Source organism: Chlorocebus sabaeus, chromosome 12 (genome assembly GCF_047675955.1).
Source record: "Chlorocebus sabaeus isolate Y175 chromosome 12, mChlSab1.0.hap1, whole genome shotgun sequence".
NCBI classification, from domain to species: Eukaryota; Metazoa; Chordata; class Mammalia; order Primates; family Cercopithecidae; genus Chlorocebus; species Chlorocebus sabaeus.
The window spans coordinates 10,152,665-10,220,491 of record NC_132915.1 but is presented as its reverse complement, the minus strand read 5'-3'; the positions used below and the strand labels follow the sequence as shown (position 1 = coordinate 10,220,491).

The 67,827-nt window shown below is 43.2% G+C and overlaps 2 protein-coding genes across 5 annotated transcripts; both read left to right on the top strand.

The window, feature by feature from the left end:
* The first annotated feature begins 6,495 nt into the window (after positions 1 to 6,495).
* Positions 6,496 to 12,163, top strand: CTSL (cathepsin L). Of its 4 annotated transcripts, none has more exons than XM_007969674.3 (9): positions 6,548 to 6,747; positions 7,798 to 7,896; positions 8,022 to 8,157; positions 8,462 to 8,584; positions 8,685 to 8,831; positions 9,016 to 9,240; positions 10,013 to 10,175; positions 10,839 to 10,956; positions 11,781 to 12,163. In XM_007969674.3, exons 3-9 carry the CDS (start codon positions 8,032 to 8,034, stop codon positions 11,878 to 11,880), a joined length of 1,002 nt encoding a protein of 333 aa, XP_007967865.1. In that variant the 5' UTR covers positions 6,548 to 6,747; positions 7,798 to 7,896; positions 8,022 to 8,031; the 3' UTR covers positions 11,881 to 12,163. The 4 variants fall into 4 exon arrangements, with proteins under 4 accessions (XP_007967864.1, XP_007967865.1, XP_072877556.1 ...); XM_073021455.1 differs by lacking the exon at positions 7,798 to 7,896 and adding an exon at positions 7,355 to 7,516 and having other exon boundaries at positions 6,551 to 6,747; XM_007969673.3 differs by lacking the exon at positions 7,798 to 7,896 and having other exon boundaries at positions 6,496 to 6,747.
* Positions 12,164 to 43,689: 31,526 nt separating this feature from the next.
* Positions 43,690 to 55,129, top strand: LOC103219701 (putative inactive cathepsin L-like protein CTSL3P). Its single transcript, XM_037998600.2, is given in 7 exon segments — positions 43,690 to 44,196; positions 44,198 to 44,234; positions 44,339 to 44,485; positions 44,693 to 44,886; positions 53,597 to 53,624; positions 53,626 to 53,691; positions 54,971 to 55,129. Coding segments are annotated over 7 exon segments (768 nt in total). The 5' UTR covers positions 43,690 to 44,059.
* The last annotated feature ends 12,698 nt before the right edge of the window (positions 55,130 to 67,827 follow it).

Genomic DNA, 67,827 nt, shown 5'->3' with positions numbered 1-67,827 from the left:
TTTAGCATGAACTGTTCCCTGTGGTCCTCCTGCAATTCTCCTAATGACTGCCCGCCCTCAGTACCAGGGTCCCATACACCCCTACAGCACTGCATTCCCATTTGTTGGAGTTCCACCTCCTGAGATCAAATCCTGGCTTCCTCACTGACTAGCCCTGTGCCCTTAGGCAAGCTCCATAACCTCTCTAACCTCAGTGTACTCATCTGTAAAATGGGGATGAGGGTTATCCTGATGATCAAATGCCATAATACATGACAAGGCGAATGCGGTGCTTGGCACGTAAGTGAGCAGTGTGTTCCCAGCTGACCACTGGTTTCACAAGGCCAACAAGGACAGTGGGATTTTGGGTAAGTCTTTGGGTATTTTTGCCTTGCTTATCTGTATTTTCTACGTTTTTCATAATGATTACTTGTTCTATTTGTTTTTCACCTAAAAAATTATTGAAAAATAACAGATGAAACTGCTGGAAGGACAAAGGCTAAGGTCCTCTGAAAATCCTTGAAAATAGCCACCAATAAGTTATTCATTGGAAATTTCAAAGGGAAATTTCCAAACCAAGCCACCTCAATGATAGGCTTAGTGCTCTAGGAACAAGGTGGAGGGGATACGGGCCATTATTGTTTATAAGCCAGAGAGCTGGTGGGTTACTTGCTCTATCTGGTAATTAAACATTCACATATTCTACATTTTTAAACAAATCAATGCCTTTTTCATCAAATTGTGAACAGGCCAGGACATAGAGACTGAAGCTTGAAGGCAAATGTTCGCTCCTGTCTGCTCCACATCTGTTTTTCCAGGACAACACAACAATGGTCCGTCCACTAAAAGTCAAGGAAGTCGTGACTTTTCTTGCTAGAAATCAAGAAAGTTGTTTCTTGATGTGCTTATTATGTTTCTGAGAATATGCACGAGAAGAAGGAGAAAAATACAAGCCTTCCAGATGGGCCACTGCCGATTAAGCTTGCATTTTAAGGAGAGATGATGCCCACCTTTAACCTCTTTCAAGGCATCACACATTTTGGGGCTCAACAACCAAGAAACAACAGAGGAGAAAGCAATGATGATGGAAGCTGTTTTGGCTGAGAAACCCCAGGGACCCAGGAGCTCCTTCACCCTACATCGAACCATGGAAAAGAGCTCGCCAGAGATAGGGCGTTGGCACAGCTCCAGGTCATGCTTAGGGTACCATATCCCTAACCCATCCCTCTTTGCTCTGTCCTAAGACTTCAGTTGACTGGCCTTCCCCAGGTCTTGAGGGCTTGTCACATTCTTCATTACTTTTCTGTGTTTTTTGACAATTCTATCTAAAATCTTCAGTAATGTGTGTTAAGGTATGGCTCCCATAAGAGTGTTTCAATGATTCAGGGGCACTCTAACCTTCCAAAACATTTGTAAGAAGAATAGTAGCTGTGTGCTTGGGACTGCTTTCTAAGCACTACCTAACCTATCTGCTTCAATCCTCTCAATACCCACATTTTTAATTCCCCTTTACAGGTGAAGAAGTGGAGGCTCCACACATTTAAGTGTCTTACCCAAAGTGACATGGTTGTCAAAAAACTGAACTACGATTTGAACCCCAAATTATTTAATTCCAAAATAAGTGGCCTTAATTACTCTTTACTTGTGTACTTGATTATTGTCTGTGTCTGCCTGTCAACCATCACGCTCACCACTCACCCAACAAGTACATCCTAAATAAGTATTTGCAGAATGAACGAACACTATCTTCCCTTGAGGCCCAGAGATTGGAGGCATCATGGTGGAACAGCAGCGGGTCAGTGCTTTATTTCACAGTTCACTGAAACATCAGGGCCAGTGGCCTTGTGACGCCTAAGGAGTCCAGACAACTTTGGAGTCCTTGGTACAAAAGGAATTCCTTGTTTACTTGCAGAAACACTTCATGTCGAGACTTTTGTAGTCTTCTTCCTTCCTTCTTTCCTTTTTTTTCTTTTACTGTTTCTCTTTCATTCTTTCCTTCCTTCCTTCTTTTCTTCTTTCCTTCTTTTCCCTCCTTTCTTCCTTCCTTCTTTTCCCTCCTTTCTTCCTTCCCGCCTGCCTGCAAGCTTGATCAATCAGCTTAAGTTGTTACAAAACTAGAAAACCTGAATTAAGTAGAAATCATGAATTGAACATGTTTCAGAGGGAAGGAACTAAATCTAGCCTCAAATGAGAAGCTTATTTCCCAAAATATCAAAGCCTTTAAAAATTATGACTAGCATTGTTTTTCTTTTTCTATCAGGACACTAAAATCAAATCTACAAGTGTCTGATTTTCATAGACTTCATAGACTTTGGGGCATGCCTCAACACCCAGCCTCATCCCTCCTCTTCTCCTCTTGGATTCAGTCCCTTCTCCTGAGTTGGGAGGTTGTCTGGACAGTGTCTTTGCTATCTGCGTTGCTCTTCTCCCCACCACCCGCGTGCATTTCCCCCATCCCTCAGTGCATTTCCCCCAGGATGCTCTGGCCACACTGACCAAGTGTCTCCATCTCTGCCCCTTCTTTTTCCCCTGAGTGCTATCCAGTGTTTTCTGGAACCTGTGAACTTCCTGTGAATGCTAAATACTAAGAGCTTCTCAAAATGAGACTCCATGTTCTAAACAGAACCTGCAATCAGGATTTCAGGGAAGGTCAGCTGCCTTCCACCCACACAAGCACTTTGCTGTGTAAGACATTGTCTATGGAACATCAGTGTCACTTGGGGCCTTGGAAAGACATTCAGGAAGGGAGTTACCGAGTCTAAATTTCTGGAGATGTGTTTAGTAGGGAAGAATTCACTATAATCCATGAATGATTGATTGATTTCTAGAAAGGCTTACAAATGTTTCTTTTTGACACTCAGGGCTGGACCTCTGAATCAGTGTGGAACATGAATGAGAGCCGTCAGGGGAGAAATGGAGGATGCTGATGAAGGCTGCAAGGCTTGCAGTCACCTGCATGTGCTTATCTAAGTGAAGAGAATGTAGGAGCAGCAGGACCTGGCCCATCACTACCCTATGTTTGTTACAGGAGATAGGACCGTCCTCCCACAGGTCAGAGCTATTGTTAATCAAGGTGACAGTGAAAGATACGTTCCCACTCCTGACTTCTTGCTGTAAATAAGTTTCCTGAGTGGTGTTGGTTTATTTTGAATTTGGGAGCCAGTTCAATCAAATGTTTCACTAGATTCAACTTTGATGAAAATACTAGCAAATCCCCCAACTAATGAGTCACTATAAGTAACTCACGGCACCTGTCCTGCTCCCCACATAAGGGAGTACTGGTCCTGAGGAAATGGGACCACATATATAGGGAACAAAAGTGATACAATGGGCCATGATGGTGTGATGAGTATCCCAGTGATTGCTTTGGGTAAATTTTGCTGGCCATATAGGTTTCAGTTCCTCTACATAGACAAGGAAATGCTCCTCATGACCGACAACAGCTCCTGCCCCAAGGCTGTCTAGTCATTAGAATGGTCTCTAGAAGACAATATCGTCAGTAATCACTGTTCGCAAGGAGCTTGCTTCTGTGGTACTGTGTCATCGCTAATAGTTTCTGTTAGAGCAACTGCATTGCAGGAGGCCTGATCCAGGGAAGGCAGAAGCCAAAGCCTGTGCTCCCAAGGTGATGAGAAATGAAGAAAAACACCAGCCCCTATGCAGGAGGGGAAATGGTTGGAAGGACCACCCGTGGCTAGAGACCCAGCACTTGGGTCATGACTCACCCTTGGTAGGTCAAATACAGACCCCACTTCTTCAGGCCTTGGCTGTGGATCACACCCTGGATTCTTCCCTTCCAGGTACAGCCCCGTTGCCATGATGCTCCTTGAGTCAATGAGCTCTTTGGTCTGCTCTTCTGCTCAAGCAAACAAAGGGTCTGGCTTCAGTTCTCAGAGGCTGACAAGTACCAAGGGGGCAGAATATGGGAGTATCCTGCAGGTGCTCCCAGCATCTTCCCTGGCTCAGGGGTTTTCTAGCTCTTGACTTCACACTCTTGAATGTTTGTTTTCCAATTCCTTCCTGAATAGCAGGGTGAACATGCCACCCCTTCTGGTGGTGAATGGGGTTCCTGAGAGCTGGGAGGTCACAGTCCAGACCCTGAGGCTCTTCACCAAACAAGTGCTGGAGGGCAAAGCCACTCACTCACAACTCGCTCTCCCTTTCTCTTTCAAATCTGGGGAAGGGGAGGCCATCTGAGCAGTTTCTCTCCCACTTCCCAGTAAGGAAATCACAAAGGACCAAGTGCGCTTCTACTGCGCCCAGCCAGGAGTGATGGCTTTAAAAGAAGAGGAAGAGAGACCCGAGCTAGGACACTCGACTCCCTCGCCCTATGGTGCCCTGTGCCACCTTGGGCCTCTGCAAACAATCCCCACAAGCAAGAAGGCCCTCACAAGATACACTCCCTGGACCTCCGACTTCCCAGCCTCTAAAACTGTAAGAAATAAATGATGTTTCTCATAAACTACACAGTTCCAGGTACTCTGTTACTAGCAACAGAAAAGAGACTAGGGCAGATATCACAGTTAGATTGTATTTTACTGAGAAGTAATGCATAAAAAAAGGAATAATTGGCCGGACGCGGTGGCTCATGCCTGTAATCCCAGCACTTTAGGAGGCCCAGGCGGGGGAATCATGAGGTCAAGAGTTTGAGACCAGTCTGGCCAAAATGGCGAAACCCCATCTCTACTAAATATACAAAAATTAGCCAGGCGTGGTGGCACACACCTGTAGTCCCAGTTACTCGGGAGGCTGAGGCAGAAGAATCACTTGAACCCAGGAGGCAGACGTTGCAGTGAACTGAGAAGGTGCCACTGCACTCCAGCCTGAGTGACAGACAGAGAAATAATCTCCAAACATAGTAAACAAATTCCTGCAGACAGGAAATATAATGGTGGATACCTGAGCTAGGAGAAGGGGAATGGGGAACTATTATTCAATGGATACAGTTTCAGTTGAGGAAGATAAACAAGCTCTGGGGATAAACAGTAGTAATGGTTACACAACGTGAATGTGCTCAATGCCTCTGAATCCAAATTGGTTAAAATGGTACTTGTTTTGTTAGGTATATTTTACCACTTAAAAAATTATCGGGCCGGCGCGGTGGCTCAAGCCTGTAATCCTAGGACTTTGGGAGACCGAGACGGGGGGATCACGAGGTCAGGAGATCGAGACCATCCTGGCTAACACGGTGAAACCCCGTCTCTACTACAAAATACAAAAAACTAGCCGGGCGAGGTGGTGGGCGCCTGGGAGGCTGAGGCAGGAGAATGGCGTGAACCTGGGAGGGGGGTTCGGAGGCGGAGCTTGCAGTGAGCTGAGATCCGGCCACTGCACTCCAGCCTGGGCGGCAAAGCGAGCCTCCGTCTCAAAAAAAAAAAAAAAAAAAAAAAAAAAATTATTGGTGATTGTGCTTCTAAAAGAGTTGTCAGTTTAATCTTCAGTAGAACTCAACTGACAGAAATACACAATGACTTCATTTTTAACAAAGTCAAAATATGCATACGAAAAGGTTATGGGGGGAAAGGCAGAGGTAATTATTTTTTCCCCGACAGGTATTTTCTACGACGAATATTTTTATGTAATAAAAAATAAAATGACAAAAGTTTAGAATGTTTGTGGGCTTTGTTCGTTAAATCCTTAATTATATAAATATATACATTAGATTAAGATACATATTTTTCCTCTATCTACAACATTTCTCCATTCTCTGTATCTTAAATCCTGACATTAAATGTCATTAAATTTCTTAAATCTCAAGAGAACGACTTGGTTACCAAGGAAGATATAATCCATAACCTAGAGAGGACGCGAATAAAAGCAGCTTCTAATGTTATCAACTGCTTTTCTCCTGTCAACCAAATGTTTCTGTAAATAACTCCTTTCTGTTGGTTTTGGGAAAGACGTGGGAGAAGGAAGAATCTCTGAATGGAGGAGTCTGGAAAGGATGCTTGACAAAACGCCCGCGCTCTCCGGAGACGCAGCCAGTCTTCTCCCTCCTAGGGTCTGGTCTTGACGATAGCATCTCGTGTTTTGGGGACGCCTTTCCCTACCAGATTCTTCTAAAGCCCAGCTGCACCCACCCTTAAGTTGGAGATAAGGCTTCTGCCCGCGGGCTCTGCGTTCTTCCACCCGGCCCCACCTTTGCTGTGGACTACACAGGAGCCACTGGACTAGAGTACACGGGCTCTCGGCTATGCAGACCAAAGACTCCAGGACTAAGGAAAAGCAAGGTTAGGCAGAAAGTCCATACTGGGCTTGCTGTAAACGTCTTTTCAGGAGCCACCTGCCCAGTGAAGTAAGTCGGGTACTTAGTTGATTCGAGAGCTCCAGGGAGACGCCCGACCCTACTCTGCGCGGCCCCGGGGTACCAGCTCCCCTTCCCCCAAGTCCACTGAGGCAGGCGCGCCCCGCTCTGGGACAGTCAGTAAACAAGCCACGAACCGCGCCAGGGGTCAGAGTACCCAGAGGCCCCGCCCAGCTGCCGGCGCAGCCAATCGTAGTGCAGCCAGGCGGTGGGGCGGTGCCCGCCGAGCCCAGACCCGAGGTTTTAGAGGCAGAGTCAGGCGAAGCTGGGCCAGAACCGCGACCTCCGCAACCACAAGAGCGGCATCCGTGGAGTGCGCCTGCGCAGCTACGACCGCAGCAGGAAAGCGCTGCCGGCCAGGCCCAGCTGTGGCCGGACAGGGACTGGGAGAGAGGACGCGGTCGAGGAGTTGTGCACCAGCCCTGGCAACGGGAGCGTCTGCCCTGAGCTCTGCTGGCCTTCAGGTGGGGAAGCGGGGGAGGGCAATTGAGGACCCCGCGGAAGCGCGGAGACCACGCAGGCGGGGTCCCTGGTTGAGCGGGCAGGCTAGCCTCCGAGCCGGGTGGACACAGGTACCGCAGCCAGGCCGCGCCGCGCCGCCTCGGGGCCTGGCCGGGTCAGACGGGGAAGCTCAGCCCCCGCACGCCAGAGAGCGGTACTCCTGCTGGCGTCACCGCAAACATCCTCTGACCGCCGCAGCCTGTGTGTGGCGCAGGCGTCACGTCCCCGGCCTTGCCACGCCTGGAGCCCTGGAAGCTGGCTGCGGGGCGCTGGCTTCCCGCGTGCGGCCATATGACCCCGTCCCTGATTTAGGGGAGCAATTTGGGGTGTCAGCAGCACAGGCCCAGGTGAGTGAAGGAGGGAGCAGTGTATGCTGTCCTTCCCAGTTTTTCCTGGGAAAGCATTTCAGAAGGGTTTTATTTAAGGAGAGGCTGGGGCAGGCACGCTGGCTCAGGCCTGTAATCCCAGCACTTTGGAAGGCTGAGGTGGGCGGATCACCTGAGGTCAGGAGTTCGAGACCACCCTGGCCAACATGGTGAAACCCCATCTCTACTAAAAATACAAAATTAGACGGGCGAGGTGGCACACGTCTGTCGTCCCAGCTAGTCAAGAGGCTGAGGAAGAATGGCTTGAACCCCGGAGGCGGAGGTTGCCGTGAGCTCAGATCGCACCGTTGCACTCCAGCCTGGGCGACAGAGCAAGACTCCATCTCAAAAAAACAAAAACGGAGAGGTTGGAAAACATATCTCAGCTTCAGCTGTTTGTTAGTCAAGAAGATATGTGAAGGCCTCCTAATTCTTGGGGATCTCTTTGTCACTACTTGGGAATCCCACCTTATCATTAGTGAGGTTTTGCCTGGGCACAAAACCTGGGTTTTTTGCCATTGGTACAAAACCTGGATCAACTGTTTCCTGGTTTCCTAGTTGTTGCCTTAAGCTTCTCACCCACAAAGTGCTTTCATACCTTTCTCATAACCTAAATTATCATGGCATAAACTGTTTAAACTCTTACAGCTCTGGACAGGCTGCTTTTCATTTTGGTGGGTCCATCCAGCACCTCCATGTGCCCTGTTTTTCTCCAGGCACATCCTTGGCCTCTTCCACAGTCCTTGGGTAAATACTTGGAAGAATAATTTAAATATTTTTATTCTACGATGGTGGCCCTAATTTTTCAGGGGGCAGTAAGATTGCTTTTTAGGATCAGTCTAATCAGATCCTCATTTCTTTTCCCTTCCTAGGTTTTGAAACATGAATCCTACATTCATCCTCGCTGCCCTTTGCCTGGGAATTGCCTCAGCTACTCTAACATTTAATCACAGTTTAGAGGCACAGTGGACCAAGTGGAAGGCGATGCACAACAGATTATATGGCATGGTTAGTGGTATCTGAAACTTCCCCAGAAAGAATAGTCCTGGCTATTGAGAAGTTTTAGACAGAGAGTAGCTTCTAGAGGCCAGCTTTCACCAATAGCCTAATATAATAACCTAATGGCACCGATTATGAGCACAGTATGGGCATTCATCCCTTTTCTGTCTCAATTTGGGGAACAGCATCCCCAGAGGTGTCAAGCCTTCCCTGGCCATGGTTTCTTTTCCGTCTCTGTCTGCAGAATCACTTGGTGAGCATGAGTTGGGTTTTAGGTAGAAATAAAGAGCATCAGTTACATGTTTGCCTCTAGAATGAAGAAGGATGGAGGAGAGCAGTGTGGGAGAAGAACATGAAGATGATTGAACTGCACAATCAGGAATACAGCCAAGGGAAACACAGCTTCACAATGGCCATGAACACCTTTGGAGACATGGTGAGTGTGCTGTGGACCGCCGAGCTCTGTGCTTCCTCCCCTCAGTTCTTTACTAAAGTAATCTCTTGCTTTTCAACATTTTATTTCCTTTTCCTTGAAGACCAGTGAAGAATTCAGGCAGGTGATGAATGGCTTTCAAAACCGTAAACCCAGGAAGGGGAAAGTGTTCCAGGAACCTCTGTTTTATGAGGCCCCCAGATCTGTGGATTGGAGAGAGAAAGGCTACGTGACTCCTGTGAAGAATCAGGTGAGACAGTGTCAGGGCCAGACCTCCCATCTTCCCAGGAAAGCCAAGAAGTGATTGACGTCTTTGTTTTGGTAGACTTTCAAGCGATGTGCGGTTCACTTTTTAACAGTATTCAGATGTGTGAGCTGTTGTCAAAGTCTTCCTATTTTTTTGTGAATGACAGCTTTTTGTATTCCCTCTTAAGGGTCAGTGTGGTTCTTGTTGGGCTTTTAGCGCTACTGGTGCTCTTGAAGGACAGATGTTCCGGAAAACTGGGAAGCTTGTCTCACTGAGTGAGCAGAATCTGGTAGACTGCTCTGGGCCTCAAGGCAATGAGGGCTGCAATGGTGGCCTGATGGATTATGCCTTCCAGTATGTTGCCGACAATGGAGGCCTGGACTCTGAGGAATCCTATCCATATGAGGCAACAGTAAGTGGAGCTCCTTGTCGCCATTCCAGCGCAGCTTTTGGGAGGTGGAACACTTTCAGAGATAACAGATACCTTTTTTGGAATTCATGTATTAGGGCTGGGTGGGGTGGCTCACGCCTGTAATCCCAGCACTTTAGGAGGCTGAGCCGGGTAGATGGCTTGAGCTCAGGAGTTTGAGACCAGCCTGGGCAACAAGGTAAAACCCTGACTCTACCAAAACTACAAAGAAAATTAGCTGGCTGTGGTGGTGTGCGTCTGTGGTCCCAGCTAGGCTGAGGTAGGACGATTGCTTGAGTGTAGGAGGTGGTTGTGCAAATGCACTCTCCAGTCTGAGTGACAGAGTGAGATCCTGTCTCCAAAAAAGAAAAAAGAAAAAAGTTCGCATATTAGATGGCAGAATCTATAGCTGCAAATTGTCAGTACTGTCATTGTAAATTATTAGCCTTTGCACAATCCTGTGATTAGATGGTTAACATATAGCTGTTCTTGCTTCTGTGTAACATGAAGAATATACAAGCCATTCTACATATACACATTTCTCTATTGTGAAAAATGTCTTATGGAAGTAAACCCAGGGGTCTCATTGAAGAGACCGGAGCCAATTTTCAGTTTCAAATTGACTAAGAGCATTTCACTTCCTGGGATGATTTACAACAGTGGTGACTTGGAAATCCTAAGCCGCACACTGCTGAGTGTTGTAGTTCTAACTCGTGTTCTCCAGGAGGAGGACAGCAGTCATCAAGTCTTTTTTTTTTCCCTTTACCTTTGAAAGGAAGAATCCTGTAAGTACAATCCCGAGTATTCTGTTGCTAATGACACCGGCTTTGTGGACATCCCTAAGCAGGAGAAGGCCCTGATGAAGGCAGTTGCAACTGTGGGGCCCATTTCTGTTGCTATTGATGCAGGTCATGAGTCCTTCATGTTCTATAAAGAAGGTAAGCATTTTTTTCTTTGTAGAAATTGATGCAGAAAAAGAGTATCATGACATACGAGAATGATAGACTCTGGTTTGTAAAGTTCAGTGTAGATATTTAGGTGCTTAGCATCATAGTTGTTTGTTCTGTACATGCAATATTTAGGCCTGATGTTTCCAGTTGACCTTATGTTGAGCATATCTCCATGAATATAAGTACTTCATAACTTTTTATAAATAGCTGTGTCATTTACTGTGTAGTTTAGTATACTTAAATATTCCGTAATTGTTGAATTTTTATAATTTTTCCGAAGATTTTTACTTCTGTTATTAAATCTGAAAAGAGCCTTTTGATTCAAGGATTTTGGTGTTCTGTGCTAGTTTTTTAGATTGACACCCTAGAGTAGAATTGCAAGCTTACAAAGAGTGGTCTTTTATTCCTCTAGGAGAGTTTTTTTTTTTTTTTAAATGAAGGGTTTATGCTGATTTCTATTTCTGCTAGTTGTAAATGAGAGCTTAAATCCCTAGCCTTGCTAACAATAGATCTTATTGTTGTTAAGTACTATCTGGAATGTGTGTCACTTCACTGAATTCAGAGATGCCTCATTCCCTGTGGGTGACGGGATGGGTTACTGTCGTGTGTCTTCTGGAACTCCTCACCCCCGCCTTCGTTTTGCTATCCCAGGCATTTATTTTGAGCCAGACTGTAGCAGTGAAGATATGGATCACGGTGTGCTGGTGGTTGGCTATGGATTTGAAAGCACAGAATCAGACAACAGTAAATATTGGCTGGTGAAGAACAGGTATAAATTGCCAGAAATAGTTATATTTGAAATTCAAAAGAGAATACTTATTTGCAAACAGCGTTTGGATACAGTTCCACATGCCCTTAGGCATACTTCTGAAATCCCCAGAAGTCTAAGTTGAACATGTAATATTAATGTTTGATTATAAAAGTAAGATACTGTCACAAACATCTTGGGAGTATTAATATAGTATTTGTTCCGTTGTATAAATGTGTGTCTAAATCTGAACATATTTAAAATTCTGAGGCATATCTGGCTGCAAAGACATCCTATTATTTTCCTGTCTCTGATCTGCAGTTCTGTGAAAGGTCACAGTTTTGAGGCTGGGATGGAACTTATGTCCAGGTTCAGACTCAAGAATTTTTTTTTTTTTTTTTTTTTGAGACGGAGTCTCGCTCTGTCCCCCAGGCTGGAGTGCAGTGGCCGGATCTCGACTCACTGCAAGCTCTGCCTCCCGGGTTCATGCCATTCTCCTGCCTCAGCCTCCCTAGTCGCTGGGGCTATAGGCGCCACCACCTCACCCGGCTAGTTTTTTGTATTTTTTAGTAGAGACAGGGTTTCACTGTGTTAGCCAGGATAGTCTCGATCTCCTGACCCAGTGATCCACCCGTCTCGGCCTTCCAGAGCGCTGGGATTACAGGCTTGAGCCACCATGCCCGGCCCAGACTCAAGAATTTTTAAGGATAAACAGGAACATTGCCTCTCCTGATTCTTTCTGTTAAGTCTGTGGCCTGTGGCACAGTGTTTAAGGTGGGTGTTCCTGTTAGCAACCCTTTGGGCTTTATTCTTTCTCTGAAATGGAAAACCTGCTCTTTTTTCAGCTGGGGTGAAGAATGGGGCATGGGTGGCTACATAAAGATGGCCAAGGACCGGAGAAACCATTGTGGAATTGCCTCCGCAGCCAGCTACCCCACCGTGTGAGCTGGTGGACAGTGGTGAGGAAGGACTTGACTGGGGATGGCGCATGCATGGGAGGAATTCATCTTCAGTCTGCCAGCCCCTGCTGTGTCGGATACACACTCGAATCATTGAAGATCCCAGTGTGATTTGAATTCTGTGATATTTTCACACTGGTAATTGTTACCTCTATTTTAATTACTGCTATAAATAGGTTTATATTATTGATTCACTTACTGACTTTGCATTTTTGTTTTTAAAAGGATGTATAAATTTTTACCTGTTTAAATAAAATTTTAATTTCAAATGTAGTGGTGGGGCTTCTTTCTATTTTTAATGCACTGAATTTTTGTGTAATAAAGAACATAATTGGGCTCTAAGCCGTACCTGCTGTGCCAGTGGCTCCCTACGAGGAAGAGTGGGTGGCCTTCTGGGTCGTCTACTTACAAACGTGCAGATCTCATGTCAGCTGCCCAGTGGCTGTGTCTGACCCAATCCTTGATTGCAGCAAAACTTGAAAATGATCTATGAGGACAAAGGAAAATTGTTTGAATAAAGAAAAAAATTCACTTTTTAGGAAAGTGAACATACATATAAATAATTTTAATACTAGAAAAGGACCTTAGTGATCGTGTTTATTTCACCCAAGGTGGTTGCATCTCAGTCAAGTTACAGGGCAAAGGTCTTAGCCTGTTTCTGGAGCATCTTCCCCCACTGCTGGTGAAGGCCCTGTGGACACTTTGCAGTCGAGGTGAGTTAGGAACTAGTGCATTGGCAAGGCTGTTTGGTTTTGGGTCCTCAAGGGATGAGGAATAAACTTCAGGGTTTGAGGCTGGGGTTCGGAAATGGTGCTCTGGCCTCAGAAAGTAAAAGACAGGTGAGAGGCTAGAAAGGATCATCTGTTGCCCCATTTAGAGTAACCTACCTGAAAATACCTGATCTACTTTTTTTTTTTTAAACAGAAAAACTTTCCACATTGTACTAGCTAAACAGCCCATACTTGCATCACCTGTGTGTTTTCAGAAGTCTCTTGTTCCAACGGAAGGAAATATAAAGAACAAATGAGAATGTCTAATGAATAGACTCCATATCACAGAGGAAGGTAACCAGGTGCACAATGGAGTCTCAGCTCACAAAGCCTCTGGAAGGCTCTGTCCAAGTCCATCTCGATTGGACCACATGCCATGCTGGACTCCCATGTGCCCTTCCCGAGTAGTTGCTAAAATTTCAAACTTTTTCACCTGAAATGACAAATGTGGCATCTGTGAAATTCTTTGGGTATTGTAATAAAAGTCACCAGGCATAGCAAGAAGATTTGGGGAGGTTCCCAGGCTAAATCCCTCGTGCAGGTTGGGGCTTATATTTGATACAACTAGAATTTATATACAATACCCACTGCATGCTGGTCATCACCACCGTGGAAGAGACAGACCCTGACCTCAAGGAGCTGAACTGTTAGGGAGAGTGAGGTGATAAGGGAGGGCTTCCAAAAAGAAGGTAAAGCAGATGGCTAGAGCAGCTAGTCAATAAGGAAAGATGAAGAGGTGAGCATCTTAGCAGAGACTAGCACATCAGCAACCCTGAGAAAAGACCCTGTAGTTAACAGACCCAGTAAAAGTCACTGGGTCCAGGTGCTGGGAGATGAAGCTGGTCAAGAGGTAGATTTTCAGGTAAAGGAGCCACTGGAAATGCAGTGAACAGACTGTTTTGGTTTTTTGTTACTATAAAACAGTGGCAGGAGAATAGCTTGAACTCGGGAGGTGGAGGTTGCAGTGAGCCGAGACAGTGCCACTGCATTCCAGCCTGGGCAACAAGAGTGAAACTCCATCTCAAAAAAAAAAAAAAAAGAAAATATAAAAAGAACTCTCAAAATTCAGCCATAAGAAGAACAACCCAATTACATAATAGACAATTGACTTAAACAGACACTTTACCAAATCTATGGGTGGCATAGATTTGCATACTCCATGTCATATTTCATCATGGAGATGCCAATGAAAACAATGAGATACCACTACACACATACCATGATGGCCAAAATCCAAAACACCAACAACCCCAAATATTGGTGAGGATATGGAGGAAAGAAAGTCTCATTTATCACTGGTGGGAATGCAAAATGGTACAATCTTTTTGGAAGACAGTTTGGCAGTTTTTAAAAACATAAATCTTAACATACTCTTACCACACAATCCAGCAATGCCACTCATTAGTATTTACCCAGATGAATTGAAAACTGTGTCCACACAAAAACCTGTATCATGGTGAGTGGTGAGAATTTACCAAGGCAATTGTAGGTAAAGAAAGGCAGATTTATTAAAGAAAGTAGGAAAATACGTTGCAAGGACGCAACAGGCAGGTCAGCAAGAGAGGAGCTGACTGCCAGGAGAAAAAAGCTTACTGCAGATTTTACGGAATGGTGTTTGTGCTGGGTGCTGAAGTGGGCTTTGTGCAGTACTGATAATGCCAAAATTGCAGTGAACTCATTTGCATTTTTCTATCAGCCAAGGGTCTGGTGATAGCTGGGTGCAGGAAGATTGTAAGTTATTTGTGCAGGAAAACTGTGTGTCTTGGACCATGAAGAAAGGCAAACTCATTGCTTATCTGCTTTCTTTTTTTGCTTTCCCTCCATCCTGCCAGTCTGACTACCCCTCCCCAATTAGGACTCCACAATCTGCACACTAACATTTATAACAGCTGTATTCATAATTGCCCAAACTTGGAAGTAATCAAGAAGTCCTTCAGTAGGTGAATGGATAAATAAATGTAGTAAAGCTAGCCAATGAAATATTATTCAGCACTAAAAAGAAATGAGTTCTCAAGTCATGAAAAGATATGAAGGGAACTTAAATGTGTATTACTAATGAAAGAATCCAGGCTACATACTGTATTCCAACTATATATCTTTCTGGAAAAGGCAAAACTATGGAAACAGCGAAATCATCAGTCGTTGCGAGAGATTAGGAAGTAGGAAGGGGTGAATAGGGAGCACACAGGATTTTCAGGTCAGTGAAACTATTCTGTGTGATACTATACTGGTGAATACGTGTCCTCGTACATTTGTTAAAACCCATAGAACGCACACCACCAAGAGTGAATCCTAGTGTTTATTATGAACTTTGGATGATAATAGTAAGTCACTGTAGGTTCTTGGACTGTAGGAAATGGACTACTCTGGTGCATATGTTGATGGTAGGGGAGGGGAGGCTGTAGGGGTTTGGAGAAGAGGCACATGGAACTTCCTGTTCTTTCCACCCAATTTTGATAAGAACCAAACTTAGCTGTTAAAAATTATGGTTATTAATTCTAAAAAGAAACAAAGAATATCTAATTTTTTACAAATTGTTCTAATTTCATAGAATTGTGCATTAAAAATACGAGATACTACAAAAAAGAAACTATAGCAGTGCTTTAGACAGGAAAGGGGCATGAGAGAACTTTCTGGAATAACAGTAATGTATATCTTGATAGGGATTTGGGTCATACTGGTATATGCAATTGTCAAAACTCAAAGAACATACACCTCAGATTTGTGCATTTCAATCAATGTAAATTGTACAGTAAAACTAGGATTTTAAAACAACTATTAAACCCTTGTTAATGATATGCATGCTAAAGTATTTAGGAGGAAGCACTACCTGCAAATTTCTTGAAAGCACATGAAAAATAACATGAACTAATGGACAGATAGAGGCAAAAATAGATATATAGATGTGAATTAAAACAAATATTAAAATGTTAATGACAAAATCTTAGAGATAAATATATGGTATTCACTGTAAAAATTCTTTCAACTTTGTTGTATGTTTGAAAATTTACATAATATAATGTTAGGGGAAAATTGCAGCGGAGATAATATTCTAAATAGCTAAAAAAAAATTTTTGACTTTCAGAAGACCAGACTCCTTGAGAGAGAGAAAATTATTTTTGTTTTGTTGTTCGTTTGCTTGTTTTTTAATTCTGGCAGTGGCAGAGGAACTCTGACTCCTGGGGTGCAGAAAAATTCTCCGTGGAAGCCCCGTGAAGGAGGTGGGGGACCGCCGCAAAGGCGAGGAAGAGGACGAGGATGAGGATGTCTAGGATAACTGGGATGATGGTGATGACAGGAAAAAGAAAAAAGAGGAAGCAGAAATAAACATTTTAGAAAAGAAAAAACTAGCAGAGAAGATAAAAGAGAAAGAACGGCAACAGAAGAAAGGGCAGGAGGAAAAGGGGTTAGAAGAACCTGAAGAACTCCAGGTGCTAACACCAGAGGAACAATTAGCAGATAAACTGCAGCTGGAGAAATCACAGGAATTAGCAAAGGCAACTTTTGGTGTTAAGACTACTGCATATGGAACAGATGCTATAAACCCATCTTCAAGGGATGACCTTACAGAGTTTGGAAAGTTAGTAAAAGGTAAAATTACACAAAATTACACAAAATAAAAAGTGACCATATTATGCCAAATTTTTAGTATCTCCAACTGAGATACTGATAACTTGAAAAAGGTTCCCGATACATTGTGCTTTGAAGTGAAAAACAGAAGCAAGCAAAGCCAAGCCAAAAAGAAGAACAAAGGTGTGGTTCCTGCAGGGAGATTAAAAGCCACCAGGATAAATGAACTGCTAGATTGTGGTGGTGATGATGCAGGGTACGCACAAGACTATGAAAATGTCATGTGACATTGCATCTTTTCCTGGTGTCGTCTTTATGTTGCCCACAACCCCTTCAACGCACAGCACAGCTTCCTTTCCTTTCCGTTCTGTCAAATGCTACAACGGAAGTGCAGTCTCTTTCGTCCTGGTTATTTCACCCCTTGACACTTAGGTGTTAACGTGCAAATGAGAGAGCTTGGGTCTTGTTGCCAAGGGGTTAAAATCAGGAACCTCAATTGCTACTAAATCATAGTCCAAAACAAACCTAATAATGTGGTCATTTTTGGTTTCAGATTTCGTAGCGGCAGTCACTAGAAAATTGGAAACAGAAGGCTGCAACATGACAAAATAAATTGTGTAGTACTTAACAGCACTATTCAGTGATAAGCCTTAACCACACCTCCTTGAACTACTTCCCAACTTGTCAAGAGAAGCCGCTTGCAGCAAGGGCCTGTGGCATGCACCTAGTATTAAAATTGCTTTGTCTTAAAATTGAATGTGAGGCTATTAAAAATACATTGTGAAGAAGACTGCTTATGCCAGAGTGAAGATACTGTGGCTGAAAAGCACTAGTTTGATTCAAATTAAATGACCAAAGCCTTCCAACTTTGAATCCGAAGAGGGTACGCCTCTCCATTAGAGCATCACATGTTGTGGATTCTCTTGAGTACAAAGACTGAAACCACCTTTGCAAAATTATGACTGAGACAGCGAAAGAGATCTAACTTAACTGACTCCATCTTGCTTCTAACCTCCAAGCTGTCCTTGTTCATTCGCGGGTGTAGGCCGAAGTAACTTTGGGAGAAACTTAGTTTATAGTTTAAAACAAAGACGATAACAGCCCTATCCCAAAGCAGACCTCCTCCTTGCCTGGGGACTACTGCCTTTGCAGGACTAACATTAGTCACAAGATTAGAAATTACCCTTTAGGAGTCATGCAGCCAGAGGCTACAAGATTCTGACCCTCCCTAACCTGTTCCTAAAATCAGTGCGTGACATATGTTGCAGGCCCTGCACTTAATGGATCAGTTGGCACCACCCAGATGGATAAACTGTCTCATATGACCTTGTGACTCTCACCCAGGAACTGACTCAGCACAAGAAGACAGCTTCCACTCCCTATGATTTCTTCTCTGACCAATCAGCAGTCCTGGCTCATTGGCCTCCCTGCACCCACCAAGTTGTGGTTAAAAACTATGCTCCCCTGTCAGGCGCTGTGGCTCACGCCTGTAATCCCAGCACTTTGGGAGGCCGAGGTGGGCGGATCACAAGGTCAGGAGATGGAGACCATCCCTGGCTAACATGGTGAAACCCGGTCTCTACTAAAACTACAGGGGAAAAAAAAAAAAAAAAAGCTAGGTGTGGGGGCGGGCACCTGTAGTCCCAGCTACTCGGGAGGCTGAGGCAGGAGAATGGCGTGAACCCGGAAGGCGGAGCTTGCAGTGAGCCGAGATCGTGCGGCTGCACTCCAGCCTGGGCGACAGAGCGAGACTCCTCTCAGGAAAAAAAAAAAAAAAAAAAAGGCTCCTCGAATGTAAGTGATAATACAGCTCTGGTCTCCCACACAGCTGGCTCTGTGTGATTTACTCTTTCTCGATTGCCGTTCCCCTGTCTTGAGAAATTGGCTCTGTCTAGGCAGTGGGCAAGGTGAACCCCTTGGGCGTATTTCTACTGATGAAGTGCTTCAACTGGGAACTGCAGGACTCTACCTGTTTTTGTTTGCCTGATTTAAGTGTCTGAGAAACAAATCTTAGTTCTCCTGGTCTGCAACAAAACAACTTTACCAGGGTTTTGGCATTTCCTTTCTTTTCCTTTATAAAATATACTCAGCAAACTGCACCAGTTAACTACAGTTTGATAAATTGTTAACAATTATGACATTTGCAATGTTTTATAAAGCAACCGTTTTAAATATATAAATAACAAAGAGCATTAAAGAAGTTTATTCTGTGAACAAAAGACAGCAGTTTCTGCCCCAGCCTGGAGAAGGGTCAGAACATGAGAAGGATTTGAAAGGAGAGCGAGAAGTCACACTTGGGTGTGAGTCCCTGAGCCACAGAGGTAGGGGAAGGGAGACAGGGGAAGTGTCAGGAATGTGTATTTTTGCATATAAGAGTCTATGGCTGTAAAACTGCTCATTATTATATGTTCATATAAACATACTACATGTTATTCTATATTAAGTTTATCCCAAATGTTTCTGACAACGTATTAGGTTGGTGCAAATGTAATTGCGATTTTTGTCGTTACTTTTAAATGGCACAACTGCAATTATGTTTGCACCAACCTAATACACATTAAAGACAATTTTCAAACTCATAGGTTCTAGAACCCTTGTGAGAACAGTTTCCCTAATATAACTGATAAAACTACTTATTAGATGGGAAAGCAGCGTTCTTTTTTTGTTTGTTTGTTTGTTTTTGAAACAGGATTTCTGGTTCTGTCACCCAGGCTGGAGTGCAGTAACGTGATCGTGACTCAATGCAACCTCCACTTCCCAGGATCCCAAAGTTCTAGGATTACAAGCATGAGCCACTGTGCCTGGCCACAGTGTTCTTGTGATCATTGGAATCTGTAGTGTAATCCCACCATAATAATTTGGTAATGGGAGTTTAAAGTCCCAGTTACACTTAGAAAAGAAAGTTTTAATAACAGGAATAAATTAAGGGGATATATTTTTCTGAAGTTTTGTTGAAATGTTTTGGAGAAAATCTTACAACATGAAGGCTAAAAAGATTACCTGAACACAAGAAGGCTAAGGCACAGTTAAGTAAATTAGCGTTCGTCACTGTCAATTTGCACTTGCTTTCTAGTGGCAAATAATTGGGGTGTGTCCTTGACTGGATCTCTCAATTATTTTTATCAGTCATTTGAATGAATATGGTGGTGATGCTGACAGGAAGCTTGAAGGTACTTTAAATGTTTTTTTACTTTGTAATTATTGTGGGTACATAATAGGTGTATATATTTATGGGCTATGTGAGATACTTTGATACAGGCACACGACATGTAATAATCACATCCGAGTAAATGGGGTATCCATCTCCTCAAGCATTTATCCTTTCGTTGTGTTACAAACAATCCAATTACACTCTTTTAGTTATTTTTACATGTACAGGTAAATTATTATTGACTACAGTTACCTTGTTGTGCTATCAAATACTAGGTTTGTTTCATTCTTTCTTTTTTTTGTACCCATTAACCATCCCCACTTCCCCCCACACCCCCACTGCCCTTCCCAGCCTCTGGTAACCATCCTTCTACCTCTATCTCCATGAGGTCAATTGTTTTAATGTTCAGCTCCACAAATAAGTGAGAACACGTGACGTTTGTACTTCTGTGCTTGACTTATTTCACTTGAAATAATGATCTCCAGTTCCATCCATGTTGTTGCCAATGACAGATATCATTCTTTTTTATGGCTGAAATAGTACTGCATTGTGTATATGTACCATTGTGTATATGCATATGTACATTTTCTTTATCCATTCATCTGTTGATGGACACTTAGGTTGCGCCCAAATCTTGGCTATCCTGCAACAAACGTGGGAGTGCAGCTATCTCTTTGATATGCTGATTTCCTTTCTTTTGGGTATATACCTAGCAATGGGATTACTGGATCGTATGGTAGCTTTATTTTTAGTTTTTTGAGGAATCTCCAAACTGTTCTCCACAGTGGTTATACTTATTTACATCCCCACCAACAGTGTACAGATGTTCCCTTTTCTCCACATCCTCTCCAGCATTTGTTTTTGCTTGTCTTTTGGATATAAGTCATTTTAACTGCGGTGAGATGATACCTCCTTGTAGTTTTGATTTGCATTTTTCTGATGATTAGTGATGTTCAGCACCTTTTTAGATGCCTGTTTGCCTTTTGTATGTCTTCTTCCTTTTTTTTTTTTTTTTTTTTTTTTCTGAGATGGAGTTTCATTCTGTTGCCAGTTGCCCAGGCTGGAGTGCAGTGAAGTGATCTCAGCTCACTGCCACCTCCACCTCCCGGCTTCAAGCAATTCTCCTGTCTTAGCCTCCCAGGTAGCTGGGATTACAGGTGTGTGCCACCACACCTGGCTAATTTTTGTATTTTTAGTAGAGATGAGATTTCACCATGTTGACCAGGCTAGTCTTGAACTCCTGGCCTCAAGTGATCTGCTCGCCTCGGCCTCCCAAAGTGCTGGGATTACGGGCATGAGCTACCACACCCAGCTTGCCATTTGTATGTCTTCTTTTGAGAAATGTCTATTCAAGATCTTTTGCCAATTTTTAAAATCGGATTATTATACTTTTTTCCTATAGAATTGTTGGAGCTCCTTATATATTCTGGTTATTAATCCCTTATCAGATGGGTAGTTTGCAAATGTTTTCTCCTATTCTATGGGTTGCCTCTTCACTTTATTGATTGTATTCTTTGCTATACAGAAACTTTTTAAGTTAATGTGATCCTATTTGTCTATTTTTGCTTCGGTTGCCTGTTCTTGTGGGGTACTACTCAAGAAATCTTTGTCCAGACCAATGTTCTGGTGAGTTTCCCCAGTGTTTTTGTGTAGTAGTCTCATAGTTTCAGGTTTCGAATTTTAGCCATTTTGATTTTATTTTTGTATATAGTGAGAGATAGGGGTCTAGTTTCAGTCTTCTGCATGGATATCCGGTTTTCCCAGCACCATTTATTAAAGAAACTGTCTTTTCCCCAGTGCTTGTTCTTGGCAACTTTGTAAAACATAAGTTTACTGTAGATGTGCTTGAGGGCACACACAAAAATCCATCCCACACCACTAAGCCACCCAAACAAAAAGACAAATAAAAACTATTTTCGTTAAGGAAACTTAGCTCTGGAACTAATTCCCTGGGCCCCTTGTTACCACCAGCCCCTCCTATAAGAAAATGATTGTCGAAGCTTCAGTGATGATTGAAGGGATGCTCTATAAGTCAAGTCTGTGGGTGAAAGAGACAGAAACCAATGTTGAAGCTGCTTATGCAAGAGGAGGACCTGGGTGACGCAGGCCTGGCTGGAGGCAGGGCTCACAGGTGGTCATCAGCACTCCGTCTCTTCCCACCTTCAGGACCTACTGTCCGCTGTTTTGCACACACTCCCAGCCAGGCTCACTTTTTATCCTCCTTGGAGGAAAGTGGGTTTCCCAGTTGTGTCTGGGCTGGTGCTGCTTGGCCCTGCCTGGGTCCTGTGCCGGCCTCAGGATGAGAGGGGTGGTCAACCCAGCTGCAGCACACGGCTTGCTCTGTGAAGAGCAATGCTCCACAGGAAACCAGGATGAGAAGGATGGTCAACCCAGCTGCAGCACACGGCTTGCTCTGTGAAGAGCAATGCTCCACAGGAAACCAGGATGGCTTCACCAGGGAGGCAGAACAACAGATGCCCTTGACAGAGGTCATGCACTATGGATACAAGAATCAATTTTAAACAGCAAGGTAGAAAGAAGAAGACTTCCAAACCCTAGAAAGTTTAAAACTAATAGAATACATTTTATTGTGTGTAAATGTAAAGCTTTATGTTGAGATTAAATATATATATGTGTGTGTCAAATTGTATCTAAAAATATGTGTAGCCAAAAAGTCAGAAAAAATAAAAATAGAAAAGTAACAAAAATAAAGCAAAAATACATGTAGCCATATGTGATGCAACTATGAGAAAAAAGTAGAAATGGTTTAGTAGTGGCCTTAAAAAAAAAAAAAAAAACCTTAGTTTTTGGTTGCTGGTCACTTTGAGATGGTTATCAGCATGATTTGGCCACTTAAAAAGTTTGTAATAATGACATTAAAAAGCAAGATAAAGGAGGAGATAGTGCTGTTAATGCCTCTTTCATGGGGACATGTCTGGAATATTGTGCTTGAGCCTAGGGGGCGAAGGATGACATTTTAAGAAGGACACTCGTGAGCATCCAGAGAAGAATCAGCATCCAGCTTGTGAAAACCACCGTGACACGGCGCCCCCATCCCCCTCGCCCCAGAGCATGCTACTTTAGTTTAAGGATTATGTTGAGTGTAAAGCAATAAAAGTCAATGGATAGAAGATTGTTTCTCTGCTCTCCCCTCGGATGCCTAAAACCTGGGCATAAATTTCCCCTCGTTAAGGTGGCATGGATTTCCCCCTCTCCTGTACCAGGATGAGGAGAGGGGACTCTTGTTACCAGGGACAGAGAACCAACACCAAGATGAGTCTGCATAAACAAGCCTCCCTAAATTAGCACGATAATCCATTAGTTTCCACACAGTTTTCCTAGTCACTTTTCCACAATTAATCATTCCTCAAAGCCCAAACCCTCTTTCCTTTGTTAAAATGGCACATAAGCCTCTGAGTTTAGCCGTTTCTTTGACTTTTCCTTCCTTTCTGTGAACTCCTGTGTATATAAAATATTAGTAAACTTTCTACTATTTTCTCCTGCTAATCAGTCTCTTGTGAGTCAAACTTGCAGAGCCTCCCAGTTGGTGAACCTAAGGGTGAAGAGAAAATGTGTTTCTTTCCTGGCACTACAAAAGGTGCACCTCTGTTGAAAGGAAGTACTTATCGCTACACAGCAGGAGGTACAATCCAGAAAGACGAAAGAAGTGTGCTGGATATTATAGAATATCACTGCTCTTCATAAGTGGATGATACCAATTTTCCAGTACTTCTAAAATTTTTTGATCTCAAACATACCTTAAATCCCTCTAAAACAAGAATAAAAAAAATTGAATACCTTGTTGAGAAACAGATGTTCCGAACTTTCTCATCCTGTAGAACTGAAACTATACCCATTAAACAACTCCCATTTTCCTCCCCACCCCAGTCCCCACTAACCACCACTCTACTTTCTATTTCTACGAACTTAGCTACCTTAGATAACTTGTTTAAGTAGATTCACATGACATTTTCCTTTTTGTGACCATGCTCTCACTCTTAAGACAATAGCCTTAGGGTTCATCCATGGAGTAGCAGAGGACATGATTTCCTTCCTTTCTAAGTTCGCAGAATGTTCTATTGTGTGTCTATTTTCAAAGGAGGAATTCTGGAGATGGGTGACTATATCAACACTCACGATATCTTATTTATTTATTTATTTTTTTCCTGAGACGGAGTCTCGCTCTGTCATCCAGGCTGGAGTGCAGTGGCACCATCTCAGCTCACTGCAAGCTCCGCCTCCCGGGTTTACACCATTCTCCTGCCTCAGCCTCCAAGTAGCTGGGACTACAGGCGCCCGCCACCACGCCCAGCTAATTTTTTGTATTTTTAGTAGAGACGGGGTTTCACCATGTTAGCCAGGATGGTCTTGATCTCCTGACCTCGTGATCCGCCCGCCTTGGCCTCCCAAAGTGCTGGGATTACAGGCGTGAGCCACCGCGCCTGGCATCTTATTTAATTTTTAACACAAAATTATGAGGTCATTGCTGTTATACACATTTATAGTGGTTAAAACCAAGCCTTGGAGAGTGTAATTTATTTGCCCAAAGTTGATGCACACCAGAAATGAGACCTAAGTTATCTTCTTTCCAAGCCGTTGCCATTGAGTAGGAAACTCCTAAAGTCAAAGGGTACTGGAATCGTTGCTTCTATTGGTTTGTCATTTTTTCCCACTTAACTGTTTTAGTGCAGACATGTCTGAAATGCAAACAGGTTTTAAAATGGAAGCTTTGGAATATTCCGTAATTATGGCTATCAACGTTTAGTATTTCCAGCAAAACATTCTTATTTATCAACTTTCCTATTTATTTCAATCAAAATAATAAGTAGGAAAAAGAAAAAGCATAAATAGTTTTCACTGCTTCTACAATCCCAAAGAAAAATAAAAAATATAAGAGAGAAATGCAAGTTCAGAGAAGTTCCTAATTTTCTTCCCTTTCATCATTGGGCAAAATGATCAAACTATTCTTGCTGAGTGGACAACTCCCCATGCTACCTCAGAAAGGCTTTGTTGCTTGGTGGGGCAATGCCTGAGGATTCCCTAGATGCTAGGGGAGATGCAACAGCATTGCCCCAGATGACTTTACTATGCTGTTTTTCTTTTTCATTTATTTATTTATTTATTTATTTATTTATTTTTGAGACAGAGTTTCACTCTTGTTGCCCATGCTGAAGTACAATGGCATGATCTCAGCTCACCACAACCTCTGTCTCCTGGGTTCAAGCGATTCTCCTGCTGCAGCCTCCCAAGCAGCTGGGGTTACAGGCATGTGCCACCACTCCTGGCTAATTTTTGTATTGTTGGTAGACATGGTGTTTCTCCACGTTCTTCAGGCTGTCTCGAACTCCTGACCTCAGGTGATCCGTCTGCCTTGGCCTCCCAAAGTGCTGGGATTACAGGCGTGAGCCACCGCGCCCGGCCACTATGCTATCATTCTTGGTATCACTAGATTAGATATTTTGTTAAGATGAGTCTTACCTTAAATACCCTTCATGCTAGTTTGTACCATTAATCTCACACACCTCAAGCTGTTTCTCTTTCTCTTCACTGTCCCTCCATGGTTCCCTGGGGGAGAGGCAGCAGAAGAGGGTCCCAACTCCCTGTGTGTGAAAACTGCTGGGATCAGACAGGATTGGTGGCCCCTGGTTTGTCAGCCCAGATGCCACTCACATGGACCTCTTGCATTGTCCTGCTGGAGTCTGGCAGAGTTCCAGAATCCACCAGGCCCCTGAGAATGGAGTGGTGAGGCCTTAGAGGACCCCTGCTGAGGATACCGGCTAGCTCCTGATGATGGGGACTCTCTAAAGAACACGGGAGTTCTAAGTTCCCTGAGGCTTTTTTTTTTTTTTTTTTTTTGAGACGGAGTCTCGCTCTGTCTCCCAGGCTGGAGTGCAGTGGCCGGATCTCAGCTCACTGCAAGTTCTGCCTCCAGGGATTACGTCATTCTCCTGCCTCAGCCTCCCGAGTAGCTGGGACTACAGGTGCCCGCCACCTCGCCCGGCTAGTTTTTTGTATTTTATAGTAGAGACGGGGTTTCACCGTGTTAGCCAGGATGGTCTCGATCTCCTGACCTCGTGATCCACCCGTCTCGGCCTCTCAAAGTGCTGTGATTACAGGCTTGAGCCACCGCGCCCGTCCTCCCTGAGGCATTTCTAAGCATCTCCAGGACAGCGACGAGGGTCTAGGATTCCTGTGTCCTGGGAGCAGGAGAAATTCCCCAAGTCCACCTGAGACCCACTGAGCTACGGCAAAGTGCCAGGGTCCCAGGGAATTGTAGCCAAATTAGCAACAATTATTCTCTTAGCCTAAATTATCATTCTGCAATGGTATTTACCAGGTGTCTATCATATACTGGGGACCCCTACACTGTAAAACAAAGTCCCTGTCCTCAAGATGCTTTGGTTGGAGAGATGGGATATGTAACAGTTTTGTTTGTCCTTCTGATATAACTAAAACATATTTCTTATATCATTCAAATTATTATTCAGTTTCATTTGTCCCTTGGAACTTGGGGAAATACTCACTTGTTTACCACTTCACATATTTCTTAATGAAATTCTACTCACTTCTGCAGAGTCTTGCAACCATCCCTGACACTACTCCTGAGTGTTGCATGTCAGTAACTTTCAACATGAAGCACATAGAAATGTGAAAGTTGGCAGTGTGCATGAGGAGTAGGGTACTGTGCAGAGTGGATGGATTTAGAGGATTCACAGGCCATATCCCCAGTGTAGACAATAATTAGCCTGGCAATGGTGACCTTGTATGGACCTTGCTCCGTGAACCACAAATCTGGGATGCTGGCCAAGGAAACACTCAGGCAGAACAACCCAGCACCAAGGCTTTTTCATTGCCCAGCAGTGGGACTGTGAACCTGGAAGACCTGTGCCTTCAGCCATTGCTGATTCTTCCTTCTAGAGTGGGAGATCAGCACCTGGACAGAGGACACTGAATAGAAAACACATTTAAAAGAAGGGATTATTGCTTCCTCGGATCAGACTGTGTGATCTACACTAAACTCTCACATGTTATTTTGTCTGGCATCTTAACAATGATCCCAAAGAAACATCAGACTCCTTGTTCAGAGGGTAGGTTAGTTCTCAGCAGTACAAGCTGGGTCCTCAGTGGATCCTGTGGATTTGAGAATGAAGTTTAGAGATGCTTTGGACCATAGCTGCAGGTCTGATTTGAGGACAATGAGACCAAGTTAAGGAGGCAGCAACCAATGGGGTGGGGAGCTTGGGGGAGGGAATAAGACACAAGAAATAACAAACATAAAGCACCAGAGTGGACTTAGTAACTCAGTAGAACTTCCAAATCTCATATTGAGATTGCCCTGGCTTTGGCCTGTTAAAGGGATCATATACAGGGAATGGGGGATGCCTGATTATATGGGTCTATTTCCTCTTTACGGTCCCAAAGATTTAAAATGATGTTTTGTGTGTGTCTTTAGTAGAATTGGAGAATACACAAACTTTGTGTGTGTTTACTTATCACACATTTGTGTGTGTGTGTGTATAAATCTTTGTTTTCTCTCTTATTCCCTAACCATGTAACATAAGATGTCCCAACTATATAATAGTGTTTAAATATAATTTATTTCATATCTTAGTGTTTAAGCTACATGGTATCAAAGAGAAGAGGAAGCATCATTCAAATACCTTACCTTGTCTTCTAGGAAAACAGTTAGTGCATTGTCAGTTGTGTGTATCAGGTTAATCAGAATCATGGCCTTCTGATTATCTTTCTTTGAAGATTGACTATGGTTTCAGGAGATGCATATGGGCACCAAGTTGACAAGGGGTAGAATTGAATTGTAATGGTTAATTTTATGTGTCAACTTGACTAGTCCTTGGGGCATCCAGATATGTGGTCCAACTTTATTCTAAGTGTGTCTGTGAAGGTGTTTTTGGATGACATTGACATTTGAATCAGTAAACTGAGGAAAGCAGATTGCTCTGCTTAGCATGGGTGACCTCATCTGATCAGTGAAAGGCCTAATGAATAAAAAATGCTGACCCTTCCGTGAATAAGAAGAGATTCCTTTTGCTGATTGTGAGCTGGGACATTGCTCTTCTTGGGACTTGAGACTGTCAGCTTTCAGACTAGAACTATACCATTGGCTTGCCAGGGTGTCTATCTGGCCAACTTCACATCTTAGGACTTCTGAACTTCCATAATCATGTGAGCCAATTCTTTTCTTTTTTTTCTTTTGAGACAGAGTCTTGTTTTGTCGCCCAGGCTGGAGTGCAGTCACGTGATCTCAGCTCACTACAACCTCTGCCTCCAGGGTTCAAGCGATTCTCCTGCCTCAGCATCCCGAGTGTCTGGGACTATAGGCGCCTCCACCATGCCTGGTTAATTTTTTGTATTTTTAGTAGAGACGGGGTTTCACCAAGTTGGCCAGGATGGTCTCAATCTCCTGACCTCGTGTTCCGCCCGCCTCAGCCTCCCAAAGTGCTGGTATTACAGACATGAGCCACCGCGCCCGGCCACCAATTCCTAATAATTCATTTACCTGTAACCATATCTCTCTTCCTTTATCTACTTCCTGTTTTTTCTGTTTCTCTGGAGAATGCTGATGAATACAGGCTTTATGAAATCTTTCCATGAATCCAAGAGGTCTGTGAATACGAGATTATGAATCCCCACCTAAAGACTTTTTAGTGCTAGGACTCATTCACAAGGCGGAGAATATATCAGACCAGTTTAGTGTCAAGTTTTCAAGGATCCATTGCCTTCTCTTACCTTATTCAACTGTTCACCACTCACAAACTTTCCATTTTTACCCTCTTGCCTCAGTTCCCTCTTACCCCAGTGCACATATTTGGGTCAGGGCTGCATGGCCTCTCATGCCTCATCCTCAGCTATGATAGGCAGATGCTTATGATCCTAGAGACCTGCAAGAGAGATGGCTTCTGGGACTTTTTGCTGCTGCCATTGCACCCCTTCGTGTTGACCCCAACCCCCTCATCCCCCAAGCCCCCTCAGTTCCCTGCAGTTGTCATCTCAAGCACTGGGAAAGGGTCAATGTTTTGGGTAATACACATATGGCAACGATGTAATCTTCTCATGCCCCTAATTACTGCCTGCAGTTGTGGAGTTATTGCTCAATAATCTGATTTATGAACTAAAACACTGGGGTTTTAACAATAAATAACCAATCACGTTTAGGCATTTGGAAAGAACAATCATGTGACTGGAGGGTAACATTCAAAATTTGTTTTCATTGAACCTACATATAGTATAACACGGAGAGATAAGGCAGAAAAGGAGCGATATTTTCCTTTGATTAGCATCTGGCCACCCTTGGGAAAAAGTGTACTGTCACATGATTTTATTTTTATAAATCGATTATCCTCTAGACATCATTACAGATGGTGCTAAACCATTTTTTTTAATACTGAAGACAAAGGTAACAACTTTCATAATGAATTGACTTCTACCTTAGATAAATCCCTGTAAGAATTTGAATCTGTAAATTCTGCACTGAACCATCCAGGATTGGCTAAGATGGGAGGAGGAGGGGAAGACCCACACTGTGAGTGTTGTTTAGGTCAGATATTTTGGAGAATAATTTGGAAATATTTACAGAAGTTTTAAAGAATATACTAATTGGTGGAGCAATTTCCCCAAGAATCTAGAGCAACAGCAATACAAATATGGGAGAATGTTTGTATATCACTGTTCAAATCTATAATTGGAAAAAAATTATACTCCTGGAGATAGGCTGAGTGCCTACCAATAGGTCTGTCCACATGAAGAAATCCTATGTAGTCATCACAGCCAGGAGGAACAAGTTCCAGAGATCTGTTGTACATCATGGTGACCGTACCATGATGGTGACTGTAGACAGATCATTAGTTATCTACAGTTAATAAGAGTATATTATGTACTTGTAAATTGCCAAGACAGTAGATTTTGAGTGCTCTTATCACAAAAATATGTGTGAGCTAATGTAAATGTTAAATAGCTTGATTTAGCCATTGCACAAGCATCATATTTTACATCACATATATATAATTTTTACCATCAATTAAATAAGTACATATATAAGTAATGTTTTAAAAAGGGTAACATAGATCTATGTATGTCTTGCCATAAAGGAATGAACGTGATATATTGTTGAGTTAAAAATAAGTGGCATATACATTTTTATCTGATATAAATAAAGAAATCAAACAGATTAACTTATTTTTTCAGGCAAGTGAATCACATGGTAAGCAGCTGAGAATCACTGCACAGAGTATGTATTTTTGGTTTCTAAAAAATGTCCTTCCTATTCCAAATAAAAGTTTGGTTTTTTAGAATCACTTCAACTGCCTTCAACCTCTATCCTGTTGGGTGGAGTGGAGCAGCCACTCTCACTCTTGAGGCAGAATCCGCCTTCTCTTTGGGCCTTGAAAAGAACACTCATAAAAGAATGTTGTTTGTCTTCCCAGCCCTGCAGGGATTCGCATCTGCAAGGGAGGCATGGCTCAGTCATAGGCAGACATCAGCACCACGTGGTTCCCTGCTCCTCATACACTCCAAGGCAGCATCAGGCACCATTCATCTTTATATCCATGTCTATTTGCTGAGACCCTGTCAGTGTAGCATCAGCAGGTTTTATGAGTCAGAACCAGTTTCTTCTCATTCCTCTTCACAGAATAAGAAAACTAAAGCTTAGAGGGGTCATAAAGTTGTGCCCTGATTCTCACACTGGAAGGAAGCCCCAAGAACCTGCACCCATCCCCACCTGGCCTCCCTCACCTACTTGGGAATGAGCCTGGGAAACACAGGCTGATTCTGGGATGATGTTGGAGAGACCCTACATCCTGCGGGCACTCCCCACTCCACGCTACCCAGTGAGTCAAAGAAAGACATTTAGCCACTCAAAGCTGCTGCAGATCCCAGTGTCCAGGGAGGAACTTTCACTCTGGAAAACACGAGCTCATTTCCCTTTGAGGAAATCATTTCTTCAGGACACTGAATGGCACCAACCAGCACCCAGGATCCTGAGAGGGTATTGCAGCTCCCAAAGCACCACTGGGGTGAGAAGCTAGAACCTCACAAACACCATGTGATTCTTCCTGTGGAGGACTGCTTCTCCCAGAGATAATGGTTCTGATATCTTCAATTCCATGTGGCCTTTTAACAAAATGACCTCAACCCCCCATTATCGAATGATGGCTATATGGCCACTTTTCTTTGATTTTTTAGAATCCGTCCTGTCTAAGTGAATTTTTTGTATCTTTTGACCAGCATTTCCCTATAGTCTGCCTCCCTGCAAGCCCTGGGTAAGCACCATTCTACTCTCTACTTCTATGAGTTCAGCTTTTTAAAGATTTCACGTATAAGGTAAATTGTGCAGTATTTGTCTCTCTGTGCCTGGTTTATTTCACTTAACACAATGTCCTCCAGGCTCATTCATGTTGTTTCAAATGATCGATTTTCCTTCCTTTTAAGGTTGTATAGCATTCTGTTGTGTATGTATGCCACATTTTCTTATCCATTCATCCACTGGTGGACATTTATGTTGGTTCCATATCTTGGCTATTGTGAATAATGCTGCAATGAGCATGAGAGTACAGATAGTTCTTGAGCATAACAGATTCCATTTCCTTTGTATAGATACCCACTTGTGGGAATGCTGATTATATGGTGGTTTAAATTTCAAATTTTTGAAGCACCTCCGTACTGCTCTCCACAATGGCTGTACGAATTTGCTTTCCCACCAACAGCGTGCAAGTGTTCCCTTTCCACACTTTCCCTCCAACACTTGTTGTCTTTCTCTTTCTGATAATGGCCTCTAACAGGTGTGAGGTGATATCATGCTGTGGTTTGACTTGCATTTTTATGGTGGTTAGAGGTGTGGAGCATTTTGTATATACTCATTGGCCATTTGTGTATCCTCATTTCAGAAATGTCTATTCAGATACTTTGCCCATTTTAAAATTCAGTTTATTTGTTATCTTACTATTGAGTTGATTGGGTTCTTTATACATTTGAGTATTAACCCCTTATGAAATGAATGGTTTACAGATATTTTTCTCCCATTCCATAGTTTGTCTCTTCACTCTGTTGATTGCTTCCTTGGCTGGTCAAGGGTTTTCTAGTTTGTTGAAATCCCTTGAGTCTATTTTTGCTTTTGTATCCTACGCTTTTGGAGTCATATCCAAAAACTAATTGCCCACACCAATGTCACGTAGATTTCCCTCTATGTTTTCTTCTAATAGTTTTATAGTTTCAGGTCTTACGTTGAAGTCGTTAGTCTATTTTGAGTGAAGTTTTGTGTGGCGAGAGATGAGGGTCTAATTCCACTTTTCTGCATGTGGCGATCCAGTTGCCCCTACACTATTTATTGAAGAGACCATCTTTTCCCCATTGTGTGTTCTTGGCGCTTTTGTCAAAATTCAGTCTCCACACTTAAACCTGGTAGAATCTGGTGGTTGCCCCCGATAGAGTCCAGGGAGAGTCAGTTACATGATTTCTGAGGACAGAGCATAATAATGTGCCATGCACTTCACCCTGCTGCGTGGGATCACTTGCTCTTGGAACATAGGTGCCATTCTGCGAGGATGCCCAAACTTGCTGTCACACAGAGGCCACGTAAGGTGTGCTCTAGCTAATAATACATGTTTTCTTAACTCACCAAGGCCTCTGGAAGGATTCTGTCTTTGACCTCATTATAAAGCAATATGAAATTAGCCCTACTATAAGCAAATGTTTACATAGCTCATTTATTCTTCACAACGATCCTGTGAGGAAAGTAGAATTGTTATCCTCATTTTCTGAGTGATGAAACAGGCTAAGGGGAGGTGTGTGACCTGCCCAAGACCCCAGAGCCGGAAACCACGGAATGGCTGCCCCCTCCCAGCACTGCCTCTGCCACATCCTCGCCTGCCCTGTCCCTGTGCTCTGGGTACCCGGGGTGATTAAGGGCAGATGTGAAGAGGGAGCATGGGAGGGCTTTGACCAAGGTATTTCAGGACGAGGAGGCAGGACCAGCTGCCTGGAGGTGGGGAATGATGTTTCTAAGTAGAGAAAAATCAGTACACAGAGGCCAAATTCATAATTTACGGATACATCTTTCTTGGCTTGAATAACTATTTTTGTCTCAGCTTTTGAAATATTGCTTAGCTTCCCAGCTGCTAGACATGGCCCCATCATTTTTGTAAAAGATGAGAAATCCCTGCCTACATTTCCCACCTAAAGCCCCACATTTCTCATTCATTTTAATTTCAAAGAAATATATATCACTGAAATTTTTTTCAAACAATAATGAAGTATAAAGTATATTGTTGAACAGAGGAAAACAAAGTGCCAAGCAGGGTATAATGTGCAGCCTTTTTTAGGGAAAAAAAGAAAGAAAATAAGAATATCTGTCTCTATTTTTCTTAGAAGCATAAATAAATTTTAGACTAATGCATAAGAAATGACAATAGATGTATGGGTGGGCTGGGGACTGAGATGGATGAAAAGTTTTTACTGTCCTCTTATGTATTTGGGAGAGGGGGGTTTGAATAATGTGATTTTGTTCCATACTATAAAAAATTATATTCAAACAAAAAATATTGAATCACAAAAAGAACATAAATTAAAAATTAGTGTCTCTAAAACAGTCCTCACTTCTTTTTGTTTTGTTTATTTGTTTGTTTAGACAGCGTCTGTCTCTGTCACCCAGACTGGAGTGCAGTGGTGCAATTATGGCTCAATGTAGCCTTGAACTCCTGGGCTCAAGGGATCCTCCTGCCTCAGCCTCCCTAGTAGCTGGGACTGCAGGCACATGTCATTAGTCCTGGCTGATTCTTTTTTTTTTTTTTTTTTTGTAGAGACAGAGTCTTGCAATGTTCACCAGGCCAGTCTTGAACTCCTGGCCTTAAGCTTCCACTTTGGTCCCCCAAAGTGTTGGAATTACAAGCATGAACCATCACAGCCAGCTCCCACTACTTCTTATTGCCAAAGATAACTGTTAACAGTCTAATATATACTCCTCGAGGCTTTAGGCATAAACCTATGTCTACATATCAAAATACATAGATACAGGCCGGGCGCAGTGGCTCAAGCCTGTAATCCCAGCACTTTGGGAGGCCGAGACGGGCGGATCACAAGGTCAGGAGATCGAGACCATCCTGGCTAACACGGTGAAACCCTGTCTCTACTAAAAAGTACAAAAAACTAGCCGGGCGAGGTGGCGGGCGCCTGTAGTCCCAGCTACTCGGGAGGCTGAGGCAGGAGAATGGCGTAAACCCGGGAGGAGGAGCTTGCGGTGAGCAGAGATCTGGCCACTGCACTCCAGCCTGGGTGACAGAGCCAGACTCTGTCTCAAAAAAAAAAAAAAATAAAAAAATAAAAACAAAATACATAGATACAGTTATTTTATTCTATTTTGGCTTTCAATGGGATCATACTATGCATATTGTTCTGGAATTTCCTCTTTGCACGCAGTGGTATATACTGGACACATTTCCATGTTTACACCACAGAACTGTAATTCAATGTTCCACTGATAATACCAATTCCACTGGTAAATATTTAGGTTTATTTTTAAATGTTTGAATAAATGAATTATTTAATATTCATGTTTATGTGACTATTTCTTGTTTTTTGTTTTTTTGTTTTTTTTGAGATGGAGTCTCGCTCTGTCGCCCAGCTGGAGTGCAGTGGCTGGATCTCAGCTCACTGCAAGCTCCACCTCCCGGGTTTACACCATTCTCCTGCCTCAGCCTCCTGAGTAGCTGGGAATACAGGCGCCCGCCACCTCGCCCGGCTAATTTTTTGTAGTTTTAGTACAGATGGGGTTTCACCGTGTTAGCCAGGATGGTCTCGATCTCCTGACCTCATGAGCCACCCGCCTCGGACTCCCAAAGTGTTGGGATTACAGGCGTGAGCCACCGCGCCCGGCCAGGACTGAGCATTTTCTCCTGGTGTGTGTTTCCTTTTGTCACACTCTGAGAACAAGGCGGGGCCATAGCTGGACTGCATGGAAGGAGTGTGGCTTCTCCTCCCAAATCCTTGACTTAGAAGATGTCATCATATCACAGGAGGAGCCATAAGACATCAGTGTCATCTAAGACAGAGGTGGGAAATGGAAGTGCTGTCGGGCCTGTAGGAAAGCGCCCACGAATGCCGACTGGGTCTGCCGAAAGGCAGTAAGGGCTTTGTTAACTGTGGAGTGCATCCCTTACCTAAAGGAATTTACACTTCAAAAACTGCTCACGGTGGTGCAGACTGAGTATTACCTGTCTGTAGCGGGCCCGATGAGGCCACCAGCTGTACCCCTGATCTGAAACAGTAGAGTCTGATTGCTCAGAGAAATACATCTAAGTGTCAGATATTGGTTTCCGTAGGGGGAAAAAAAATCCTCTCTGTTCAAAATTTTAACATTTGACTAACTTTTTAAAGTTAATCTCTTGTCCTAGATTTAAGATTTTAAGATAAAATTTAATTTTTAGAAAACATGTAAAGTGCTTTCTTTCCTCCTCATCTAGACCTAAAATGGAAAATTTTAGGTAAGAGTAATCATAAATTTGTCAGGGAGCAAATATTGGGAATTCACTTACCTTTGCTTTAGCATTTGTCTGTGTTTATTTAGACTCATTTTGAGTAAAATGATCGTAAATCTTTTATTAAGCCGAATCACATGAATTTGCCACTTTGAAGGCCAAAAATAGTCAAACGTCAGCAATGTCATATCAGTCAGTGAAAAGCTTACCAGCACTCTTGTCTACTCCACAGCCAATTTATGTTAAAACGTCCACACCTTTCCACAGGAGGGTGGGAACAACAATACCACGAAGTGCTGAGACTCCCGTGAATTAGTTTGGTTGTTTTATGATTCTGTTCAGGCTCTTGACCCATCTCCTTGTTGCTTTGATTATCAACTGGATGGGAGTTTTGGTAGCAGCCTGAACACAAGGCAAGCAGCTGTGTCTCCTACATGAAGCATTTGCTTACAGGGGCAATGTTTTCCAAAAGCTCTTTCCTTTGCAGAGAAGCCTTTTTGACTCCGAGTGGAAACAGTGACTAGACACTGTTCTGTGTTGCTCTGAGGTGTGAAACATCACCTGTTTGCTGAAGCAACATCCCATAACCGCTGCTCCTAGGCCTCTCCAGCCAGATGATTCCTCATGTCACAGAGCCATTCGTTTTCATCAAGATCCTCGTCCCCACCACTTAGCATCTGCAGAACATCCTCGATGAGATGACACTGCTCTTGATGCTTCCCAGAATACAAGGAAGATAAAGAGTACAACTGATCCAGTCATCTGTTGGATCTGTACATTTAAATATGAAACAGAGCTCAAACATACCTGTAAATCTGAGCCTATCCAGCCCACACGTGGTATAATAAACTCAATGCACCTCACCATGGAGCTTCACAATGGCTATTTCTGTTGTAACAGAGGAGTGAAGCAGATGGTCTTTCTAATGAAAAGGTGTTGAGAAAGGCTTCAGATGTCCTGGGGGATCCCAGAATCAGGCTAAAGATTTGGAAAGTCCCTTGTTAACCACCGAGTCAAACTCCCCAGAATCCTTTTACAGAACCCCTGACCACCAGTCCTTCAAAGATTTCAGGAATTTGCATACTCCAGGGAAGATTTCGTGGATGAAGAGATGAGAAATTCTGGAACCAAAACATACTTGAAATTATCATAAGATGACTAAAATGCAACTTTGTTCTAGTTAGTAATTCTTACTAAAAGAGATTTTAGACAGGCATCATATTGAACCAAGACCATTTTCTTCCAGTGTTGCCATTCTAATTTCAAATTGCTCCTTGCTGCTTCATATCCTCTTCAATTCCATCTTGTGTCAGATGGAACCAGAATAGAAAAAACACTGTTTAACAAAACCCATTTGTGCCAGCTTGAAGGATGAACACCTGTTGTGGAGCATCTCACGCTTTCTAGAAGATTTCAACAGGGTCATCCCAGTTCATAGGACGGTTGTGTGTCTTCAGTGTGTGTCCAGTTGCTGTTTGGGTAACAAGACGGCTTTTCCCTGGAGACCCTGCAGACTCTGTGTTTGTTCAGTCTTCCTCCTATTTTCTGTCCTCCCAACACACTAAAACTGGAAGTATACCATGTCATCACACAAGCAATGTACCAGTGTCACAAAATATCTTGCAGACGGACAGTATACATCCCCATGTAGTAGTAAGGACGATATTATTATTTACATTTTTCTATTGGAAGACCAGAGGCACAGTGTTCAAATTACTTGCCCGAGGGTACACAAATCACTTCGCTTTTGTGTTTCAATTATACAATGGTTTAGTGATTGATTCTTTCTTCAGATGGTAGTTGTGAAGAGTGAAGGAAATTAAATCAAGTCTGTGTATAAAGGGTCTGGCATGTGAGTTCTCAATGCACGGTGATTATTGTTAGCACCAATTATTTATGGTAATGAACATGATGTTGGTAAACATGATGGGGAAAATAATAATACCATAAATTAATAATAATAATAAGGTTGAAGTTAGAACACTCCCCCATATACATGGAAATTAGGGCAACAAATTACATCACATTTTGCGTATAAAATGAGTTAGCTTATAAATTGAGAAGTAATGTGCATCCTCATTCATTGCAGGTGGGAGCACACAATGGAATAACTCTTGTCTGCAAGCTGATCCACTTCTCGGGATTAATGTGGTAATTATATCTACACACATTGAAAAAGATACATGTGCGAAGATATTCAATGCAGTACTGTTCCTAAATGAAACACACACAAAATTTGAAATGCCCATCAAGAGCAGAAAAGGAGATTGTTAAATACATTATGATGTGGTCTAACAATGGAATGCGCTAGCTATTGACAAAGAAAGATGTCCATGGTATAATATTGGATCTAAAATAGATGTGTTTGTATGATTTGATGCCACTCGTGAGCCTAGACATTTTGCTACTACGTCTGCTGGTGGACAGCAGATGGATTCTTTACTCATTCTGTTGACATGGACACATTTTGCCCCATGAGAAAGAATTTTAAGGTTTGATGGTGTTTGGGTTGACTCTTCCAAGGCTACAGGCCTCCAGGAGCTGCGGCATCCTCATTTGTTCTCCCTGAGTGGAAACATCAGCTCTCAATTTGGAGATCACCAACAGGACTCACTGTGCAGGAGCCTGAGGTACAAAGATGCAGCGATGTGACACTTTGGAAATGGAAACCAGACACCAGGTCTCAATAGGGTGAGCGAGAGCAGAGCCGGGTGACAGATGGCGGGCCCTCATGATTAAGACAGAAAACCTGAATCGGCAAGGCACGTTCTATCCGGGATGAAAGGCACCAGGTAACCTTGGTCAAATGTCTTTTGAGACAATGGGTAGCACAGTGAGCTTTTATGTAAAGTCTTTCAGAACTTCCCTTTTTCCTGATGAAATCTGGAGAAGAGAAGATGGCCATACTTTTTCAGATTTCCTGTGTTAGGGGGATGGAATGGCTACATAAGAACCTCCCACTCAGGGACCCACAAATAAGAAAACTGCCAACGTATTTAGATCAATGGGGAAGAAAAGAGGTGCAAAGTCTGTAAATTATTCAAAGGAGTTATTGATTCTTGCCTACCACTCCATTTGACTATACACTCCCCCAGCACAGGGAATGTCTCAGTGTTGGTTCATCCTTGATTCCTCAGCACAGGGCCTGACATAAAGGGACTCAAGAAGGATTTTCAGAATGAATGCATGAAGAAACACTGTTTCCTGAATCCAGTCATGGCACAGCCATAATCCCAAGCTCCCTACCCTTCTCACCCCAATGTTTCATACCCTCTCCCTGAGAAAAACAGAGTGGAGACCACTGCAAAGGAAGAAATGAGGCCAACAGCCAGCCCCACAGCTCCGGCTAAGGTCTGGGAGGTTAGGGCAAGGCCTTGTCTTTCATTTCATTCTGGTCTCAGGCCTGGTATCCTAGGACACTGCAAGATGAATCAGGCCTAAACTGCTCAACACCCTCTGCCTCACACCTACCTCCTCTTCCCAAGTGGAATTAGAAGCATACTTGACAATTTCATCACTCTTGTTATGGGACTTCAAATTCATTCATGTTCATATAGAATCGCTGGAGGAAAGAGCTTTCAATGACAATGAGGTGAAAAAATGGACGAAGCTTTGCAGATGAACATCCTCAATAGGAGAGTACCAGCTCCTATGGTTCCATGGTTATTGAGGATGTTTCCCTGAATTGAGTTAAACACTTCTCTAGTGCATTACACTAGGATTCCAGGTGGGTAAAAATGGTCAAGGCAATAAACGTGATCAATATACAGTATCTCAAAGTCAATAGTCTTTCCTGTAGAATTAGTGTGTCTTTGGATTGAATGTCATTTCTCAAGGATATGTCGATGTTTGAGGGAGAAATTCTGGATGTGGCTGGTTACATAAATACTCGTGTTACCTTGTTTAATTTTTTAACACAACCTTATGAGGTCATTGAAATGTAAATATGTCAATGCCAGATGAGGCTGGCATTGTCTACATTGCAAAGCCAATGTAAATTGGGTACTGATTTGGGTCAAGGATTATACATATATATATATACACACACACAAACACACACACACACACACATATATATATATAAACATTCCTATGTACAACTCAAACCCTGTGTCACTTTGGTGAGTGGTGAAGACGGAGAAGCCGCTGTGCTATGAGAAGCTCAACTTGCAGATGCACCTGCCCTGGGGGTTGCTCCAGAGGAAGGGTGTCTCCCTTTGTGAGTTCCTGGGACTCCTGGATATTAAAGCATCATTAGAAAAGATCCCAGCCATGGTGGTGATGATGATGATGATGATGATGGTGATGATGATGGTGATGATAATGACAGGAATAACTAAGTAACTCTTAGGCACCAGAAGCTGTTCTGAGCATTTTACAGGGGCTCCTCATGTCACCTTCACAACAACCCTATGGCAGTGGCTCTCAAACTTTAGCGTGCCTCAGAATCACCTGGAGGCTCCTGAAAACTCTTATACCTGAATCTATCCCCAAGTTTCTGATTCAGTATCTGATCTGGGGTTCTAGAATTTGCTTTCTGACAAGTTCCCAAGGGATGCAGGCGATACTGTCAGACACCCCACACTGAGAACCACTGCCTAGGAGATGAGGGCTCTTCTATGCCCCATTTTATAAGACAGGGTAGTCACGGTAGAGGGGATACAAGATCAAGAGTGGGGTCAGGTTCCTTTCTAAAGTAAAGAAATAACTTAAGTGCACACCAGGCCAGCAGGGCTTAGAAAAGGAAGCTGGGATTTTAGGCCTTCACCTCCTCCCTCCCCAGGCTGCCTCACTTGCTTGGCAAACTGAACTCTGGGAGTCAGAGGACACCAGGAGAACTGGAATGTGAGCCCCCAGGCCATCAAGGTAAAAAGCCCTAAGGCTCCTCAACGCCAGTCTCTACAGTTCAATCAGGTTGAGGCTCCACTAGTGTCATGCTGAAAGCAGGAAAAGACAGGTGAGTCCCTGTTAAAAAATTATTCAGGCTGGGCGTGGTGGCTCACGCCTGTAATCCCAGCATGTTGGGAGGCCGAGGCGGGCGGATCACAAGGTCAACAGATCGAGACCATCCTAGTCAAGATGGTGAAACCCCGTCTCTACTAAAAGTACAAAAATTAGCTGGGCATGGTGGCACATGTCTGCAGTCCCAGCTACTCGGGAGGCTGAGGCAGGAGAATTGCTTGAACCTGGGAGGCAGAGGTTGCAGTGAGCTGAGATCGCACCACTGCACTCTAGCCTGGGCGACAGTGAGACTCCATCTCAAAAAAATATGTATATGTTATTAAATGATACCTGTTACAGAATGATAAGAAATAATTTATTTAGGTCCTTGAGGTAGGTATAGGGACCACAGCAAGAAGTCTTGCAATGAGAAGGAGAGACTGGGCTCAACTCTGAATACAGCATGGGCAAGTAGGAAATTATAGCCAAGGAAAAGGGTGGGGCGGGGGGGGTCAGTGGATGGGAAATGACTATGTGGAAATATCAGGGGTAAGGGAGGATTCTGGCTAAACTCACCTAACAGGATTCTCGCTAAGGACAAGCCAAGTCTATCTGACATCACCTGCAGGATGCGGGAGGCTGAGGACCCTGATCAGATATGGAGAATGGGGATTCTTGCTAAACTGACTTAGCAAGTTTCTTTGCTAAAACTGAAATTTCACAAGGAAGTGCATAGATGAGTCTAGCACAGCATTAGGAAGCCTGACTAAAGTCTGGTCCAACAAAACATTTTCTGTCACCACATAGAATGCATGCTGCAGGGAACAGGCTGGGCCTCAGCATCTTCCTACCCCACCAGCTTCTGGGAGGGCATTTTGCCTTGTGCCTCCTGGGTGTCTCCTTGCTTGATCATGTCTAGGAGACAAAAGACTTGCACCTTATCATCTAGGATAAATTCAGTGTCAGATTTTTAATCCTCAATCAGGTGACAATGCTTCAGTGACAATCTCAGGAATTAAAAAAATGAAGTTCATTCATTCACCAATTCTTTGTGTGTGTGTGGTTTAAGACAACTTATTTTGCTCATGATTTTATGGATTGGAGCCCAGGTACATTTGATAAGATGGAGAAATGAATTCCACCCTTTGAAGACAAGCAGGAGCATCACTCTATGGAAGATCATACAGGCTGGAAGAGATTTCTGCAGCCATCTTTGGAGAATACAATGTGCTACATATGTTATTAAAGATTCTTCATCACTGCAATGACTGAATCGTATTCTAATTAAAAATGTATCACCATGGATTTAATGAATTTCAGTTGCTGGAAACTTTAGAAACAGTATTATAAACATCTTCATGATGAACATCATTCTACAAAAAACTATCTGCACCTCTGAAAATTTTTTATTATGTTAATTAAGGCAGAGCTACTAGATTATAAAGTTAAAACTACTGGATATAAATGGCCAACTTAATTCCCAGCAAAAACCTAATCGAATCTGCTTCATTTAAGAATATTTTACTCTTTGAAAGAAAAATATTCCCATCAACACAGCTTACAAATAAATGTGATTATTTTCATCTATTATTTTTACCAATAGTTTTTTAGATATGAGCAAAATTCCCACTAAAATTTGCATTAGAGTTTAATTAAACCTATAAATGAACATAGGATGTACTGGCCCATCTTAAAATAAGTCTTGTGGTCCAGAAGTCTTCTACTCTGATCTTCTTTTATAATTATTGTGAGAAATGTATACTATTTGTAACTGAATTATTTCTAGCATTTTACACTTCTGTAATTGTTTAAGGAGGAGCTTTTTTCCCCATTATATGCTTAAGTTGACTATTGATGCATAATTGGGAAAGTGTATTTATGTGGGTTCAGACATCTTTCTAAATTCTTTTTTGTTCTAATAGCTTTTAATTGATTCTCTTAGGCTTTCCGGGTAGACAGTCATATTAACAGCAGGTAGTGATTGATACTTTTTTTTTTTCATCAGGTTAGATTGGGGAGAATTGATGGGCTTTTCTTTTTTTTACATTTTGAATTATGATGAATACAGAATTGTTGTACATATTTATGGGGTAAATGTGATTTTTTTCCCAACTTTTATTTTGGATTCAGAAGGTAAATGTGCAGGTTTGTTACCTGGGTATATTGCATGATCCTGACGTCTGGAGTACGAATGATGCAATCACCCAAATACTGAGCATCTTATCCAATAGTTAGTGCTCAGCCTTTGTTACCACCCCCCACACTCCTCTAGGAGTCCCCAGTTTCTATTGTTTCCGTGTTTATGACCACGAGTACACAAAGTTTAGTTCCCATTTGTAAGTGAAAACATGTGGTAATTCCTGTATTAATTCACTTAGGATAATGGCCTCCAACTGCATCCATGTTATTGTAAAGAACATGATCTTTTTTATGGCTGTATAGCATTCCATGATGTATATGTACTATATTATCTGTATCCAGTCCACCATCGATGGGCAACTAGGTTGATTTCATGGCTTTGCTATTGTGAATAGTGCTGCAATGAATGTGTGAATGCATGTGTCTTTTTTGTAGAATGATTTGTTTTCTTTTGGACACATATCCAGTAACAGGATTGCTGGTTCAAGTCGTAGTTCTGTTTTAAGTTCTTTGAGAAATCTCCAAACTGCTTTCCACAGTGGCTGAAATAATTTACAGTCCCACCAAGAGTATATAGGTGTTCCCTTTTCTCCACGGCCTCCCCAGCAGCTGTTATTTTTTTACTTTTTAATAAAAGCCATTCTGACTGGTGGGAGATGGTATCTCTTTGTGGTTTTGAATTGTATTTCTCTGATGATTAGTGATGTTGAGCAGTTTTTCATGTTTTTTGGCCACTTGTATGTATTCTTTTGAGAAGTGTCTGTTCATGTCTTTCACCCATTTTTCATGGGGTCATTTGGTTTTTGCTTGTTGAGTTGTTTAAATTCCTTACAGAGTCAATATTAGACCTTTGTTAGATGTATAGTTTGTGTCATACACCAATTCTAAAAACACACATAAACATTTTTTTTTCCACTTTAAGCTCAGGGGATTAGTGTGCAGGTTTGTTGCATGGGTAAATTTCATGTCACTGAGGCTTGGTGTACAAATGATCCCCTCACTGTGGTAGTAAGTGGAGTACCCAACAGGCTGCCTTCCAATCAAGGTCCCCCTCTCAGTCTTCCCCCACAAGTAGTCCTCAGTGTCATTGTTCCCATCTTTGTGTCCACATGCATTCAATGTTTAGTCCCCACTTATAAGTGAGACCATGTGGTATTGGTAAAACATTCTTTTTAAAAATATTTGAGACCATGAAAAGAAAATAGAACTGAATAATCAAACATCCCCAATTCCTTATATGATCCCTTCAAAACCCCCAACCAGGGGAATCTTCTCAATATAAACTTTGGAACTTTGTTAATCTCTCACTGCACTCTGGAGGTTTATACTTGTTTTTCTTGTGTCTTGTTTTTCTCCCCCTTCCCACGCTCGGCTCTGCAGCAATGGCTGCCTCTCTGTCTAGGTCTCTGTCTTATCTCATTGTCCTCAAATCAGACATGCAGCTATGGTCCCAAGCAATTCCAATTTCCCCCTCAAATCCACAGGATACACCGCAGACCCAGTTTCTACTGTCGAGAACTAACCCCATTTCATTTTGGTGAGTCCATCCAATACCTCCACTTGCCCTGTGTTTCTCCAACCAGATCCCTGGCCTCTTCCACAGTCCTTAGGTAGATGCTTAAATATTTTTATTCTACCATGGTGGCTCTAGTTTCTCAGGGGGCAGTACGGTGGCTTTTTAGGATTGGTCTAATCAGATCCTCATTTCTTTTCCCTTCCTAGGTTTTGAAACATGAATCCTTCACTTCTCCTGGCTGACTTTTGCCTGAGATTAGCCTCAGCTACTCTAACAGCTTAGATACACAGTGGAACCAGTGGAAGGCAAAGCACAAGAGATTATATGGCATGGTTGGTGGCACCTGAAACCATCCAAAGGGATTCCTGAGAGAATGGTCCTTGATGTTGGGAGATTATAGCCAGAGAGTAGCTACTAGAGGCCAGCTCTTACCAATAACCTAATGCAATAACCTAATGGCACCGATTATGAGCATGATATGGGCATACCCTCCTGTCGTTTCTTGGCTTGGAGAACAGCTCCCAGAGGCATCAAGCCTTCCCTGGCCATAGTTTCTTTTCCATGTCTGTCTGCAGATTCACTTGGTGAGCATGAGTTGCATTTTAGGTAGAAATAAAGAGCCACAGTTACATGTTTGCCTCTACAGTGAAGAAGGATGGAGGAGAGCAGTGTGGGAGAAGAACATGAAGATGACTGAGCAGTACAATCAGGAATACAGCCAAGGGAAACAACTTCACAATGGCCATGAGCACCTTTGGAGACATGGTGAGTGTGCTGTGGACTGCTGTGTGAACTCTGTGCTTCCTCTCCTCGGTTCTTTACTAAAATAATCTCTTACTTTTCAATATTTTATTTCCTTTTCCTTGAAGACCAGTGAAGAATTCAGGCAGGTGGTGAATGGCTTCCAATACCAGAAGCACACGAAGGGGAAAGTGTTCCAGGAACCTCTGTTTCATGATATCCCCAAATCTGTGGATTGGAGAGAGAAAGGCTATGTGACTCCTGTGAAGGATCAGGTGAGACAGTGTCAGATTCAGACCTCCCATCTCGCCAGGAAAGCCAAGAGGTGATCGACCTCTTTGCTTTAGTGGCGTGTAGAACAACTTGCTGTTCATAGTATTCAGATATATGAGCTGTTGTCAAAGTTTTGCTGTTTGCTTTGTGAATGACAGCTTTTTTCTTCTTTTTTTTCCGGGTAAGTGTGCATCTTCTTATGCTTTTAGTACAGCTGGGGCTCTGGAAGGACAGGTGTTTGGAAAACTGAGAAACTAGTTTTACTGAGTGTGCAGACCTGGTGGACTGCTCTAGGTTTCAAGGCAATGTTGGCTGCATTTTTGGAGAACCATTATTTTGCTTCCAGTATGTTGCCGACAATGGAGGCCTGGACTCTGAGGAATCCTATCCATATGAAAGAAAGGTCAGTGGAGTTCTTTATCTTGCTGTCATTCCAGCTCTGCTTTTGGAAAGTGGAGCACTTTCAGAGATAACAGACACTTTTTTCAGAACTCACATTTGAGATGGTAGAATCTATATCTGCAGACTGTCAGTGTTGTCATTACAAATTATTAGCCTTTGCACAGTTCTATGATTATGTGGTTAACATACAGCTGTTCTTGCTATATGTCAGCAAGAACATATAACATAGAGAATAGCCAAACATAGTAACATTGGGAATATACAAACCATTTTACATATAATACACATTTCTCCATTGTGAAAAAATTTCTTGTGGATCATAAGCCTAAGGGTCTCGTTCAAGAGACTTGAGCTAATGTTTAGTTTCAAGTCAACTAACAGCACTTCATTTCCTGGGAAATCCTAAGCTGCAAAGTGCCGAGCATTGTGGTTCTAACTCATGTTGTCCAGAGGGAAGATGGTGGTAATCAAGGCTCTTCCCCCCTTACTTTTAAAAGGAAAAAGCCTGTAGGTACAATCCTGAGTATTCTGCTACTAATGACACTGGGTACATGCAAATACTCCATATGGAAGAGAAGGCCCTAATGAAGGCTGTGGCAACTGTGGGACCCATCTCTGCTGTTGTTTACGGATTTCTTGATTTCTTCTGGTCCTATAAAAAAAGAAGGTAAGAGTTTTTCTTTGTAGATGTTGAGGAAGAAAAATTGAAAACCACATGACATACAAGCAGAATGGACTATTTGGTACAAAACATTCAATGTATATATTTGGGTTCGTAGATTTCACAGTTTATTTTATACATGCAATCTTTCTTTCTTTCTTTCTTTCTTTCTTTCTTTCTTTCTTTCTTTCTTTCTCTCTCTCTCTCTCTCTCCTTTTCTTTCCTTTCTTTCTCTCCTTTCCTTCCTTCCTTCCTTCCTTCCTTCCTTCCTTCCTTCCTTCCTTCCTTCCTTCCTTCCTTCTTTCTTTCTTTCTTTCTCTCTCTCTCTCTCTCTCTCTCTCTCTCTCTCTCTTTCTTTCTTTCTTTCTTTCTTTCTTTCTTTCTTTCTTTCTTTTTTGAGATGAAGTCTCGCTCTCGTCTCCCAGGCTGGAGTACAATGGCGCAATCTCAGCTCACTGCAACCTCCGCCTCCTGGGTTCAAGCAATTCTCCTGCTTCAGCCTCCTGAGTAGCTGGGATTGCAGGTGCCCACACCCGGCTAAGTACTTGCATTCATGAGGTTATGCTTAATGTGCCCATGAATGTACATACTTCATAACTCTTTATAAATTGTTACTTATGGCTTGGCGTAGTGGCTCACACCTGTAATCTCAGAGCTTTGGAGACAGAAAGGCTTTGTGACTCGTGACTCCTGTGAAGGATCAGGTAAGATAGTGTCAGATTCAGATCTCCCATCTCCCCAGGAAAGCCAAGAGGTGATTGACCTCTTTGCTTTAGTGGTGTGTAGAACAACTTGCAGTTCATAGTATCCAGATATATGAACTGTTGTCAAAGATTTACTGTTTGTGGGTGGATCACTTGAGGTCAGGAGTTCAAGACCAGCCTCGCCAACATGGCGAAGCCCCATCTCTACTAAAAATACAAAACTTAGCCAGGTGTGGTGGCAGGTGCCTGTAATCCCAGCTACTCAGGAGTCTGAGACAGGAGAATCACTTGAACCCAGGAGGCAGAGGTTGCAGTGAGCCGAGATCGAGTAACTGTACTCCAGCTTGGGTGACAGAGTGAGACTCCATCTCAAAACAAAACAAAACAAAATCATAATTCGTACGTTTAAAGGCTTTTTTCATGTTTATGCTTAAGTCTTTATTGGGCATCTCCTATGAGATGGTGCTGTGCTGGCCTTGAGGACATACAAATGAAGCATATTCTCACGGCTTCTTCCTCTGGAGCTCCTATTTCCACGTAAACAAGCAAATCAAAACCTGGCACAAATCCACGGGCAAGTGCAGCACTGCGCAGGCTCTAAAGGGAGCCGGGGACAGTCAGGGCACACACTAGGAAGGTGCTTCCCTCTAGGGGTCAGGGCCGGTCTAAGCAAGTAGCATCTGATCTCGATTTCAATAGTCCATAGCTGTCATGTGTTGGACAGGGCATGAGGGGGCAGTTTCTCTTTGTGCAGTATTATTTCAATTTTTAAGTAACGAGCATTTATTATTTTCATGAGATAACAGATTCAGAAAGTATGTAGTTCAAGAAAAAAGTTAAAGAATTGATAGAAGAGAAGAAGGAGGAGGAAGAGGGGGAGAAACAGAGGGTCCTCAGATAACTCGATAAAGGCGAGTCTCTCATTTGGGGACTGATGTTCCTGAGATCTGTGTGGACGCTGCTCAGCGGGTCCATCACACAGCACAGGCCTGAGGAAGCACCACTGCCCAGCTGGACACCAGGGCACTCCACGCTCATCTCAGTCACACAGAACCTCTCTGAGGATGGTGGCTGTTGGCTCCAACTTACCATTCCCAGCCAAGAGAAACAGGGAGGGGGCTTTGCTAAGGGCTAAAGGAGGGATGGACAATGAGGAGATAAACTAGGACAGTGTTGTGATGACACTGCTTTGGTGAGGATGCAGAGTAGTGACTCTGCTCAGAACTCCAGAACACTTGCTCCCTTCCACTGCCCCGCTCCCCACAACCACGCACACTCCCCTCACCCCAACCCTGGGCAGTATGTTGAGCTCTGAACAGATGTGCTCTTTTCCTGATGCTTTATATTCTTTCCTCTTCAGTCACATTCAAGAGCAGCACAAACTGCAAATCACCGAGCACTCAGGGGTGTCCAATATAGGTAAAAAACAAGACCAAATTCTTGGCTTTGTGTCTGTAATTCTGAAAAAAGATTCCAGCAGCGACTTCCTGTTTCCATTACAGCATGGAAGGAGTTTGGAAGTTGTAACTATCTACTAACAAATAAAAACCCGAATAAACTTTAAAATCAACAACTCTTCTTAGATCCCTAAGACAAGTGAAGTCATGAAGCAGACCACTGCCCTAATTCCTGGAGAGAGAAAGGAAAACCGAGAATCGCAACTCACAGGAGTGGAGACCGTGACCAGAGGCCTCTGCAGGAACAAGTGCCTAGTAACAAAAACCAAGCTGTAACTGACAAATTGCCAGAGGCAGGGTGTGGACAAATCGCAGCATTAAAACTCAGCCCTGGGTTCGGTCCTGGCTTCGGTCCTGGCTTCGGTCCTGGGAGTGCCCTCGGGTTGCATAGCTTCAGTAGCTCCACCAGGCTCTCAAAGTGAAAACCTGAGAATTCCCTTATGATTCCTGCTGGGGACGGAAAAAGTAACAATTTTGGAATCCGCCAGAGCGTTCTGTTCTTCTCAATAAGGCCTACACTCAAGAGACACTGTTTCACCAAACTCTAACCTATTTGGGTTTTATCAAAGCTTAACCGACCTGAGCGGGGAAATACCCAACTCCAGCCTGCTTTAGCCTTCCAGGTGGAGAAGGGTAGCACCCAACAACAGCCCACTTTGGCCACCCTCTTCTGTCTAAGGAGGGAAAAACTGAGAGGCACTTGTAAATTCCATAGTGCAGGGACACAGACTTGTTAAAAAACTGCAACTCGCAGGACTAAGGAGTGCTTCTCCTCCCTTTAAACCACACCACCACTTTCCTAAAGGGTCATTTATCAGAGCTCCTTTCACTGTACCTCAAGTTCCTCTTTCAAAAGAAAATTACAAGGCATTCTAAAAGGCCAAAAGTGAGGTAGGAAAGTAGGGTCTGGGGGCAGAAAACATAAGGCCGATTCACACTTCAGCTGTGTCAGGAAATATCCTCTCCATAGGGTACAGATCAAGTAAATGACTTTGTAACTTTACTTCATCCTCTCCATTTGCACAGGGCATATGCCAAGTAACCAATGGAATCCTCTAGGGGGTATTTAAACTCCCCAAAATCTGTAACAGGGCCTTTGAGCCAGTATGCTTAGGCCTGCTCCCACACTGTGGAGTGTACTATTATTTTCAATAGAACCCTTCATTCCTTCCTTGCTTCGTTTGTGGGTTTTGTCCAATTCTTTGTTGAAGACACCAAGAACCTGGACATCCTCCACCATTAACAAAAGCACAACTTGAAGAGACAGAACAAGCCTCAGAACAAGAATCAGATATGTCATGGGTGTCAGAACGATCAAACCAGGAACTTAAAATAGCTATGATTACTATGCTAAGGGTTAATGGAAAAATTAACAAGTGAGAACACATGGAGAATGTAAAAAGAAAGATGAAAATTCTAAGAAAGAATGAAAAAGAAATAGCCTCTCAAATTGTAGGGTAAATTTGTTCTCTGAAGCTGCCTTATCTGCCTAAAGTCTGGACCTACCAAAGAGGAAAATAATTACCTCTGTTTCCCTCTCCGAGCTTTCATTAACTGAGCTCATGTTAAGAGGAAAGAAACTGAAGTCTGTCGACAAACCTGGACGGAGTTTTGTCACAAACCACTGTCTGCCCTGCGGGCCCAACAGACTTTGTCCCAGACCACTGTATGTTCTTGAAGCCCATTGAACTCTCTCTGGCCATCATTTATTGCCCCTCCGCAGAAATCCTCTTCTGTCCCCTCCCGTAACCTGTTTTTCCAGGATCCAGGCCCTGACTTTGTAACCTCAAGAGAGCATATAAGCTTCTGCATCCCACTGGGGAGTTGCGTCTTCATTCTGAAGTCTCCACGTATACATGTTAAACAAATTTGAATGCCTTTTCTCTAATTAATTAATCTAATTAATTAAAGTAATGAATGCCTTGTGTGAGTTGACTTTTTAGTGAAGATTCGGAGGGTGAAGGAAAAGTTTTACCTTTACTCCTACACTGGTATTATTCATCTTAAAGATGTTTTGGAAGATTAGTGTGCCCCGGTATCACTGAAACACCCTTGTTGGGATAATATTGTAAGATATGTCACTGAAGATTTTAGATAGAATGGTCAGAAAACACAGGAAAGTAACAGGGCATGTGACAAGCCCTTGAGACCTGGCGGGGGGCGAGGGGGGACGTGGAGGCGTGGGGAGGCGGGGGTGGTGGGGTGGTGGAGGGGGTTGGGGGGGCGCTGTTCACCCGAGTTCTTAAAGCAGAGATGGACAGATTAGGGATGCAGGGCCGTAAGCATGACCTGGAGCCACATCAACACAGCCTGTGGTGAGCACTCTTCTATGCTTTGATGTGGGATTAGGGAACTTCTGTACTTCTGTGCCCTTGGGGTTTCTCAGTCAAACCAGTTCCCATGATCATTGCTTACTCTCTTGTTGTTTCCGTGTGTTGAGCTCCATATATATGGGGAAACACGGAAATAGGTCAATGGTGGGCATAATCTCTGGCTAAAATGTAAGCTTGCCAACCAGTGGCCCATCTAGGAAACTTTTGTTCTTCCCCTTCTTCTCTTGCATATCCTCAGAAACATAATAAGCACTTCAAAAATCACTTTCTTGGACTGACCACTGTCGTTATTCCTGGTAAACTGTGTGTGGAACAGACATGAGTGAACGTTTGCCCTCAAACTCCAGTCTCTATGTCCTCACCTGCTCGTAATTTGATGAAAAAGTCATTGATTTGTTATACAAATGCAGACTCTGTAAATGTTTACCAGATAGAGCAATTAACCCACCAGCTCTCTGGTTATAACCCATAATGTTCCCCATTCCCTCCACCTTGCCCTAGAACACTAAGCCTGCCCTTGCGGTGCCTTGGTTTCCTCCCATTAGTGCTTCCAATGAGTAACTTGCTCGTGGCTGTTTTCAAAGATTCGCAGAGGACCTTACCCTTTGTCCTTCCGGCAGTTTTATCTGTTACTTCTCAATACTTTTTACGTAAAAAAATAAATAAATAAAACAAGTAAGCATTATAAAAAACAAAAATATAGATAAACAAGAAAAACAGGTGGGGGTGAACCCCCAAGGACTCACCCAAAATCTCACTGTACCTGTTTTTGGCTTCTTGAAACCAGCGGTCAGCTGGGAATACACTGCTCACTTACGTGCCAAGCACCGCATTCGCCTCGTCATGTATTATGGCATTTGATCATCAGGATAACCCTCATCCCCATTTTACAGATGAGTACACTGAGGTTAGAGAGGTTACGGAGCTTGCCCAAGGGCACAGGGCTAGTCAGTGAGGAAGCCAGGATTCGATCTCAGGAGGTGGAACTCCGGACAAACCGGAGTGCAGTGCTGCAGGGGTGTATGGAACCCTGGTACTGAGGGCTGGTAGTCACTAGGATTTTGCAGGAGCACTGCAGGGAATGATTTATGCTAAACATGACCTTCTCCACAGTTCACAGGAGCAGCAACCAAGACACCACACCCCTCCCAAGGGACCCAGATGGGAGGTCATTCCCCAACACACAGTTCCCAACTCTCACCTGCTTCCATTCAAAACTTCCTCAAAAGCACTTCCTGTTTTCTGTGACTCTCCATTGAGTTTTACCCAATGAATGAGAGCCCCTTTAAATGATTAGGCCCAGAAAGGCATTTAAAATGTAATAGCGGTCATGTCCCACTCCCCCTTAAGCCAAATAATTATCTCTTGAAGACACTTGCTCTGCAGGCTCTAGATTAACTGATGCCAAGTAGCCATAAAACACCACACGCTCTATAGTTCCACAATGTGTAGCCAGTCGCTAACCAATGTTACTTCTGTAAACCAATGAGAATTCCTGATGAACAACTTTTGAAATTGCTCCCTCTCCTGATTAAACCTTTTGTTTTTCTTTAAAAACTCAGGCCTCTCTTTTGTTCTCTTGCACACTCCCCAAAGAAACTTGGAAGTGAGATCCTGGCTGGAGTCCTCAATCTTTCTTTAACTAGATTCTGGCTTTTCGAGTATTTCAGGTTGGTAGGAACCACCAGCCACCCCTTTCTCTAGCAGAAGATTTCCCCACATCTGAGTTATTTCACCTGGAGCAGGTGCTGGAGCAGATGGGATGGAAGGGAGAGTAGGGTATCAGATTCTGACCCCTGCCCTACACCTGTAGACCTGTGGTGTATATAATACAAGGGGAGTGATGCATTTTTAAAAAATCTTTTTTGTGTTCTTTTTACAGGGACACTTCCCCTCTATCACCAGGGGTATCATTATCTCACAGATTATGGATTTTAACAACAGGAATGCAAAGAAAAAAGAGAATCGGTGTTCAGCCTTAGATCTCCCGAACAGAATTTCTGACTTGACAATGGTCCAGAAAGTGAAGACTGAAGAGAGAGGAAAAGATTTTCTAAATTGCAGGACCCAATCTAAAAAGCTACTGTATGAACCTAGAGCAGTGGTCCCCAACCTTTTTGGCACCAGGGACTGGTTTTGTGGAAGATGTTTTTTCCCCAGACTGGGGGGATGGTTTCAGGATGAAACTGTTCCACCTCAGATCATCAGGCATTACTGAGATTCTCCTAAGGAATGCAAAACCTAGATCCCTCCAATGCGCAGTTCACAATAGGGTTCATACTCCTATGAGAATCTAATGCTGCAGCTGGTGTGACAAGAGGTGGAGCTAAGGCGGTCATGCTTGTCCGCCACGCACCTCCTGCTGCGTGGCCCTGTTCCTAACAGACCATGGACCAGTAGGGGTCCACGGCCTGAGGGTTGGGGACCTTTGACCTAGAGGACAATGTCATCAAGGAATTAATTGTCCATGGCTTGGTGGAGTTGGAGGAAGAAAGCAGTGTCTTCCACAATCACCTGTAAAATGGGGCATAGAAGAGCCCTCATCTCCTAGGGCAGTGGTTCTCCAAGGTGGTTCTCTGACCAGTAGCACCTGCACTATTTTGGAATTTGTTTGAAAAGCAAATTATGGAACCCTGTCTCAGACCTACTGAATGAAAAACTCACAGAATGGGCCCTGCAATCTGAGTCTTCAGGAACCTCCGGTGATTCTATTATAGCTTTTCTATTGTTATAATTTTTAATTTTTATTTCTACTTTTTAAGCTTTTTTGTTACAAACTGAGACACAAATGCACATTAGCCTGGGCTTATACAGGGGTAGGGTCATCCGTATTACCGTCTTCCACCTGCACATCTTATTGAACTGAAGGGCTTCAGGGGCAGTAACATGCAGGGAGCTGTCATCTCCTGTGATAATAATGCCTTCTTCTGGAATCCCTCCTGAAGGAACTGCCTCAGGTGGTTTTATATCTAAAATTTTCTTTTTACAGGCAGGCGTACACTCTAAAATAAGAATAAAAAGTTTAGTACAGTAAATACGTAAACCAATAGCACAGTTGTGCATTATCATTATCAAGTATTATATAATGTACACAATTGTATGTGCTAGACTTTTCTATGACTGGCAGCACAGTAGGTTTGTTTACACCAGCATCACCACAAATACGTAAGCAGCACTAAACGTTTCCACAGGTACGATGCCAGTAGGTGATAGGCAGTTTTCAGCTTCATTATAATCTTATGTGACCACCATTGGCTATGATATATGTGGTCTGTCCTTGACTGACATGTCATTATGCAGTTCATGCCTGTATATAGCATGATTTTGTTGAGCTATACTTTACATAACGTAAAACTCATCATCTTAAAGTATTTGGTGGTTTTTAGTGTATTCATTATCTTAAGCAACTATTACCACATCTAACTCCAGAACATTTTCCTCACCCCAAAAATAAGTCCTGTATTTATTAGTCAGTGTCTGAGTCTGTTTTCTGTTGCTTACAGCAGAATATCTGACACAGGGTTATTTCTAATGAAACAAAATGTATTTCTTACAGCTCGGGAGACTGGAAAGTCCAAGGTCACAAGAGGTGCATCTGGTGAGAGCCTTCTTGCTGGTGGGGACTCTCTGCAGAGTCCCGAGGTGGCACAGGTCATCGCATGGTGAAGGGGCTGAGTATGCTAACATGCTAGCTCAGGTCTGTCTTTCTCTTCTTATTAACATACCAGTTTCATTCCCATGATAACCCATTAATCTATTAACCCATGAATGGATTAATCCATTCTTGAGGACAGAGCCCTCATGATCCTATCATCCCTAAAATGGCCCATCTTTCAGTGCTGCCATATGGGGGATTAAATTTCAACATGAATTTAGGAGAAAAAATTCAAACCATAACCCACAGTTAGTTCCAATTCCCTCTACCTTCATTTGCATAATCTATTTTCTGCTTCTATAGATTTCTCTATTCTGGGCCTTTCACGTAAACAGAATCATAAAATATGGGATCTTTTGTGTCTGGCTGCTTTAATGTAGCATCATGTTTTCAGGGCTTGTTCATATTATAACATGTATCAGTACTTCATTCCTGGCTGAAAATACTGCATGGCATGAATACACTGTATGTATTCCATTGTATGAATATTAATCCATTCATCAATTGATGAACATTTTATTGCTTTCACTTTTCTGGCTATAATGAATAATGTGCTAGGAACACCTGTGCATACATTTTGCATTAACATATGCTTATCAATTCTTTGGGTATAGTCATAGGAGGGGAATTGGTATATGTGTAACTTTTGAAAATGTACATTTCTTTCTATTCTGCCTCTATCTGGTACAAGATAGAACTGAAGAGGATATAAAGCAGCAAGGTGCAATTTGAAATCAGAATGGCAACAATGGAAGAAAATGGTCTTGGTTCAACCCAATGCTCACCTGAAATCACTTTTATTAAGGATGATCAACTGGAACAAAATTGTATGTTAGTCTTCTCATGATAATTTCAAGTGTGTTTTGATTTAAGACTTTCTTTATGAAAGTCTTCAAAAATCCTACCCTTAATACGTGGAATTTTCTCTGGAGTCTGAAAATTCCCCAAATCCTTGGAGACTTGATGGTTGTTCACTGGTCAAGGGCTCTATAAAAGTTTTCTGGGGAGGTTGACTCAGTGGTCAACAAAGGCCCTTGCAAATCTTCAGTCTGATTCTGGGATCCCCAAGGAGACCTGGAGCCTTTCTCAACATCTTTTGATTGGAAAGAGCATGTGCTTCATCCTCTGTTGCAACAGAAATAGCCATTGTGAAGCTCCATGGTGAGGTGCAATGAGTTTATTCGACCATGTGTGGGCTGGATAGGCTCAGATTTACAGGTATGTTTGAGCTCTGTTTCATCTCAAATGTACAGATCTAACAGGTGACTGGATCAGTTGTACTCTTCATCTTCCTTGTATTCTGGGAAGCATGAAGTGCAGTGTCGTCTTATCGAAGGTGTTCTGCACATGCTAAGTGGTGGGGACGAGGATCACAATGAAGACAACTGGCCCCATGACATGAGGAATCATCTGGCTGGAGAGGCCCAGATGTAGCAGTTATGGGATGTTACTTCACCAAACAGGTGATGTTTCACACCTCAGGGTAACAGAACATTTTGCCTGTCAGTGCCTAGCCACTGTTTACAATCAGAGCCAAAAAGGCTTCTCTGAAGCGGAAGAAACTTTTGGGAAACATGGCCCCTGTAGGCAGACACTTCATGTTAGAGACACAGCTGCTTGCCTTGGTTTAGGTTGCTACCAAAACTCCCTCCATGTTGGTAATCAAAGCAAAACAGACATGGAGCCAGAGCCTGAATCAGATCATAAAACAAACAAACTAATTCACAAGAGTCTTAGCACTTCAGTGGTGTTGTTCCCACCCTCCTGTGGAAAGGTCTGGACATTTTAACATAAACTGGCTGTGGAGTAGGCAAGAGTGCTGGTTAGCTTTTCATTGATTGATACGGCATTGCTGACATTTGACTACTTTTCACCTTCAAAATAGCCATTTCAAGTCATTCAGTGTAATACTAGGTTTAAGTTTCGTTTTACTCCAAATGTGTCTATATGCACATAGATAAATGCTAAAACAAAAATAAGCAAATTCCTAATATTTGCTTCCTGGAAAACTCATCATTACTCTTTTGTAACCTTTCATTTTCAGTCTAGGTGAGGAAAAAATGAGCACTTTATGAGCTTTCTGAAAATTAAGATTTATTTTGAAATTTCAACATTAACATAAAAGGCTAACTTAAAACAAGAAAAAAATTAGTTAAAAATTAGAATGTTGGACATAAGGGATTTTTTTTTTCCATAGAAGCCAAAATCTGACACTTACATATATTTCCCTGGGCAACCAGACTCTACTGTTTCAGATCAGGGTGTAAATCTGCTCCATGGATAGGTGCACCATTGTGACTACCTTTTGGAATCTGATTTTTTTTTTTTTTTTTTTTTTTTTTAGGTAAGGAGTGTACCCTTCAGTTAGCAAGGGTACACTCACTGCCTCTCCAGACTCCTGTCAGCATTCATGGGCACTTTCCTGCAGCCCCTAGCCCCCCACCACCACCATTTCCATTTTCCACCTCTGTCTTAGATGACATTGATGTCTCATGGCTCCTCCTGTGATGTGATGAAATCTTCTGAGTCAAGGACTGAGGAGGGGAAGCCATGCTCCCTCCATGGAGTCCAGCTAGGGCCTTCTTTGTTCTCAGATGTGAGCGTCAAGAGAGGCACACCAGGAGCAGAAGCTGAGCCCTCTTAGGGCCCATGAGATGCAAGGCAAGTCAAGATCTCTTTCTATCTCAAACCGTTGACTTTTTCAGAAGTGTAGAAATTGCTCATATTTAGGGTTGGTGAGAGTGTGCGGGAATGGGTCCTCTTGTTTACTGTTATAAAGGGATGCGATATTCTTGTCTTTGGACTTGGAATTGCTCATTATTTTTAAGGGAAACATTCCCAGCCCTAGCAAATCCATTTCCATCTCATAAAAATAGTCATAGAAGTATAAATATTAAACACATCACATATTTACAGATTTTTAAATAAATCCAAGTGTTTATCAATAGGGAACATTTAATTATGATTCATCAGTATAAACATGGAAATGTATCCTTCATATACCACTGAGAGCAAAAAGTAAATTCCAGAACAATGTGCATAGTATGATCCCATTAAAAGCCAAAATAGAATAAAATAACTATGTCTATGTATTTTAATAGATGAACATAGGTTTATACACAGAGAAAGCCCAGAGGCATATGTATTAAAATAGTAACCATTATCTTTGCAATGGGAAGGAATGGGAACAGTGTTGGAAACACTGATTTTTACTTTATGTTTTATTTTGTGAATCAGTTTTTTATTTGAGCAAAAATTTTTTATAATAGAAAATAAAGTCACATAATTTAAACCCCCATCTCCCAAATACAGGAAGGTGGACAGTAAAAACTTTTTATCCACTTCAGTTCCCAGCCCACCCATACAACATCTATTGTTAGGTTTTTTTTATTATTTGTGTGTGTGTGAGAGAGAGAGACGTGGAGGCTCGCTCTTGTTGCCCAGGTTGGAGTGCAATGGAGTGATCTCGGTTCACTGCAACCTCCGCCTTCGGGGCTCAAGTGATTCTTCTGCCTCAGCCTCCTGAGTAGCTGGGATTACAGTGTGCGCCACCACACCTGGCTAATTTTTTGTATTTTTTGTATTTGTAATTTAGTAAAAATTTGTATTTTTAGTATTTTGTATTTTGTATTTTTAGTACAGACGGGGTTTCACCATGTTGGCCAGGTTGGTCTCAAACTCCTGACCTCAGATGATCTGCCCACCTTGGCCTCTCAAAGTGCTGGGATCTATGATTAGCTTCTTAGTGTCCTTCTAGAATTTATTTATGCACCTGAGGACAAATACATATATGCTTTCTTGTTCTCTCTTTTTCTTTTCCACAAAAAGTAGAACATTGTTTGCTGGCTGACATTTTAATTTTTCCTTCATATATGTTACTGTTTTTTTGTTTGGAAAATTTGTTTTACAGTGGTCTCTATTTCTTTAAAATTAAAATAAATGAGAAGTGTTGGATCTTAGGTGGGCAAGAGTTGCAGCTGTAGGGAGAGGTTACTCCACTTTCACAAATGTGATGGGGCCACATCCAGCAGTTGGGAAGCCAAGCAACATTTCAAAATTTGAAACAAAAATAGTTATTCAAGCTGAGAAGGACATATCAGTAGATAATGAATTTGCCCTCTGTGTATTGATTTTGCCCTACTTAGAAACATCATTCCCCACCTCCAGGCAGCTGGTCCTGCCTCATTTTCCTGAGACAGCTCTCTCTTCACATCTGCCCTTAATCACCGCAGGCACCCACAGCACAGGGACAGGGCAGGGGAGGATGTGGCAGAGGCAGCGTTGGGAGGGACCAGCCATTCCTTGGTTTCCAGCTGTGGGGTCTCGGGCAGGTTGCACACCTCCCCTTAGCCTGTTTCATCCCTCAGGAAATGGGGATAACATTTCCTCACAGGATCGTTGTGAAGAATAAATGAGATACGTAAACATTTGCATGTAGTAGGGCTAACTTTTTTTTTTTTTTTTGAGACGGAGTCTCACTCTGTCACCACCCAGGCTGGAGTGTGGTGGTGCGATCTCAGTTCACTGCAACCTCTGCCTCCCAGGTTCAAGTGATTCTCCTGCCTCCGCCTCCTGAGTAGCTGGGACTACAGGTGCGCCACCACACCCAGCTAATTTTTATATTTTCACCATGCCCAGCTAATCTTTGTATTTTCAGTAGAGACGGGTTTCACCATGTTGCCCAGGATGGTCTCCCTCTTCTGACCTCGTGATCCACCTGCCTCAGTCTCCCAAAGTGCTGAGATTACAGTCGTGAGCCACCGCACCTGGCCAGTAGGGCTAATCTTATACCACTTTATTATGGGGTCAAAGACAGAATCTTTCCAGAGGTCTTGGTTATTTAAGAAAATATTTACTCAAGGATTTGATGCGCAGGTAACCTCACTTATTTCTTTCTTCCCGTGAGCCAGGTTACCAAATTGTTGAAATTAATTATAATGTTATTGTGGTGGGTAAGCAAATATGTTAAAAGCAAAGATACAGTTCCTTATATTATTGGATTATGCTCCCAAACTTATCAAATTATGTATACATGTCTTGAGACTGTTTCAATAAGACCTAAAATATAACCCATTGTATTCTGTGCTTGACCTGTCATAATAGAGATATAGGGAATGCAAATTTGTACACACATCATGGAAAAACAGTGTGGAAGTTCCTCAAAAAATAGAACTACTGAATGATGCAGAGGTCCCAGAACTGGGTCTATCTCCAAAGGAATGAAAACCAGTACATGGAAAAGCTATCTTCACTCAGGTTCACTGCGCCCTCTTCACAATAGCCAGGATATGGAGTCAACCTAAGTGTTCATGAACAGACGAACGGATGAAGAAAAGGTGACATATATACAACATGGAATACTATTAAGACTGAAAAAAGAAGAAAATCCTATCACTTGTGTGAAATGGGTGGACCTGGAGGACATTGTGTTCAGGGAAACATGTCAGACACAGAGAGACAAATAGTGCATGATCTACCTACATGTAAAATCTAAAAAAGCTGAATTCACAGAAGTAGAGAGTAGGATAGTGTGTGCATGGGACTTGTGAGGGGATCATTAAGAAGGTATTGGTCAAAAGACGTGACATTTAAGATAGATGGGAGGAATTAAAAAAGCAAATATGAGTGGCCACACAGTCATCATTCAGTAGAGAATGTTGAGGTCGTTTTGTGAAAAGATCACATCGCATTGGAGGTATTGATAGGGCTCTCTGGGAGAAGCAGTCCTCCACAGGAAGAATCACGTGGTGTTTGTGAGGTTCGAGCTTCTCACCCCAGTGGTGCTTTGGGAGCTGCAATACCCTCTCAGGATCCTGGGTGCTGGTTGGTGCCATTCAGTGTCCTGAAGAAATGATTTCCTCAAAGGGAAATGAGCTCGTTTTCCAGAGTGAAAGTTCCTCCCTGGACACTGGGATCTGCAGTGTCTTTGAGTGACTAAAGGTCTTTCTAGAAGCCTTTGACTCCCTGGGTAGCGTGGAGTGGGGAGTGCCCGCAGGATGTAGGGCCTCTCCAACATCATCCCAGAATCAACCTGTGTTTCCCAGGCTCATTCCCAAGTAGGTGAGGAAGGCCAGGTGGGGATGGGTGCAGGTTCTCGGGGCTTCCTTCCAGTGCGAGAATCAGGGCACAACTTTATGACCCCTCTAAGCTTTAGTTTTCTTATTCTGTGAGGAGGAATGAGAAGAAACTGGTTCTGACTCATAAAACCTGCTGATGCTACACTGACAGGGTCTCAGTAAATAGACATGGATATAAAGATGAATGGTGCCTGATGCTGCCTTGGAGTGTATGAGGAGCAGGGAACCACGTGGTGTGGTGCTGATGTCTGCCTATGACTGAGCCATGCTTCCCTCTCGGATGCAAATCCCTGCAGGGCTGGGAGGGTAAACAACATTCTCTCATGAGTGTTGTTTTTAAGGCCCAAAGAGAAGGCTGATTTGGCCTCAAGAGTGAGGTTGGCTGCCCTCCTCCACCTAACAGGATATGAGTTGAGGGTAGTTGAAATGATTCTAAATAACAGTGAGGTGATTATTCTTCACTCTTTGCTTCCCTTCTCTGAAAACTTTCTTCCTAACATGCTCAGTACTCACTTCCTGACGACTGGTATCTACATTTGCCTTGGTCCTAGCTTTTCAGATTGTAGAATCCAGATATGTTGCTTGGAATAGTTCATAGTTTCCACTAGGTCTGAGGCCTCATTGAGTCCTAGAGGATTTCCTTAAAGGAAACTGTGAGAAAAACTATTGAGATGGCTTTTCCTTCCCAAACATAGAGAGAGAGAGAGAGAGAGAGAGAAAGAGAGAGTTGCTGCTTTGTCCAACAGCAACTGCTTGATGAAGAGCCTCAAGATCTGACTTGGGCCTCCCAGCTCTCAGGAACCCATTCTCCACTGGCAGGGGTGGCATGTTTACCCTGTTATTCATGGAGGAATTGGACCACAAACATTTGGGGATGTTAGGTTGAGAGCTGGAAAACCCCAAGCCTCTGGTGTGAAAACCTGGGGCTTGCTAGGAGCACTTGCAGGATACACCCATGTCCTGCCACCTGCCTAAAGAAACCTTTGGGGCCGCACACAGTGGCTCACACCTGTAATCCCAGCACTTTGGGAGGCCAAGGTGGGTGGATCACCTGAGGTCAGGAGTTTGAGACCAGCCTGGCCAACATGGTAAAACCCCATCTCTACTAAAAATACAAAAATTAGCTGGTGTGGTGGTGGGTGCCTGTAATACCAGCTACTCGGGAGACTGAGGCAGGGGAATCACTTGAACCCAGGAGGCAGAGGTTTCAGTGAGCCAAGATCGCACCACTGCACTCCAGCCTGGGCAAGAAAGTGAGACTCTGTCTCAAAAAAAAAAAAAAAAAAAAAAAAAGAAAGAAAGAAAGAAAGAAAAGAAAAAAAAAAGAAAAGAAAAAAGAAGTCTTTGGGTGCTTGTCAGCTTCTTAGAACTGAAGGCAGACCATTTCCTTGCTCAAGCCAAAGAGCTCATTGACTCAAGAAGCATCATAGCAACTGGGCTGCACCTAAAAGGGAAGAATCAAGGGCGTGATCCACAAACAAGGCCTGAGAAAGCAGGGCCTGTAGTTGACATGCACAGTATGAGTCATGACCCATGTGCTGGGGCTCTAGCTATGGGTGGTGCCTCTTGCCATTTCCAGCTTCCTCCTTCAGAGGGTGAGTGTTAATGGTCTTCATTGCTTGTAACCTTCTCAAAGGCACGAGTTTCTGTTTCTGCTTTCCCTGGATCAAGTCTTCTACATTGCAGTTGCTGTAACAAAAGCTATTAGCAACAACACAGCATTATAGAAGCAAGCTACTTGCTAACGGTGATTGCTGAGGACATTGTCTTCTAGAGACCACTCTAGTGGCTCGGCAGCCTTGGTGTAGAGCTGGTGACAAAACCTTTTCCTGCTTTTGCCAATCATGAGGAGCATTTCTTTGTCTAGATAGGGGAACTGAAACCCACTGGCCAGCCGGAATATACTCAAAGCAGTCACTAGGATACGAATCCCACCATCATCTCCCATATTATCCCTTTTGTTACCTTCAAGTATGGTCCCATTTACACGGGACCAATATTCTCTTATGTGGACAGCAGGACTAGTGCCCTTGAGTTACCTATAGTGACTCATCTTTGAGTGGGGAATGTGTCAGTATTTTCAGCAAATGTCGAATGTGATGAAATATTTGCTGAATTATCTCCCAGTTTTGAAACAAGCTAACACACTCAGGGGCTCTATTTACAGCAATCGGGTGGAGTCAGGAGTGCAAACGCGTCTTGCACTGTCACCTTGATTAACAATAGCTCTGACCTGTGGAAGGATGGTCAAGTCCTGTCTCCTGTAACATGGGGCAGTGATAGCTCAGGGTCATGGCTCTTGCATTTGGGTGAGGTCTTCTCATCACTTTTAGACAAGAAGTGCAGGGCGACCGCAGTCCTCCCCACTTCCATCAGCATCCTCCCAACTCCCCCTGACGTCCCTCATGAAGCTCCCCACTGATTCAGAGATCCCATCCTGAGGGGCTAAAAGAAACATTCATTAACCTGTCTAGAAAGTCATGAATAATTCATGAATTACATTGAATTCATCCCTAGTATAACTATCTTCAGAAATTCAGGCTTGGTAACCTGTAACTCCCTTCCTCAATGTCTTTCCAAGGCCCCAGGTGATCCCTGTGTTCCATACATAATGCCTTACACAGCAAAGTGCTTCTGGGGGTGGGAGCCTGATGATCTTCCCTGGAATCCTGATTGTAGGTTCTGTTTAGAACATGGGGGCTCATTTTGAGAAGCTCTTAGTATTTAGCATTCACAAGAAGTTCACAGGTTCCAGAAAACACTGGACTTCTCGGGGGAAAGAGAAGCGGCAGAGATGGAGACACCTGGTCAGTGTGGCCACAGCATCCTGGGAGAAAAGCACTGAGGGACAGCAGGACAAATGCACATGGGTGGTGGGGAGAGGAGCAACGCAGAAGGCAAGACACTGTCCAGACAACCTCCCAACTCAAGAGAAGGGACTGAATCTAAGAGGAGAAGAGGAGGGATGGATGAGACTAGATGCTGAGGGTGCCACAAAGCTAGAAATTATTTGAAGTCAGTGAAAATCAGACACCTATAGCTGTGACTGTGGTTTGCTAATAGAAGAAACAATGCTGGCCATATTTATTAAATACATTGATATTTTGGGTAAGAAAACATCTTTTGAGGCTAGACTTAATTTTCCTTCTGTCTGAACGAGGGCTTGCTTATGATTTATACTTATATTTTCCAGCTTTGTAATAAGTTGAGCTGGTTGATACAGTGTGTAAGATATTTACAAAAGCAACAGAAAAAGAATACAGTCCTTAAAAAGTCTCAACATGAATTGTTTCTGCAGCGCAACTAGAATTTCCACTCCTGTACCAGACAGCCACAGATTTGTCTGGAATCCTTAGGGGCCACAAGGACACTGGTCCTGATAATTCAATGGACAACCAAACAAAACAGTGGCTTGCAGTGCCACCATTATGCTTCCAGTCCTTAGGTTTTCAGGGGAGATAATATTCATTTATTCTACAAATATTTATTTAGGATATACGTTTTGTCAGGTAAGTTGTAAGCACCATGATTGACAGGCAGAGACAGACAATAATCAAAGGAACAAATAAAGAGTAATTAAGATCACTGATTTTGGAATTAAATAGTTCTGAGAATAAATTATGGTTCAGATTCTTCACAGGCATGTAACTTTGAGCAAGTCTCTAGAACTTATGGAGCCAACATTTCCTCACTCGTAAAAGAGGAATTAGATTGCCTACCTCTGTGGGTATTTTGAAGATTAAAGAGGTAAGTGCGGTTACCAAAAGCCCCCCAGAGTAGAGCTACTATTATTCTTCTTAAAGGTGTGTTGGAATCTAATAGTACCTCTATATAATGGAAACACCATTGCTGGATCTTACCTTAAGACATACCACTGAAGATTTTAGGCAGAATTGTCAGAAAACACAGGAAAGTAACAGGGCATGTGAGAAGCTCTTGAGACCTGGGAGGTCTTAGAACAGAGATGGACAGACAGGGACACGAGGCCACAAACATGACCTGGGGCCGTGTCAACAGGCTGCCTCTGCTGAGCTCTCTTCTGTGGTTTGACGTAGGGTTAAGGAGTCCCTGTGCCCTTGGGATTTCTCAGTCAAACCAGCTGCCATCCTCATTGCTTTCTCGCCTGTTGTTTCTGCTTTTTGTGCCCCCAAATATGTATGATGCACTGAAAAAGGTCAAAGGATTTTTTAAATCAACTGAGTTTTAAAATGCTGACTTAAGATGAGAATTTTAACCACAGACATGCAAATTAAATTTGGGAAGCTGAGGTGGGTGGATCATGAGGTCAGGAGATTGAGATCATCCTGGCTAACATGGTGAAATCCTGTCTCTACTAAAAATACAAAAAATTAGCCAGGTGTGGTGGCGGTCACCTGTAACCCCAGCTACTCACGAAGCTGAGGCAGGAGAACGACATGAACCCAGGAGGTGGAGCTTGCAGTGAGCTGAGAACGCACTACTGCACTCCAGCCTGGGCAACAGAGCGAGACTCTATCTCAAAATAAAATAAAATAAAATAAAAATCAATATTCAGCAACAGACTTCCCGAATAGACTTCTATGTCCACAATGGTCCTGAAAGTCAAGCTCTGAAGAGAGTTCGAGCAGACTGCCCAACCCCTGTGTTTCACATTACAGGCATGAGCCACCACACCCAGCTAATTTTGAAATTTTAGTAGAGATGGGGTTTCTTTATGTTGGTCAGGCTGGTCTCGAACTCCCGACTTCACGTGATCTGCCCTCCTTGGCCTCCCAAAGTGCTGGGATTACAGGCATGAGCTACAACACTGGCCTCTTGTACTCTTTCCAAGGGGTGGCAAGAGTTTTTCTTACTCACCTGCCTGCTGGGAACCAACTTAAAATTTTTATTGTGGTAAATAGACATAACATAAAGTTGACCATTTTAACCATTTCTGAGAGTACAATTCAGTGGCATGAAGCTCATTTCCATGGCTGTGCCACCATCACCACCATCCGTCTCCAGAACTTTCTCTTCAACCAAAACTGAAACTCCTAACCCATTCAACACTAACTCCCCACTCTCTTCTCCCTAGCCCCTTAATTGTAACTGGAATGAGGATATTAATAATGTTCATTTCTTGTTGACTTTCTTATTGGTAACCTGTCCTTGATTCAGCCAGAAGTAGCCTTCATCTTGGGAATGTTAGGATTATTCAAAGAGAAATGGAAAGAAAAAGAGTCAAATGTTCAGAGTTTGACTTCCAAAACACGTTTTGAGCCCCTGGCTTTCAACCAAAAACCAGGCTCTATACAGACAGGTGAAGTGTCCTTCCAAATTCCAATAGGTTCCTGGGAAGCTGGGTAGGCACTCAGGATGGCCTGGCTCTAGGTCACCTTGCCTTGCACCACTGCCTTTAGGAGTGAAAACAATCCACGAGCAGCATCATATCGGTGCTAACAAATAGTGCAGTGGGTATCGTGGAAGAGGATTCAAGGCTTCTTTACAACCTGGAAGACAGAACAAGGGACGAGAAGTACAGGTAGCAAGTGTCAGCTCACATAGGAATTAAAACCTGCTTTTCCAATCCTCCGTCCCTGGGACTGTTCAAGCAGACTGCCCAACCCCTGTGTTTCATGGAGGGTGATGCTCTGGATGAATTGAGAACCTCCCATTTCCTCCTGACTCTTGGATCCTATGCCCCTATTTTAAGAGCAACCAAAATAACTGTGTTACTTGAAGTATGGCCCTCCCGCAAGGGCCTTGGGTAAGTTTTAGTAGTCAGAGGACAGAATAAACATGGCCATGAAATATGTCATGAGATGGAGCCTGAGGGCTTTCCCTGCACTTCTATGCATAGCAGGGAGCAAAGGCTCCTGAGCAAACAAAACATAGCAATAAACCTTTAGAGTCGCACAACCCATGGTGGGCTTATCACTAGTCCGGGAACATGGCGGAAAAAGAGGAACACCGGGGGGTTATTTTTCCTAACATTAAATTATTCCGTTAAAGGAAACTACCATTGTTCTACAACTATAACTTTCCTAGTTTTCTTAGTTCTTTTTCCTCTCTTCTTTTCCTCCCTCCCTTCTTCCCTCCCTCCTTCCTTCCTTCCTTCCTTCCTTCCTTCCTTCCTTCCTTCCTTCCTTCCTTCCTTCCTTCCTTCCTTCCTTCCTTCTTTCCTCTCTTTCTCTCATTTCAGGATACTATAATTGGTGATAGCATTGGATAGTTGTTGCTTTCAACTGTTCGGTTAGCTTTGTGGAAGGATAACTTAAAATGTCACTGGGAAAAGACAATCAGATAAATCCACAAGTAGGAACATTCTACAAGATAACTGGTTTTGCATTTTTGCTCCATGGCTGGGTTTTTAAACCACACCCCAGTGCTGAATGTCACACAACCAGGGCAAAGCCTCCCATTTTGGGTCATTTCTTCCGGGAATCACTTGCTGGGGGGTTGAACGTGTTCCTCGAATTATGACTACCCTGTTTGTCTGTGCACACATTCTCTGCCTTAGGTCCCTCAAACGTTGTCTCCACAAGGACGCCTCACTGCCTTTTCTCAATTGTTTTTGCACCCAGGAGGCCTGTTTAGAGCTGGTAACTCCACACTCCATGGAAAGCAGCCATCCTGAAGGCTGCCCGCAATAGCAGGTTAGTACCAGGTGCCCAGGGGGAGTGAGAGACACCCAGTCACCCAGGGCAGCAGGCACTGCACTCCCAAATTAAGACTCTGGAAACAAAAGCAACACATAACAAGACAAAATGACAGCTCCTCAGGTGGGCCGAGAACTGCAGTTCAGAGTGTCACATGAGGCTGTGTGTGACTGTCACATGTCTGGAAATATTATGGGTAGTTGGCCCGTTTCCACACTGCCTCCTGAGGCTCATACCACCTCCAAAAACTGGAATTTGGGACAGGTGTGAGTTCCTGGTGCCCCTCACAGCCTCCTGCCTGGACTACTAGGGGCTCACCTCGCCTGCACTGTGGAGCTGCTGAGCGATGCACCTGGGGTCCCCCTCGATGGCCAGAGGGTTCAGCTGGTCCTGCACGTCGTATACAAACTGTTGCAGCGACATCAGCTGGTTGGGTCCATTGAGCTTCCTCCAGGAAGGCAGCGTGGAGATGATTTTCTCACACAGGTGAGTCACGGGAAGGCAGACCTAGAGGAGGCACGGCGGGACAGGTTAACTCACCTGCAGCTGTGGGTGCTCTGGGCCGAGCCTCGGTGGAACGGACGTCTTTCATTCAGGCGCCTTGCAGGTGATTTGGTGCTTGAGTTTATGCTTGAGTACTGGGCAGTTATTATTTTACAGTTACCATCAAGTGGAATCAATTTATCAAATATAAAGTTTTCTAGAGGCTCTTCAGTTCAACTGGTCACATTAAATAGATTTTGAGTCTTCCAGGAATGTTTTTGGAACTGTGGACTCAGTCACTCAATCAACAAATGTTCACCAACTCCTAATGTTTCGCTCCCTCACTTCTTCCTCCCTCCCTCCTTCCCTCGCTTTCTATCTCTCTTGTGACTGTTTCACTCAGGCAATGGTCACTTTATGAACAAAAAGAGAGGAAAAGAGCATGAGTGTCATCATCAATATCAGAGTGGGTTTTCACCAGTAAATTAGGCATTCATGGGGACTGTTGTTGAAATATCGTTTCCAATTAGACCTATTCTTGGTAATTAGCTTGAAATGAGTTTCTAACCTTTTAAGTTGGTTAAATAAATCAGCCTATGTTACAGATTCATGTAATCCACACACCTCCTGATGAGAAACCACACATGCCACGGGCTGCACTGCGCCATTAATTCTGCACTCCCCTCTCAAATCCTTTTATATCAGCTAAATTCCACTCCCTAGTCCCAAAACAAAATTCTCAGGCATGAGTGCAGTTGACATGGTGGGCTCCACCTGCCTGAGCTCAGCAGTTTGGGGACTGGGGAGGGGGGATTGTCTGAGAAGAAGCAGATCATGCCAGAGCCCAGCTCAAAAATCTCCAGGGATTCCCTCCTGCCTCAGGAATGCAGCCCCAATCCAGACCTGGTGAGGAAGCACTGGGGCCCTCACAGACCACTGTTAGTTCCCAGATCAC

What these genes read in the sequence shown, in the direction of transcription:
- CTSL (XM_007969673.3), top strand. Translation starts at nt 8,032, where the DNA reads ATGAATCCTACATTCATCCTCGCTGCCCTTTGCCTGGGAATTGCCTCA. An exon ending in TGACTCCTGTGAAGAATCAG is followed by an intron (nt 8,832 to 9,015) that starts GTGAGACAGTGT and finishes TTCCCTCTTAAG; the next exon opens with GGTCAGTGTGGTTCTTGTTG. An exon ending in CCTATCCATATGAGGCAACA is followed by an intron (nt 9,241 to 10,012) that starts GTAAGTGGAGCT and finishes TACCTTTGAAAG; the next exon opens with GAAGAATCCTGTAAGTACAA.